The sequence below is a fragment of the Spea bombifrons genome, chromosome 1, assembly GCF_027358695.1.
Source record: "Spea bombifrons isolate aSpeBom1 chromosome 1, aSpeBom1.2.pri, whole genome shotgun sequence".
Lineage (NCBI taxonomy): Eukaryota > Metazoa > Chordata > Amphibia > Anura > Pelobatidae > Spea > Spea bombifrons.
The window spans coordinates 90,649,523-90,721,611 of record NC_071087.1 but is presented as its reverse complement, the minus strand read 5'-3'; the positions used below and the strand labels follow the sequence as shown (position 1 = coordinate 90,721,611).

General features: G+C 42.1%; 1 protein-coding gene across 1 annotated transcript; it reads left to right on the top strand.

The window, feature by feature from the left end:
* The first annotated feature begins 20,381 nt into the window (after positions 1-20,381).
* On the top strand, positions 20,382-48,244 carry TMEM38B (transmembrane protein 38B). Its single transcript, XM_053465874.1, has 6 exons — positions 20,382-20,711; positions 38,769-38,925; positions 45,865-46,049; positions 47,080-47,167; positions 47,432-47,549; positions 47,923-48,244. The coding sequence occupies exons 1-6, from the start codon at positions 20,603-20,605 to the stop codon at positions 48,136-48,138; spliced, it is 873 nt and encodes a 290-aa protein (XP_053321849.1). The 5' UTR covers positions 20,382-20,602; the 3' UTR covers positions 48,139-48,244.
* The last annotated feature ends 23,845 nt before the right edge of the window (positions 48,245-72,089 follow it).

The following is a 72,089-nucleotide window of genomic DNA, read 5'->3' as shown; positions in this document are numbered from 1 at the left end:
TAAACTTTTGAACAGTGCCATTTGGGTGATATCTGCTATCATTATTATTTAAAAAGGAGCAAGACAACTATGTGATAATAAATGGCTTCGTATGATCACTAGCCTTAAATAAAAAGTTTTTTTCATGATCAGTCATATTTTCAAAATCAAGTTTTTTTTCAGAAAAATACCCCTCGTCTTATAGCCAAGGTCGTCTTATAATCAGACCTCAAATAGAGGTCTGACTATAAGATTAAGATCCAGATCCCCCGCAGTGCTGCCGGGAACCTGGATCCTCCTCTCTTGCAGCCGGTGGAGGTCTGCACGATGAACGCTGACAACCTCCGCTGCTGCTGGCACTTCTGCCGGGCTTCTATGATGGAGCGCCAGTGTGACATGACCTTCCGGTGCTCCACCATAGAAACCCCGGTTTAAGAACCGGCCAGCAGCAGAGGTTGTCTACGCGCATCACACAGCCGTTCACCTGCTGCCAGAGAGGAGGATTCCCTGCAACGCTGCAGGGGACCTGGATCCTCCTCTCTGGCAGCCGGTGGAGATCTGTGCGATGCATGCTACCGGAATGCGGCTACCGGACCTTTCCGGTGCTCAGTCATAGAGGGCCCCAGCAGAACTCACGGCTGCCCCCACTTGGCACCAGGGAGTCTGGAGCATGGGGGACAAGTCTAGGGATGCATCGGTAAGTTGGGGGGCATATAGGAGGGTATAAGGTATATCAGGGGGCAGATTGGCAAATAGGGGGGAATAAGGTATATCTGGGAAGCAGAGTGGTACATAGGAGAGTATAAGGTGTATCAGGGAGGTAGGGTGGTAAATAGGGGGATATAAGGCATATCTGGGGGGCAGAGTGGCATATAGGGGGCTATAAGGCATATCAGCGAGGCAGAGTGGCATATAGGGGGTATAAGGCCAATCTGGGGAGCAGAGTAGCATATAGGGGGTATAAGGCATATCTGAGGGGACAGAATGGCATATAGGGGTATAAGGCATATCTGGGGGAGCAGAATGGCATATAGGGTATAAGGCATATCTGGGGGCAGAGTAGCAAATAGGAAGTATAAGGGATATTAGGGAAGCAGAGTGGCATATAGCGGGTATAAGGCATATCTGGGGATAGGTTGGCAAATAAAAGGGAAAAATAAACAAAAATGCATTTTTCTCAATCATAGTTTTTATTAAATATGAAAAAATAGTTTACATGGGAATTCATATTTATTAATAAAACTTTTTTCTTATAGGGTAGTCTCTTTTTTTCTAAATTAATATTCAAATTTTGGGGGGGGTCCTCTTATAATCAGGTCCGTATTATAATCGAGCAACTACGGTATTCAACTTGTCTGGAAATACATACACAAAAAAAGTGAACAAAAAGTATAACTTATTCATTTTTAAATGAAGTATTTGCCAATTTTGACTTAAATTATTGATTTAACATAACTATATATATTCAGGTTTTGCATATGTAAAAATGGATATGTTGACATGTCAGGTCCGCGACACTCTGAAACAATTTTACAAGATCTTATCTTCAGATACTTGATGATTCTTTTCACACTGAATATAGCATACTTGCTTCCCTGTTCATTGAAGTCTTTTTGTTGGGTCAAATCCTGAATTATGTTATTTATTTCCCCCCTCTCCTCTTCCCCTTTTCTCTTCTACTGTGTGTTATTTAAACTAAAACAAAAGGTCCTTTTTCGTCTTTGACACGGATATAATGTTGTTTCATGTTAATTTAATGTAGATACTGCAAACATCATTTATATACACATATAAAAAGTAGATGAGGACTAAAATCATTATTCTTTTCAGGAACAATGGTGGGACATAAAATGGTTTCACATGGATTGTCATAACTAAAGCTTTTGAAAAAAACTATACAAATGCATTCGTATACACTGGACTAATACGGCTACCCCAAACTACAGAAAAAAAACTATAAAATAAATGTTTATAAACAATCATATTAATCAATTACAGTATAATCACAGATGATCTTTCCTGGAACTACTGGTCTCACATCGTGCAAGGATGCAGCAGAGGAGAAAATATGGATTGTAAAGAATGGGTTTCTGTCTTATCAGTCTGCTGCAGATTCTCTGTCTTATCTGAAAGGAGCAGATTACTTGCCTGATCTGCTCTCCATGCTGAGTACAAATCAAAAGATGTGTTTTTTTAAGCACATTGTGAGTAAACCGCTCAATCTCTAGCCAGATAAATCAATTAATGTGATGCAGAGCAGTTTTAATTTTGCCTATATTTTCTTTATGCTTATTCCCATACCTCCCACCATTTCCATGTAGATGGGTGTTGTAATAGCATCTAAGAGTCCTTAGAAGAGGACTTTACAGAAATGCAGGTGCAGGCTTTCAGTGCAGTGTAACTAGGCTAATTTGACTTCTTTTGCATGCCCCCTTCCATGCATTAGTCTTTCAGCTCTTGTGTGGGTCACTTTGTTTCCAACCGCCCTGTTTTTTTCTTTCGAATGTACAACACTGCAGATAATCTGATTATGTTAATTTGTACTTCATAAACCTAACCACAGGGTCCTTTCCAAGAGGAAAAAGAAGGAGAGTGTGGCTTGAGGGGCTTGGATGAACGAGTAAAATGGGGAGGGGGGGGATTAAGACAATGAGTTCAAGTTGGTTAAGAAAACTTCTGTTTTAGTGAACAAAGCACTCATTGGGAAGTCTACACAGCCCTTGACTATCTGGAGTGTTAAAACTGCCCATCATAAAACCAGGATGCTGAGGATAAGTTAACCTACATTATGTCTTATACTAATAATATCAACAATAAGCAAATCATTTCAGAACACACTCAATTAAACTGGAAATAAAAAGCTTCTTTACAACATTCATTGGTTTAACACTTTTTAATACTGACACAAATCTTGACATAAGTGAGGAGGCAGCCCTAGTGCTTTAGTGTAATAAAAATGTAGCTTGTGGCTGGGCATATTTAGCCGCTGGCTGCATGCTGCACCACCCGATTTGCCTCTCCAGCAGTGTGCGGTGGTGTCGGCCATCAGCTCACCAGTCGCCCAGTGTGCCAGATGGCCCGGTCTGGCCTGGGTGAGCATAATGTAGATACATCAATTCACCACAAGAACTGCAGAAAAACTAGTTCAGAGGTTATTATGCGCAGATGAACTGTATATGTTATGTAGAGAATATCTTACTTCTGGCTACTATGAAAAGCAAATAAAATGCAAAAATTCAATCTGCCGGTTTTCTAATGTATAACATTGTTTAAACTCCCTTACTGTATTAATATCCACCACTTCTGCTGGAAGGTTAGCTACCACCCTCAGTAAAATAAAACGTGCTTACATTACATCTTAGAATAAACTAAACACGTTGAGATTCTTAGTTTTTCCCAATAGTTTTTATCCTGCAAACCATTTATCATTTTTGCAGTCTTCTCTGGATTCTCTCCAATATATTGTAGGTAAAACCTTTCCAGAGATCTGTAAGAGACATAACCACCTCTCTGTTTCTGCTACTACAGATTATTAAAATGACTTTGGGGGCTCAGGTTAGCAGACTTTTTAATTTATTGAGTTACTATTGACAGGCGTAGTTTCAGAAGACTGGAAGTTGTCAATTGTATACACATACACATTCACTCTAACACCATACACTAACACTCAACAGTCTTAACACCGTACACTGACTGTACATTGACACACAAATACAGTTTAACACTGTACACCTCAGTCTAGCATTGTACACTAACACACATACACTCATTGTAGCACTGTACACTCTCCTCCTCTTGGAGTACTTCCACAAAAGGGGGACAGCCATCACCCAATCCGGGGTGTGTGTATATATATAAATATATTCGTACCGCTGTCAGCAGGGATTAGCGTTAGGACCCACCATCATTGGAGTACTTTGGCGTAGTGGTGGGCTAAGCATACTATGGCCATATGATGTGACTGAATCTTCAATAGTTATCATTCAGTCCTAGGCTAGTTCCTGTATTTACGTGTGTCAGTCTGAAGTAACCTGTCTTGTATCCCCCGGCAGTGGGGTGTCATGTCTTGTATCCCCCGGAAGTGGGGGATCCTGTCTTGTATCTCCCGGCAGCGGGGTGTCCTGTCTCGTCTGGTATGTATGCCTTGTCTGGTTATGTTTCTTGCTTGGTCTCTCTGTTCCTTGCTATGTCCCCCTTGCTCGTTATGTTTCTACTATATCCTTTGCCTAGCTTCCATACTTCCAGCCTGCAGCATCCTGCACGTGACAAGCGCATAGTTGAGTTTGTGCCCCAGGAAGATCGTACCCCTATACCCAAATAATGACTCAGACACTTTACTTGGGTGCAAAATATTTTGTCCACAGCTTTATTAACATATATACAATATTTAGAGGTCATTGTCAACCCAGCCACCCCGGTTAACATTATTAACAGTTCACATTTTATTAACACTGACAATGACCTCACATAACCAATAAATTAACCATATAATGGCACCAACACATACCAGGTGCCTCCACATTAACATATTAACATATTGACCACAATAGGGATGCACCGAGACACCCCTACCAGACCGTTTAACCAAATTATAACTATGTAGGGGCATACCGAGACACCCCTACACCACCGATTTAACCAAATTACCACTGCAGGGGCATACCGAGACACCCCCACAACACCAATTTAACCACACACCAATGCAGGGGCATACCGAGACACCCCTACACCACCCCAGGTTCTGAGCCACAGGCCAGCTCGAAACCTACACCAATAACTTGAACCAAGTCAAATTATTAACCAAAAACATAACAAAACACCGTATTAGGCAATAATCCCCAACTAACCCCGCCGCTGTGACAAAACGGGGTAGTCACCCCCCACAACCCACCTTAAAGGGAGGGAGGGTGGGACAACCAGGGTTTGGATAAGCAGTTAAGTGACAGTTTACAAAATGGTTGCCACTTATATACCCTATTAATAACCCCACCCATAACAACTCTAAGCCAATTAAATTAAATCCTTCCTTTTTGCACACCACCTAGCTCTGTCAAGGCCCACTCCGCCTAAGCTGCGCTGCTCCATGGGCTTCATGACAAGCGCATAGTTGAGTTTGTGCCCCAGGAAGATCGTACCCCTATACCCAAATAATGACTCAGACACTTTACTTGGGTGCAAAATATTTTGTCCACAGCTTTATTAACATATATACAATATTTAGAGGTCATTGTCAACCCAGCCACCCCGGTTAACATTATTAACAGTTTACATTTTATTAACACTGACAATGACCTCACATAACCAATAAATTAACCATATAATGGCACCAACACATACCAGGTGCCTCCACATTAACATATTAACATATTGACCACAATAGGGATGTACCGAGACACCCCTACCAGACCGTTTAACCAAATTATAACTATGTAGGGGCATACCGAGACACCCCTACACCACCGATTTAACCAAATTACCACTGCAGGGGCATACCGAGACACCCCCACACCACCAATTTAACCACACACCAATGCAGGGGCATACCGAGACACCCCTACACCACCCCAGGTTCTGAGCCACAGGCCAGCTCGAAACCTACACCAATAACTTGAACCAAGTCAAATTATTAACCAAAAACATAACAAAACACCGTATTAGGCAATAATCCCCAACTAACCCCGCCACAGGCCAGACCTTGAACCCCTCAAGCCGTCTGAGCCCCGCCAAACCGAAAAAACAAAGCTTGGGTTAACACGTCCTGAAAACCCAAATTCAAAAAATCCAGGCCCACATCAGATAAGTGGACACCGTCCTCCCTAAAATAGCCAGGCAACAGGGACTCCAACTCCCAATGCCGTATCACCAGGCCACCACATCGCCTAATAAAGCTCGCCATGAGCTTATTCACCTTACCCTTGCACCGCGCAAGGGCATCCGCATCACGTGCATGCCTCCAGTGTAACCTCGGAACAATCTCCGACCATACAACCAACACCCGAGGAACTAAAGCCCTCAACCTCTCCACATCCCGTTTCATCCGCCAAACTAATTCCTTCTGGGGAACCACACCTAAATCGTTACCTCCCGCATGAAACAAAACAATGTCCGGAACCCCTTCATCCCTCAAGAGTCGCCAGAGTTCCGCACACACATCATTCCATCCCGCACCGCGAAGGCCGATCCATCGCAGCAACAGCCGATCCTCCTGAAAGCCCAGTTGCGCACACGTCCCACGAACTGCAGCTCTCTGACCAGCCCAATAGACATAGGAATGACCCATGATCCAGGCCACCAAACCTGAAAAACAAAAACAACAGTAAACAAAAAAACCCCCATCAGAGCAGAGCTCACAACAGACCTTCAGGCCGGACATACGACCTGAAACGAACCGACTCCCAACGCCCCAATTTCTTGACCAGATCATCACCAAACCCCATCTGGGCTGCTACCGTAGCAGCCCCAATACGAAAAGTGTGTGTACCAAATTGACGCGGATCCAAACCCGCGCGCTCCAAACATACACGAAAGATCCGTAAAAATTGAAACCGAGATAAAGCCGACCCGTTCTCATGTAGGAGAAAAAGGTCCCACCACCGCAGGGCGATGAGCCAAGTATTCAAAACAACCCCGGACTGGACACATCATGGACCCAGGCCACGGATACAATACGACATCACACCCCTTCCCAAGCACATCCGTCTTGGACCGCCGTAAACGAATAGACACCATGTCCTCGCTGACCAGCACGTCAGACCTCTGAAGACCCCCACCACCAGCCCGACTCCTACTCACCAGCTCCCCAATCCGGAAAGCTCCGAAAAAAGCAAAAATGAATGCCAACCCAAACAACCTGGATTCATAAACTGAAAAACACACCGATGGCAAAACATCCAACACTTTCTGCAACACCTGCACCGACACCGGGCGCCTATTATCACCAACACCAACCCGCCTCCGAAAACCCTTTAAAGCCTGACGAACCAAAAATTCCTTAGTATGATCCTTCCAACCCTTAAGTTTGAACAAAAACGCCAAGGCTGACATATTCCTCCCCAAGACCGCGGGGGAAGCCCCTTTTGAAACCAAATCAAACAGGAACCACAACAGCACATCCAGCTGTTCCGTCGCCGTACTTACAGACCCCACGCAGGAAACCATCCTGTCCCAATCGGCCCAAACCTTACCATAAGCCGACCACGTTACCGGCGCCAACGATGCCCTCACGCCTCCAGCAAGCAACTCGTCCCTAATTGCCACATCTCGTCCGGGCAGACCAGACCCGAATCCTGAGCCCCGGGCGCCACCTCGCGGAACCGATCCCACTGAAAACGAGACAGGGAATCCGCTATAACATTTAAAAGGCCCGGGACATGCTCAGCCCGAAACACCACATTAAGAGACATACAGAGCAGAACAAACCTCCGTAACAACCGAACCACCGCCATAGAAGAAGCCGACAGCCGATTCACCGCATGAACCACTGCCATATTATCCGAGAAAAACACCACCTTCTTATCACGAAACAAATCGCCCCACAAAGACAAGGCGACCACCAAAGGAAAAAACTCCAAAAAACGCTAAGTTGCGCATGAGCGGACTATCCCTCCAAGAATCCGGCCAACGTTCCGCACACCAATGGCCTCAAAAATACGCCCCAAAACCAACACTCCCCGAAGCGTCAGTATAAAGCTCTAACTCTTCGGTGGACACCGACTCCCTGCGAAAAAACACCGTACCATTAAAATGTTGCAAAAACACCTCCCACACCTCCAAATCCGCTCTCATAGCTGCCGAAACCCGTACAAAATGATGCGCCAACTGGACGCCCGAAGTGGCCCTTGACAAACTCCGAATGAAAATCCTGCCCATGGGTATGGCCCTACACGCAAAATTCAAACGACCAATCAAGGATTGTAACTGCCGCAGGGTTACCTTCCGAACACCACGAAACTCGTGAACCACATCCCTAAGCGCCCGTAGCTTATCTTGCGGCAGCCTGCATTCACCCGCAACCGAATCAATTTCCAAGCCCAAAAAACTCAAACAGGTAGTGGGACCCTCGGTTTTGTCCGCAGCCAGCGGGACGCCAAACGACCCGGCCGCCCACTCCAACATCCGTAACAAGTAACCACACTCCCCAGATCCGCACGGACCCACACAAAGAAAATCATCCAGATAGTGAACCAAAAACCGACTCCCTGCCTCCATCCTGACCACCCATTCAATGAACGAACTGAACTTCTCAAAATAAGAACAAGAGATGGAGCAACCCATAGGGAGACACAAGTCGACAAAATACTGACCCTCAAAATAACAACCCAACAAATGATGACAATCCGGGTGAATCGGTAACAAACGAAATGCCGATTCAATATCTGCCTTAGCCATAAGGGCATTAGGGCCCGCCTTCCTAACCAACTCGACAGCCTGGTCAAATGATGCATAGGAAACGGAACACAACACCTCATCAATGTCATCGTTCACCGACAAACCCTTCGGGTATGACAGGTGATGGATCAACCTGTACTTCCCAACTTCCTTCTTAGGAACCACCCCCAATGGTGACAAACGTAAATTATCCAGAGGGGGAGAAGAAAAAGGACCCGCCATCCTGCCCAAAGAGACTTCCTTCAACAACTTGTCCCTCACCACCTCTGGAAACTCCAAAACCGACTTCAAATTCCGATTACAACTTCGAAATTGCCTAACAGAAAAAGGAATGTAAAACCCATAACGAAAACCGTCAAACAACAACTGCGCCGCTTCACGATTACCGTAGCGGCTTAGCCAGGGTAGCATCGCGTTTAACCTCACCGGGGTTAGCCCCAGAGGAAGCGGCCCCGGACCCGGAAGACGTAGTTCCCGGGACTCCCCCAGATTTTCCCTTCTTGAAACACTTCGTGAAACTATGGGCACCCCCACAACCGGAACATTCATGCTTGAACTTGCAAGCAGACCCCCACTTACAATGGCTGTCGTTGAACAGCCAACAAAAACCTTTCCTATTGACGGCCGACGCGGAACTGTGCCCGCCCGCGCCGGCCCCCGACTGAAAGGGCTGCGCCTTCTGCGCCATCATAAGCTTCATCCATAATGGCAGGTCCATCTGGTCCCACCGCATACCTGGATTAGCCGACAACCGCTGCCTAAACTGCTCGTGAGCGACTTTTCCCCAATAACACTAGCCAATATACAAAATGCCCTCAACCAGTTACCAAATGACTTAGGAATCTTCCTGAAACGCTTTTTCTTTTCCTCCTCCTCCTTCTTAGCATCCTTCTTATCCTCCTCTTTCAAATCTATAAACTCCTCCAAAGGCAACAAAGAAAATATCTCCACAAAATCCCCTTTCCAAATCTTATCCTTAACATCCTGCTTCAGATGAACCCCCAGGGGGCCAGCAAAAGAAACATAGGCATTCTGCCTAGCCGAATCAGGAATCCCACCTGTCAATTCTGCCCTCTCGACACTAACCGAAGAAGCCCCCGAGACCAAAGCCTCACCACTATCCACTCCTTCCACTGCTGGCACAACTACCGCACCGCCTGCTCCCACACCGGAGCCAACCGGAGACCACACCTGACCACAACCAGAACCCACCTGAGACCCCTTCTGCAGAGACCCCAACAAACCCTTCAAACCGTCTAACAATTGTCGTGTTTCAACCATAGTGCTAGACTCACCACCGGAACCTCTGGCTGTAGCTCCAAGCCCCGAGGCTGCATCCTGGCCGCCGCCATCATGAGAATCTCTTGGCAAGGCCGCACTCCTATCACCCCCAGCCGCCGCAGAAGGACGTCGCTGAGGACCCGAGCCATGACCTCCGTCTGCACCACAAGACCTAGAAAGAGATAAAATACGAGGCACAGAAAAAGATTCCCCACGAACAGACGAACCACGCCGAACAGGAATCCGAGACCGAAAACCACTAACATCCCCAACCTCCCTCCCCGGACTCCTACTGGGAGACCTAGACCTATCACAAGCCCTACTCAAACCTCTACCTAAACCCCCCGACGAAGACAGCGCCTCAATACTATCCCTAAGAAAAGCAACATCCTGCACCTGACTCTCAAACTCCAAAGTGCGGCCACCGCGACCCACCTGCCTAGAACTAGCCTCCTCAACCAACAACCCAACATCCTGCGTCACACGCTGTGCCCGGCCCAACGAAGTGGCCGTAAAACCGGAGACGGCACCACGGGACCGCCCGAGGCCCGCCGCGAAACTCTCATCACCTCCAGTCAGCTGCTCAGCCGCAGAAACGGCACCTTCCCCGCACCGAAGGCCCGCCGAAAACGCTCGGGGGCTGCCACTAACCCTCAACGCTGCAGAAGCCGCTCCCTCCTCCTCCGACGAACACGACGGAGAATTCCCGCCACTGCGCACCTCAGGGGCAGACGCACCGCCAACCACGCTGCCACCTGTCTCACCCCCCGCTGACCTAACAGCACCCCTCGACCTCCCGGGGCCCGCCGCACTCGCTTCCGCATACCTGCCAACGTAGCCGCGACCCACACCAGCCATGTCGACCTCCAACCGCTGCTGTTCCGCCAGGGCCTGTTGAAAACCGCGGGGCGCCCGCGAAGTACCACTCCCACGAACACCAGCTCCGCTCCGGCCTCCAACACTCTCGTCACGCCTGTCTCCCGAACGGCTCCGGACCCGACGTCCACCAGATGACAGCTCCGGACTCAAGCGCTCCGGAGGCCGTGTGCGCCGCACAGGCCGACCCGACGAAGGAACCTCCACGACGTCCAACACAGGTGCCAACTGCTCCCTCAGCCAACCGGTACCACGTTCCCTCGTAGCCATCCGAAGCCCCTCCAGAATCTCCTCAATTTCCCGCTCCATCTGAAAAATAAAGCAAAAGCCTCTCCGAACCAAATTGCTCAATACAGAACAACCAGGATTTGGATAAGCAGTTAAGTGACAGTTTACAAAATGGTTGCCACTTATATACCCTATTAATAACCCCACCCATAACAACTCTAAGCCAATTAAATTAAATCCTTCCTTTTTGCACACCACCTAGCTCTGTCAAGGCCCACTCCGCCTAAGCTGCGCTGCTCCATGGGCTTCATGATTCTAGTGATATGTTTCATGCCTGCTCCAGGGTGCCTGCAGGATATCACTTTGTTTCATTTTGGACTACATCTGCTGCTATGTCAGGGCGCTGGTATGTGGCTGCACAACCCTAGGTGCTCAACACCCGGGTGAGTGCAGTCGCCCTGCGCCAGGCCCTGTCCAACTCCGCTTCTGCACCGTAATTCCTGCACACAATCTTTGGGCGCGCTGGGTCAATGCAGTCATCTGTATGGACCTGGTTCGTGACATTTCTGCTCTGAGTGACAAGTCCTGGTCTGTTTAAAGGAATACAGTCACCTACAGTCTCCACCTGCGCATTCTTGCAGCACTTTATTTGATTTAAACGTATTACACTATATTTCTGTTTTTTGTTATTTTTTTACGTGTATATGGATCCTGTGTTATGAGAATGAAGGTGTCATGTTTTAATTTTTTTTTGCACATTTGTGTAATAAGTGCACAACCCACCTGTTTATGTTTATTCCATTTTTAAAGATGTTTGATTCAGAATATAATTTCTATTATAAGAGTTGACAGACTTTAGTCCACAAAATCTTAATGCAGCTTACCTTTGTGGATTGAATGCTTTCATGACTTTTTTCACTTATAACCTTTTCTGGTTGTATGTAGCTCTGTTCTCCATGAGGCTTCTCACCAAGCAACAGCCAACGGGAGTGGCAGGCATACCCATACTCTACCATGGACAAGAGAAGTTTGAAGCATGCACCACGTACCGTATTGGCCCGAATATAGGCCGCACTTTTTTCCCCCACTTTAAGTCTTTAAAATGGGGGTGCGGCCTATATTCAGGGTCTAGCGCCGGGCAGGCAGCCGGGGTAGGATACAGATCCCCCGCAGCGCTGCAGGGGACCCGCATCCTACTCTCGGATACGCTCAGACAGCCTCCCCTGCCAGCACCTTCCACAGGGGGGAGTGCTGGCACGGGAGGTTGTCTAAGTGCATCACGCAGACGTTCACCGGCAATGCATGTAAACAACCCCCACTGCCGGCACGTCTGCTCGGTGTGCTTTTACAATCTCCCTTCCCGGGAATTCCCACAAGGGGAGTCCCGGCAAGGGAGATTTTAAAGCACATCTTGCAGACGTGCCGGCAGCGGAGGTTGTTTATGCTCGCATCGCCGCTGCACGTCTGCGCGAACAATCTTCCTTGCCGGTACTTCCAACGGCGGAAGTGCCGGCACCGTAAGTTGAATACGCGCTATGCGTAGATGTCCCCCGCCGGCCCCGCAAGACCCCGTGGAGTCTGCACCGGTAAGTCTGGTGGGGGGGGGACATCTTGGGGACAGAGTGGCAGCATATCTTGGGGGGGGTTAGAGTGGCAGCATATCTCGGGGGGGGATAGAGTAGCAGCATATCTCGGGGGGGGGTAGAGTGGCAGCATATCTCGGGGGGGGGACAGAAAATAGGTGCAGCCTATATTCGGGTGCGGCCTATATCTGAGCCAATACGGTAATTATATGACAGGTCCATTGTACACAAATGTTGTCATGGAGGACCATTTCTCCACTGCTGACTCTTTAGACTTTTCCCCAGAAATTCACACATGTAGGGATTCCTCATTTGTTTCATCCTCCACTGGGCCCAATTTTAATAAAACCTAAAAATTTAAATTTAAACAACCCAAATCCTGCAGTGAGGTGTATAATGTGAGTTATTCTTCTTGCCTGTTTGGGATCAACTTATGACAGAATGCCAGGGTTTTTGGCTGTTATTGTTTCGCTTGAGTCTCCCTGGCTTTTCTCCAGGGCAGTCTTGAAGTGATGGATCAGACAGCCCGTGGCCTAGGTTTATGGACTAGGAATCTGACACAGTCTCCTACTATAATGTCAAAGCATGCCACCCTGTATATCTGGTATAAATCCACCTGAGAGGCCATGTTCTAGATGGATATTAGATGGGTATTTGACCCTGGGCTCTGTACACTTCTAAATTGGTTTTCAGGTCCCCAGGTTTAGGTCACATGTGTACAGGGCTACCGAATTTGATGGCGCTATATAAAACAATAAATAATAATAATAATGTGACTCTGTGTTTTGTGTCCTGCTGCTGCAGTATGCGTTAATTTCCCTGTATGTCTGTGCCTTGTATTGTGGTTCTGTGTATGTCTGTGCCTTGTTTTGTCAGGCATGTATCCATTTACAAATCTAAATCTGCATTTATCGATAAATTCATATTCTAATGCAGTTCTATCCTTACAAAAAGATTAAAATGAGCACTGTTACAATACGAGATTAGGTATTAGGAACCAAATGAGTTTGAAACATGTGTCCCCAAAACGCATTATTTCTTCCACAACTTAAATGCCTTTCCATTTTACAGAATATAAAATATGCATTTGGTGCCTCCTAGTGGACAATAAAGCTTATTACTCTCATAATTTCATTTCACAACATATGGACATAACAGCAATAAACATGCATACAGCAAATCATAAATACATGAAATGCTAGTTACTATATTTATTAAGCTACATGATAGAATCAATTTTTAGAGCGTTTACACAGGTACAAACATTGCATAAAATTTTTAAATGTAGGGAGGTACTATCTTTGACAATACGTTTCTAGGTTACTATTGATGATGAGTACTGGCAAACCAGCAGTGTAGATATAACATACATTTCAAGTGAACATATTTTTAATCAAATAACCATAAATGATAAAACCTAATTAAGATAAAAAAGATAGAAAACAAAATTAAGACAAACAAAACTAATTTGATAATGTATATGTGTAAACGTTGTTAAAATCTAATTGTAAGGTAAATAAGAAGCCAAATTGCCTTATCTCTAGAATGCGCTTCATGTTTACACTATATGAAAAATGTTACCGATAAGAGCTGGTGGCCAAGCTAGGACCGGCCATTCGGCAAACCAGCTAAATAACGTGCAGGCCAGTGGATGATGGGACACACAATTACCTTTACTGCTGTTCATAAATGCTAATTATTTCTGTAATAGGTCAAACAGTTTAGTCCATTTACCAAACCAGTCAATTCACATAATGAAAAGCATTGCAAGTCGCTAAAATTTTTATGCTAAATCTAGTGCTAGCAGACATAAAGAATGCACTTCTATATATATTTGAATCAGGGGCACCATTACGTAGAGCAAGTTAAACGTGTTTGATAACCATAAGTGGGAATTTTCTAACTGCACCGACCCTGAGACTCTTTAAATATTAACCCTTTAATTGCCCATCATGCAGATTCTATGTTGTGACTCATGGAATGTGTTAACCAAATTAGTCTAATACTGGTCCTCATGGAAACCTTGATTTGTCATTATTTAATTGAGTGACATGCATCCCGACAGGGATATCAACATCATCAGATCAATGTAGAGTATGAATGAGTTAGCTCCAGATTGTGTGACCCTGAGAATCTGCCCCTTCACTCTGAGACTCAGAGTGAAACCTTGAGTTCCAATAACTTTAACTAAATTTAACTAAATTGTAATGACTAAATTAATTGTATATACACTCAATGGCCACTTTATTAGGTACACCTTGCTAGTACCGGGTTGGACCCCCTTTTGCCTTCAGAACTGCCTTAATTCTTTGTGGCATACATACTACAAGGTGCTGGAAACATTCTTCAGAGATGTTGGTCTATATGGACATGATGGCATCACACAGTTGCTGCAGATTTGTTGGCTGCACATCCATGATGTGAATCTCCCCTTCCACCACATCCCAAAGGTGCTCTATTGGATTGAGATCTCTGTAAACCTTAGAGATGGTTGTGGGTGAAAATCCCAGTAGATCGGCAGTTTCTGAAATACTCAGACCAGCCTGTCTGGCACCAACAACCCCTTTCCTCCCCATTTCGATACTCGATTTGAACTTCAGCAAGTTGTCTTGACTACATCTACATGCCTAAATGCATTGAGTTGCTGCCATGGGATTGGCTGATTAGCTATTTGTGTTAACAAACAATTGAACAGGTGTCCCTAAGAAAGTGACCAGCGAATATATATTTAGTTCCAAGGAAAAATCAGTAAATAGATGACTTATTATTATTGTTGTGGAAATTAAAAACTAGTAATATTTTTGTTTAAAATGGAACTTTAAGAATTGGCTAGGATATGACGCAGAGATGAGTAACTAAACACAGTTCTTTAAAAACTTGTTTCTTCGGCCCTTGTCAGGCAATATCCTCAAGGTTTGCATTGTGTCTCCAATATGTTTTAATTTTAAATAAAATTCATGTTACTCAACTGTACTCGCCCGAGAACCAACGGTTTGCCACAAACCAGGTGATTATTGGAAAATAGCTGGGGGACAGAAAAGAGGGAAAATGCAGATGGAGGGGTTCTACTGAATGTCCCCATGCATTTGTAAAAGGGACAATATATAAGTTTAAAAGCATCTGTAAATATTTAATTTTACTGATTAACTGTGTAATACTGTTACGAAGCAGCAGGGGCGTACCTTGAGTATTTGGCACCTGGGGCGTATCCTATATGTGCCCCCCCCCCGACACACTTTAAAACTGCATAGCTTCTATCGTTATATACCGGCGCAGACACTGAAGGTGGTACAGCATTACTGTTCTTATATACTGAGGCAGACATTGACGGTGGTACAGCATAACATTACAAGAGAAAAAAACTACCACCTTTAAATGCACGAATACAGGTAAAGAGTTTAAAATCAAACATTTTATTCATTGCGACACCACTAATGTCATATATCTTCTAGAGTGTAAATGTGGCGCTCAATATATATGACGCACTTCAAGAAAACTAAAAACAAGAGCCCTAGAACATATAGGAGGAATCAAAAATCAAAATCCTAAACATAGTGTCTCTAGACATGGTAATAGTTGCAAATCTTTTTCCTTTAACAATTTCAAAGTTATAGGAATAGATACAGTTACTCCCAATTGGCGTGGAGGAAATATAAAAGAACAACTGGCTAAACGTGAAACAGAATGGATCTACAGGTTCCAAACACATAAAAAAGGAGGATTAAATATGGAACTCTATATTTTAGCTTTTATGGATTAACCAGCTTTTTTCATTTTAATTAAATTATATATATATTTATTAATATTTATATTCATATTTTCATTTAATCAATTATTTCTGTATACCAATTTTTAATATACTATTTTCCTTATAAATTTTTATACATATTTTTTCCATGGGCCAGTATAGGATCTCTCCATGGGCTAACATAGGATCTATTAGTCACACATCCATGTTCATTTCATTATTTATCTATTTCTACTTATTATTTTTATATAATTTCATATGACTACTGATTTATTTTGTTTATGGGTAATCATCCATATTCCACTTTGACTTACTTGATTATGGATACTCATCATCTATATCCCAATTTCCCTTATTTGAATTTTTTTTATTTATACAAAACTAAATCTCCCCTGAATACACACGCCCCATCATTCCACATTCACTTATCATTATTCACATTCTTTTCACTGATAGATATATGTTTATATACAATCTATTAATAATTTAAAATGTCTAAATGAATTACCATTCACACATAAAAAGATGATCAAACACATAAATTGATTTGTATTAATAAAATAATTTTTATTTATAAACACATCACTTTATATTCACCGTTCCTTTCTGCAATACCAACATAGGGATAGTCTCTAAAAACATCCAGAAATGTTATAAGACAGCTTTCTTTTTCTTTCCTTCATCCACTCACATTGAGTCAATAACACAGCAGATCTCCGAGATTTTACATCAACGGAGGATCTGCACGATATCCCCCGCCCGGCTCCGTTCGTTGAAGTGAAGACATCTATTGGGAAGCCTGATCGACACTTTGAAACTTTATTGATACAAAATAAACATACGGAGACAGCCGGAGAGACCCGAAGACATCTGAGCGCGACCGCATTGAAGACGTCAGAGTATGCAACGGGACACACATACGAGGGATATAAAAGAACAGCGATACCGAACACAGATGAATACCGACCAAAAATTCTTCTCTTGAGGAAGCCTATACGGCGAAACGCGTCAGAAGGATCACATGGGACGCCCCTTTGATTGATTTTTTGGCGGACTTTTAACCCATCGCTTTTATATGCACTCAGTGCATGGACGAACTGTGAGTGCATTCTGAATAGCAATAATTGTTTTACTGAGGATACTGCACCATGTTCAGTTTTATCTTTTAGATTCTGTATGAAGATGTATTAAAGATTCTTTTCAACACAATTTGAAGGGCCTGAAGCATCTTATCCGTTTGTGAGTGTAACCACAATTATACTCATTTTCCAGTATTTATACTTTTCACACTATATGTTTATTTTCTTCCCTTACATGTACCTGCGCCCCAACCATTTGCTTATCACTATATACTGAGGCAGAAATTGACGGTGGTACAGCATAACACCTATCACTATACATTGAGCCAGACATTGATAATAGTGAAGCATAACTCCTATCACTATATACTAAGCCAAACATTGATGTGGTGTAGGCCTACCACTTCATTGTCTGGCTTAGGGATGCACCAAAACTAATTCTGGACTGAAACCGAAAATGCAGCATTTACCTGGCTGAAACCAAATATGACCCCCCCACACCATAAAAAAATCTAACACTTTTATTTAAAGTAACACACCAAAACAGGACAAAACAATTAAATATATATTACAAAATGGGAATTAACCCCTAAATGCAGACATGTGAAGGATTCACGGACATGGAACGACAACCATGAGCTTACCCCCCCCATTGACTCTGGCCTGAATACTGTACCCACAGAGGCGCATTTAAAGGAAAACGTATCAGCCAGAATGAGGGAATCGATGCTGAAGCTTGTATGGGGAATAAGGGACAGGGAGCTTCTTGAGGTATAGACAAAATACCTGTAAAGGAACCACATGCTAAACCCTAATCAGGAATTTCGGGGAGGGATGAAAAACAGCAGCTTCTCTCAAAACCGGATTCCACACTAATAGGAGATAGACATTGCTTGAGAAATAATGCCCCGGGGCACATCGCTTTGGTAGAGCCCAATGGCTCATTGCGCCCTGTCCACTAAACTAGATTGTGGCGGGCTGGACCTATGAGGAGGAGACAGGGGACTAGCAAACAGTAGGTAGAAAAAAATCCGCAATGCTGGCCGAGACAGAGAAAGGAATGTATCACATTGTTAATACAGCCGTCGATTTAGCAACAGACTGAGCAGGGAGGGAATGTGAGGCGGCAAAGTCTGACACAGGAGCGAGTGAACAGGGAATTGAGGACCTCTCTTCTTGATCGGATAGGAATGACAAGCCTATGCAACGGAACCTGGACAGATACCCCGGACCTAAATCTGAACTAACTGAATATCTAACCGAGCTCCGCGCTGGAGCGGGACGAAAATGTAGAGGGGCATGAATACTAGCTCGTGGGGCGTAACCTCCAAACGAGGAGGGGAGATTGCCTCGGGGAGCCAACTGCCTAGTTCAAGGAGGCCGTCTACCTAAGCGGGGACGTAACGAGGTCTAGAGAATATTGCCTCCTATCTGACTCACTGAACCTGACACTGTAAGGTTAGCAACCCCACGGAACCCCAACAATTATTGGAAGAGGGGCCCGGTTGTAATGACAGGAACCGACCTGCCGGTAATCTAATTATAGGAATGGGAAACCAGACAGTGAGATGAAACAGAGTACCTCAATAATCACGTGACCTGGACACATCCTAAATAACACGCAGCACAGTGAAAACATAAAAAACCTACACGACTTATCACACAGCCAAACTGTAATCGTGTAGTGCAACGTGAAGAAAAAAATTTTAGCGGGACGGTTGATGCGTGGAACCGCCTCCCAGCAGAAGCCAACCATGAATACCTGAATTAGCAACAAGAGGCAAATAGCAGTACCTAAGGTGGCAGTCCGCTCGGGAACTGCTTAAGCGGCGACTAGGTAGAGAAGACCTATAGCAGAAAGTACTGGAAGACCAAAAGCAACAAACCACGTGACCTGGACACTTATCCTAAATAACACGCAGCACAGTGAAAACATAAACAACCTACATGACTTATCACACGGCCAAGCTGTAATCATGTAGAGCAGGGGTAGGCAAACTTTGGCTCTCCAGATGTTGTTGACTACATTTCCCTTGATGCTTTGCCAGCATTATGACTGTAAGAGCATTATGGGAGATGTAGTCCACAACATCAGGAGGGCCGAAGTTTGCCTACCCCTGATGTAGAGTAACGTGAAGAAAAAAATCCGAGCAGGACGGTTGATACGTGGAACCGCCTCCCAGCAGAAGCGGTATAGGCCAACAACGAGTATCTGAATTAGCAACAAAAGGAAATAACCGTACCTGACTAGTTAAGAAGACGTGTAACAGAAAGTACTTGAAGACCAAATGCGACAAATATACATAAACAGACCACGTGACCTGGGCACTTGTCCTAAATAACAAGCACCAATAATTAATAAAAGAGGGGGGCCAGCGAGAGTTGGGGGGCCAGCGAGAGTTCGGGGGCCAAGCACCTACTACCAGAAATACACAACAAATGTAACCTGTACATACAAGAACCAGCACAGAGAATACAAAAGAACGTACAAGACTTATCCCATGGCCAAGCTGGATAGTGTAGAGTAACGTGAAGAAAATTTGAGGAGGACCGGTTGATACGTGGAGCAGCCTGCCAGCAGAAGCGGCCGAGGGCAACATACAGTTCCTCAATTAACAATAACAGTGACAGAGGAAATAACAGAACATGAGGTGGCTGTCCCGTCTAACTGCTTTGGAGGAGACCAAAGCAACAAATATATATATATATATATATATACACACATACACACACACACACAAATCATGTGACCAGCCTAAATAACACGCACTAATAGTGAATAAAGGGTTAATGGAAAAAAAAAGTGGTTAACTGGCAACCCTTATCTGACTCTAGCAACAGAAATTCCTCAAGCAGGGCCAGTTGATACATGGAACAGTCTCCCAGCAGAAGCGGTAGGAGACCAACAGAGTAAACCAGTGAATGTAGCTTGTATGCTGATTGTTATCCACAAATGGTGTGTTCATGAATTAATTGGAGTTAAGTATAATTTGAAAGTACTCCAACAACAACCAATGTAACTGACCAGCTGTAGTATCAAGAAAAGTACCCACCAATGGGCGGACAGGGAGGGGGCTGTCTGTACTTTGACAGCTCTATGACATTATTAGTAGTGACGTCTAGAGGGGGTTTGTTTATAATATGTCATTCGGCAAGGGATTGCTATACCATAAGCATAATAAAACAAAGAGTATGGGGAGTGTAATAGCATTAACCCTCATGTCTCAATTTACAGGAATGGTGCACGCAACCGAGAGTGGCAAGCGTCCTGTTCAATGGTGTAAGGCGACAGTCTGCATTCTAGGATTCTCACCTTATATGAGAGGACAGAGGCGGGGGCAGTAAAGGAGGGGAGTGGCAATCGCAGAGGCACTTTATACCCGGTGCAGGTGGTGTGAGTGGGAAGCAGAATAGTGTGTGTAAACTGCTGTGGAATAGACATGGAATCCCTATCCGAAATGTCTCTGCAGTTTTCCCAGCTGTCGATGTTTCCCATCTTCGATGGTGCTCATTATTTGGCTTCTGTGATGGCAGCCAGGGAGCAGCCGGGTGAGTGAGGGTGCTGGGGATCCATGTGAGAAGCTGGGATTTACAAAGACACGGAGGCTCACATTATGCATTTCTCTTTCTTTTTTTAACAGCAGCAAAGAATGCAAGGAGTTAAACTTAAAAAAGTTTAGCCAATCAAAACTTACAGCAACTCCCCTCCACATAAATATGCTGCATTCTAGTCCCACCCCCTCTTTCTTTGCTGCTCCCCAGATAAATATATTGAATCTATATATGTCTATTCTGTGGAGCGCTTTAAATGTTATTTAATTGTGTATTTTACCTTGTGTTTATTTACTCCATCCCCTCTGGGGGCGGTGGGGTCCCCTCTCCTCCGTTTTCTCTCTATTAGGACCCTTTCCCTGGTTAGTTTTCAGCAACCATCTGAGCTGCTAGCCGTTTTTCCCTGTGTGGTGTATTCTAGCGGCGGCCATTTTATTGGTTTCCACCGTTTTTGGTGACATTTAGTCCTCCTGGCGGCCATTTTGTTGGAGTCTCAAAGGCTACTATAGTGCTTATGGCGGCCATTTTTCTAGGAGTTTGTACATTTATCTGTCCTAGGGGCGGAGTTACTTTGTTTTGGCGCGATTTTTTTCTGTACTTTAGGGCAATAGAGTGTGCTCAGTTAAGGCTTACGTAGATTTTACTGTTTTAGCCTTATTTGTTGTTTCTGTTGTGCCTCTGCATTGCTGTCTCTGCCTGCACTGCTTTCAGGTAGGATGTCTGACAGAGAATCCCAATGTCCTGGGGCAACCCCTAGTGGCAATGCCTCTAAGCCTAAACTATCTGAAGGATATGATTCCAGTTCTAGGGTAACCCCCATGGTTTATGTCCCTGACCGTGCCGGAATTACCGGGTTCGCGACTGCGACTGGGCCCTGGAGTTCTGCCACTCAAGGGGGCCCAAGCAGGGCCGGACTGGCCCACCGGGACACCAGGAAATTTCACAGCAAGCCAGTTCGGCTTGCCATATTAAATAATAAAAAAAAAAAAAGTATTAAAGTAGCGCGGGCCGGCCGCATCAGCACCCAGCCGCCGTGTGCGATGGCCGCCTAGTGATGGGAGCAGCGTGAGTGGTGAAAGCTCCGCTGCGTGCTGATGCCGCTGGCCGGACCTAGTTTAATACTTTATTTATTTTTAATATGGCAAGCCGATCCAGCATATTAAATACATTTAAAAAAAAAAGGATTAAAGTAGCTCCGGCCAGCGGCATCAGCACGCACCAGCCGTTTAGATTAAATTTCCAGCAATCTGATGGCCGCCTAGTGATGATGAGACTGGGAGCGGGGTGAGGGGTGAAAGCTCCGCCCCCTCGCACTCAGACTGCTGGAGCACGGGATGTCGGGTCAGTGACATCATGTTACCATAGAAAACGGCAGTCTGCACCTACCAGAGGACAAGATGGAAAAAGCCTCAAAGTGGAAGAAGTAGAAGATCAGTAAACTAATTTATTTTTTGTACAAACTGTATAATATTTTTTTGTATTTTTTAAAAAATGTGTGTGTATGTAAGTGTGCTTTTTTAAATGATTAAACAAAAAATAAATCTTTGTCTATGTGTTCACAAGTTTAGCCCCCCCATGTCATTGCTGTCCCAATTCAGCCCCCCCATGAAATCTCTGTCCCCAATGAGCCCCTCCCAGTGTCACCCCTGTCCCCATTCAGCTCCCCAGTGTCACCTCTGTCCCCATTCAGGAGGCAGAGTGCCCCATGATATGCCTTTTAACCACCTATATGCCACTCTGCCTCTATAAATGCTTTTTAACCCCTATATACCCCTCTGCCTCTATAAATGCTTTTTAACCCCTATATACCCCTCTGGCTCTATAAATGCCTTTTAACCCCTATATACCACTCTCTCTATAAATGCCTTTTAACCCCTATATACCACTCTGCCTCCAGAAATGCCTTATACCCCCTATATGGCACTCTGTCCTATGATATGCCTTTTAACCCCCTATATGCCAGAGTGGCATATATGGGTATAAGGCATTTCTGGAGGCAGAGAGGCATATAGGGGGTTAAAAGGCAAATCAGGGGGCAGAGTGACAAACCTGGGGCAGATGTGCATAACCGGGGGGGGGGGGGCAGGTTGGCGAATAAAAGGAAATAAAAACAAAAAAACAAAAACGTAGGGAGAGGGTAGATAGCCTGAGAAGGGGGGGAGAGGAGGGTGGGTTGGGTTGGGTTGGGTTGGGTTGGGTTGGGTGGGGGGCCCTTAACAGATTCTCGCACCGGGGCCCTGAGGCTTCTAGTTACACCCCTGGTCCCTGAGGAGGTGTCCCATGATGAGATTGCTAATTCCCAGGAATTTCAACATTTACTGGATGCCTTTATGGCAAAATCAGTGTCCTTGGCCCTTCATTCGGTCATGGGCATAATGTCTAGCACTATTTCTCAATCTATTTCCTCTGCCTTAAAGGCTGTACAGGTGTCCCCCTCTATCCCACAAGAGATACCCACTGGGTCTAAGGTCACGGTCGATTTGCCTAGCGGTAAAGCTTCAAATAAATCGAAGCATGGCAAATCCATTGCCTTCAAAACAGATTTGACGGACAGGTCTTGTCCTGTCGCAGAGGGCGTGGTTACACCACATAAGAGAGCCCCTCACAGGGCAAAAACTGTGAGACTTTGGAAAAGGGTTAGGACCCTTGATATATTGTCCGACTGATTCGGCACAGGAGGAGGCGTCTGAGTCAGAGGACGAGGATCCCGACTCTGGGCCAGAACACAATACTATAGATCAGGAGCCTTTGTTTCCAAAAGAGGTGACTGTGAAGTCCCCAACAGACAGCACTACATTATTTGATCCTTCGGGGGAACCACTCTTTGATCCGAAAGTGTTAAGACACCCAAGATCTTCAGAGTGGTGTCCTTCCGAACATCTTGCTCAGTATGTGGCCCAAAGAATATGGAAGCCTTTAGATAAGGCAACCAGAAATAAGATGAGGGCTGAATGCCCACGCCCTACGGCGATGCTTGTTTGACCCCAGAAGTGGACCCTAAATTAGCTCAATTTTTAGGGAAATCAGGATGGAAAGCCAAAAAAGGTCTAGATTTCTCTCTCCGTAACTGTCAGGACAAAGTCCTAGACATACTGGGGCCTACCACAAAGATTTTTGATATGGTAGAGACTGCCCTGACTGATGACACCCCTGTTGACCGCATGACTCTAAGAGGCTGGGTACAACGAGCCATTTGTCTCATTGGTAGTGCGAACTGTGCCATAGCCACAGAAAGCTGTAAGGCGCTACTGCTAAAATTGGAACCGAAGCTCGTTAATATGGCTACGCTGGTTTTACCCGGCCTGGGAGGCACTGACATCAGATGCCTGGGTACTTCAGGCAGTATCCGGGTATCGAATAGATACTCCCTCGTGTGATCCATTTTTCAGAGGTAGACAGGATATTGGTTTGTCAAGAGGTCAAATCACTATGGGGAAAAAGGAGCAATTACCCCGATCCCTCTACAGACCCTGGGTTTCATAAGCAACTTATTCCTAGTTCCCAAGAAAGGAGGTGGGGTTCGACTGGTAATCAACCTTCGACCTCTAAACGCTTTTGTATGATATCAACATTTCAAAATGGAAGGCATTCATTGCCTAAGGGATCTGCTATTCTTAGGGGACTGGATGGTCAAACTGGACCTCCAAGACGCTTATTTAACAGTCCCTATAGCGGAGGATCATCAAGATTTCCTTCGGTTCATTTGGGGCGGTCGGAAGTGGCGCTTCACGTGCTCATCAACGTGCTTTACCAAGGTGCTGAAACCAGTCATAGGTTTCTTACGCAAGAGAGAGGAGTCAGCTTGATCATCTACCTAGACGATATGTTGATTCTGTCTCAAGACATCCCAACGCTCCGTTTACATTTGGAGTGGACCACCTCACTTCTACAGAGCCTGGGCTTCCTTCTAAACTGGGAAAAGTCTTGCCTCACTCCATCTCAGACCGACCATGGAGTTTTTGGGGTTCAAAATAGACTCCATCCAGAGCACACTTCACCTTCCCATGCCAAAGGTGAAGATGATAAGGAAATCAATACAAAAAGTGTCGTTGCGACCTATCATCGCCATTCGTCATTTGACGAGAGTGATCGGTCTCCTTTCGGCTTCGATACAAGCGATTTTCTTCTTTTTTTTTTCCAGGCCCGTTGCATTATCGGGCCCTTCAAAGATTAAAGAACCGGTCAATGAAATTGGGACTGACCTACGATCACGTGATTCCGATAGATGCCGAGGCGATGGAAGAACTGTCCTGGTGGCTGATGCACATAGATGCATGGAACGGAAGAGCAATCTTCAGTTCGAGTCCAGATGTTGTCAATTGCCTAGAGCTTCTAGCAGGATCATTCGCCTTAAGAAGTTTACTGAGTGGTTCAAGAAACTGCTCAGTGTTGCTTCGCATGGACAATGTATCGGTGGTCCGATACATCAATCACCTAGGGGGCACGAGATCTCTACATCTTTCCCAACTAGCAATGGAATTTTGGCATGGCACACAACATCTCGGTTCAAGCGGAATACATTCCCGGGTTGTCGAATTTAGTTGCAGATTGGTATTCGAGATATCTCAAGGATTCCAGCGATTGGCAACTCCATCAGCAAGTCTTTCAAAAAATCTTGGATCTTTGGGGTCCGTTGGATGTAGATCTCTTTGAGTTCCACTTGAACACCCAACTTCCTCGGTTCTTCAGCTGGAGACCAGATCCGGAAGCTCTAGCCACAGATGCATTTCCTCAGATATGGTAGTCTCAGAGGAATTATGCATTCCTTCCTTTCTGCCTAGTGTCTCGTGTCCTACTACATCTGCGTCGATACGGGACGTCGATAGTCCTCATAAAACCATTATGGAATGCCCAACCATGGTTCCATGTTGGAGATGTTAATAGATATTCCTCGGCTTCTACCGTCGTATCCCGAACTATTGACGAATCCGGAAGGAGAGGCACATCCTCTACTGCAAGAAGATCGGCTTCAGCTAATGGCTTGGCTGATTTCCGGGGACCTGCATCACAGGCGTTTCGCATACGACTTCGGAACTCTTGGCAGGAGCTTGGGCTCGTGGGACTAGAAGAGCCTATGGGCATACATGGCATGCGTGGAATCGTTGGTGCTTGGAGAGACACCTGGATCCCGTTCTTGCGCCTGTGACCTCAAGTCTCGCATTTTTATCTGCTCTCTTTGAGCAGGGTTTAGCTTATCGTACAATTAATTTGTATAGATCGGCGATTTCAGCAGGCCATAGGGGCTTTGATGGGTTACCTGCAGGTAAGCATGTCCTTATATGCCACCTGCTGAAGGGCATCAGATTTTCTCGTCCTAAGTATTCCGAGGTCTGGGATATCAACTTAGTTTTAAGAATGTTTGAGAGGTGGCCTGCAAACCATGAGCTATCACTTCGTCAATTGTCAGCCAATTTAGTGACCCTATTTTGTTTAATTTGCTGTAAAAGGGTTTCGGATGTCAGAGCCCTAGACATTACTACTAGGTCCTTTACCCCAGATGGGGTGGAATTCGACATTTCAAAACGTACAAAGACATCAATAAAATCTGTTTTTTATCCAAATTTTCCTTCTTCTCCTCAGTTGTGTCCTGTTTTATGTTTGAGAGAATATGAGGATAGAACTAAGAATGTCAGGAAACTTGAACATTCAGAACTCTTTATTGCTACAAGAAGTCCGTATCAACCTGTTTCTACTGCATCTTTAACTACATGGGTTAAATGGGTGTTGAGTGAAGCAGGTATAGACGTTTCTATATTTGGGCCTCATTCCACCCGAAGTGCAATGGCTTCAAAAGCAGCAATTTTGGGTTGTAGATTGGAAGATATCTTTAAGGCCACAGATTGGTCTAGGGAGTCCACATTTCGTGCTTTTTATTTTAAGCCCACAATTCATTTTTCTGATAATGTTCTAGCGCAGCTTTGAACCTGCATAATGTGAGCCTCCGTGTCTTTGTAAATTACCAGATTTTACTAATTCATGATGTAAAGTCGTGATTTATAAAGACACAGTGGCGAACATTATTCCCTCCCTTTTCTAGCCTCTCGATTTTTGTTTTGTTTACTTTGTTTTTCTCTGCCCTACCCTATAAATCTATTTTTAATTATATTGACTATAAATTTGTTTTATAGCTACATAACCTATATTATTTTGCCACGTAAAGGAGACTTCTTTTATTGTTGAATATTTTACATGACCTTACCACTTGTTGATTTATTTATTTTCTAGTTTAAAGAAGACGTCTTCAAGCTGGATGGTTCCAGAGTCTATATTTTCAGATTTTTGGCTCCGGTTATTTGTTGTTCCTTTTACAGTTTTTTTACTCTATTGGATTATTAGAGTTTTGTCTATCTTCCTGCACCCAAAGAAAGAGGGGGTGGGACTAGAATGCAGCATATTTATGTGGAGGGGAGTTGCTGTAAGTTTTGATTGGTTAACCTTGTGTAAGTTTAACTCCTTGCATTATTTGCTGCTGTTAAATAAAGAAAGAGAATGTTCGCCTCCGTGTCTTTATAAATCATGACTTTGTCATGAAATTAGTAAAATCTGGTAATTTAGCGGTGCTTTAGGCTGCCATCCACTGGCAGAATGAAAGGCATGGCTAGTAAGTTTGACAGTTGGGTTTGTGAGCTCAATTGTTCACGTGTGTTCCGTGTGCAGCAGAAGTCTCCAGGTTGTTCGGTACATTTCGTTGCTTTGTATAATTGTTGCACTATAAGGACATTCTTTATGAACCCCCCTATCTTCCTTTGATAGCATGCAACCTCAGTTTTAACCCTATTAGGACCAGTGTTATTGTCATGTTTTTGCATTGTGGCCCTTAAGCCATAATATCCCTCTTAACACCAGTTATATATATTGGGGGGGGGGTTATAACCATATTTACATGTTTAAGATGCCTAGGATTTTCATTTAAGTTTGGTTTTCTTTTTTAACCCCTGCCTATGTAACAAATGTCCCTCTAACTAATGACCCACCACGCTATTTGATATTTTAGGGTTTTAAAAAACCAGAAACAAAAAACAAACGCCTTACTGTCAAGTAAAAAACTGATGAAATGAGAAAATATATACAGCAATTATCACATGCACAGAAATGGGGTGATTGGCTGTAAGCAGACCACCAGGGGTGTGCCTGCAATCCTGGTGATGGGGGGAGGAGCAATTTTAAAAATGACATACCAGGTATGTCACTGGTCCTGTATAACATTTTTGGGGGGATTTACTTGGTATAGCATTGATCAAAATATGTTTAATATACCTAACAGACTAGAATATAGCTTTCTCATTTGTGCAATGATGAACAGTTTACCTCTGTCACAGTCCTGTATGCAAAATGTATTGGATTGGCATGCCCTTTGCTAAGTAATCAGACAGAATCTGTCATGCTTTATTCCATGAAATAAAATTAATTACAAGGACTTGGTAACTAACCTTTTTTTAGTATCACGCCCTATATGGCAGGCACTATTTGTTTGACTGTCTCTAGAAATAGCTTGGTACATCTGCCAAACAAGTTGCCAATAGAAAACTAAGTTTTTAATCAAACATAATGCATAATTTCTCAACCTCCTCCTTATTTTAGTTTTGCGTAAGCTTTTGTGATTAAAAACATGTAACAGATATTTAGCAAGTTTGGGTTGCAAAATATTCTAGGTTTTTATCTGTATATTAAGTAGAAGAAAAAGAAAATAAATGTAGGCTGTCACTTTTATTATTTTTGACTTCAGAATTACCAAAACTGTGATGCATAAATAGGATCAAAATGTTACATATTATGTGGCAATTCAACAATTGAGCTGCAGAAAAACTTCTGAGCTGGTATAGAAATATAGCTCACGAAGTGTGGAAACGACATTTTAGCATTTAAGTAAACTAGTTCAAAAATTGGGTACACCTCAGGACCTTATCTTCTTACTACATTACATTATCACACAAATACTGAATTTTATTTTCCAAAGTTGAATTTCAATATGCCTTTTTGAGGTAACCACATTCTGTCCCCATTCGAGTAATAATGAATACAACCTGTATGCAATGCAACTTATGAATTTATTTAAGTATGAATGTATTAATCATACTTAAATAATAAACAACCCAGTGTGCAGTGACATATTCTGGCCCAGGCTGTCTAGGTCTGCCGGATAACAAGGAGCCTTAGGCCTGCAGTGCTACTACTCAATGGGCTGCTAAAAAGAGAGAACTTCATAGGCGCACTTTATTTAAAACTGGAGCACTGGCATATGACATCATATCCCGATGCTGAGACGTAAGAAAAGCAGTGCGGAGGGGGGCGGCAGGCAGTGTGCTGTAGGTAGGCCTAAGGCAGGGCCAAAGGTAACTACATTACTGCAAGTATAGTTACCCTATTCAGATAATCAGTGAGCATTTTCCAACTTTCTTCTCAGTGGTGTCTATCCAATACAGAGGGTTCTATGCAGTAAAGTGAGAGTTAACATGGAATTTGTGGTTTCAACTCTCTGACATCACTATTCATTATGAAGGTCCAACCCTAGGGAGCTTCTGCTGGAGGAAGAGCTCACTGGTTTAACTATGCATTGTACAGGCCAGCCAAAGTCTTCCTGCAGTAGACGCTCACTGGGACTGGATCTTCATAATGCATAGTGAAGTTGAAACTATATTCTTTTAGTGAATAAACCCAAATAAAGTTAATGATATCTGAAGCATTGATCAGATATGGCAAGATCCATGTGTTTGTGGAAGTTAAGTTTAGCTCTGTGGTATTTGCTGGCACTCTATAAATAACATGTAACATATACCCAGGAATGCATTCATTATTTCCTATATAGTTTGGCTGCCTCGCTGCAAGTTTTGTTATCACATTGAAACTTACTGTCTTTTTTTTTTTTTTTTTTTTAATTTCTTTTTATACATCTTGAGTTTTGAAAACTTTTAGTACAAAACTGTAGTAATTCAACATGTGTAATTAAGTGCAATATAGAAAGTCGCATAAGTTTTGAGTCATACCATATTTTTGTACCAGGCTGAATAATAATACTGAAATGTAAAATTACCCTATAGCACACCCAAACGGTATATTAGTACCTTGATTACTTTTTGTGAAGAGGAACTAAGGTGGGTCTAATGCCAGTCAGGCGCTTGTGATGGAGTTGTTAAAAGGGAACTCACACCATGCTTTTGCGTCATATGATACAGTGTGCAACATAAATGTGTGAATATGGAAATTGAATTAAACATCCATACAAAAGCAACATAAGCAAAATATTTATTTGCGACAATACTCATATAATACCATTACAAACACATGGACATGCTCTTTTATACACTATTGATTTTTGAAGGCAGATTCTGAGATATATATATATACGGTATATGGACGACAGCCATGCAGACCAATTTGATGCGTATAGTCTGAGCACTGACAGGCGGACCTCCCACCCCTTCAACCTCTGCAGCAACGCTGGCAGCACTCATACATCTATTTCCCAAAGACAACCTCTGGATATGACGCTGGGCACATGCACTCAACTTGTTTGGCCAACCATGGCAAGGCCTGTTCTGAGTGGAACCTGTACTGTGAAACCGCTGTATGGTCTTGCCCACCATGCTGCAGCTCAGTTTCAGGGTTTTGGCAATCTTCTTATAGCCTAGGCCAGGGCTCGACAAATCCCAGGTCACCATGGCGACTGAGAATTTTGTTGTGGCGCCCAATGTGCGGCCCGCGGAGGCAGCACCTTACCTCGCGGCCGCGCTACGTTTACGTTGGTCTGCCAGCCCACCCGGTGGGCCAGTCCGTGAACGGCAGACCAACGTGAACGTAGCGTGCCCGCGAGGTGAGGTGGTAAGACCACCATGTGTGCACGCCGGCCGCTTTTATTTTGTTAGCCGGACGGCTTGCACACACCGTGCTGCTGAGTGAGGCTCAAGGAGGCGGGCTCACAGAAGAGTTCCTCGTGACGGGGAGAGGATCGTCATGTTGGAGGAGAGTGGGGGAAAAAAGAAAAGCGAAAAGTATTTAAAAAGAGGGTTTGAGGAAAGTGGACCTATATTTAAGGGAGAGGGGGGGGGAATTCCCTTGGGACATAATCATTTTTTGTCGTTGAAAATAAAACTTTGTTAGTTTAACCCCTTCAATCCCAGGGGTTTTTGGTACCTCAAGGTCCAGAGCAATTTTGCCATTTTTGCGCTATGTCGGTTCAGAGATTATTCTCTTTTCCTGTGAGTAGTGTACCCATGTAAACTATATATTGTTTTTTCAAGGAGAGATAGAGCTTTCTTTTGATACCATAGTTGGATGATTAGCTGAAAATGTAGAATGAGAAATTTAGTAAAAACTAGAGAAAATTAGAAAAAAAACTGATTTTTTTTTTTTACATTTTCCCTCTGAATCCTCACAAAATTATGTAAAGTGATGGAAAATACCCTCCAAGTTTATCAATTCAGGTGTCCTGATTTCAAGAATACCTAATTTATATAGATTTTCCCAGCACCAGGGAACATACTATAAGGTGTACATTTTTTGTATAGTTTTTATGCCTATGGCTTAACGGGTTTGGGGGTTGTGAACGGGGGCAGGAGGGTTATACTGGCTAGATGTTATGCTAGGGCAATGGGATGTAAGGTTTTATTATATTTTTATATATATATATAATTTTTTTTGTTTTTGTATTTTTTATATATTTTTTTTTTACACAACAATGGTTAGAGGTCCTTCTGCTGTCAGTGGGGAGTCCAGGCTGTCAAACGACAGCCTGATCTCCCGTGCAGCGGCAGGGATGTGTCCCTGACGCTGCAAGAAGGGTTGGACGTACCGGGATGTCCATAGGGGTTTCTTAATAGGCGTTTTTTGGATGTCCCGGTACGTCTATAGGGGATTGAAGGGGTTAAAAAAAACTTTTTTTTTTAGCTGCCTCCTAGATTAAAAACAAATGTGTCAAGAGTAGGGCTGCAACTAACGATTATTTTAATAATCGATTAGTTGGCCGATTATTTTTTCGATTAATCGGATAAAAAAAATGAATGTAAATTTTTCATTTATTTAAAATAATTTACTAAAGAAATGATATTAAATACAAACAGCAGAATAAAAAAACTTTGATAATACATTTCTTGTCTTTATTTCCCAACCAGCCCCCCAATATATGCACATTTGAGCCCAGGCTTGCTACGCTGCCTCCCAGACATGCCATGCTGCCCCCCCACATATGCCACGCTGCCTCCCACATCTGCCACTCCACGCTGCCTCCCACATATGCCACTCCACGCTGCCACCCACATCTGCCACGCCACGCTGCCTCCCACATCTGCCACTCCACTCTACCCCCCACATGCCACTGTGCCTGATACGCCTTATACCCCCTGAAACACCACTCCATCCTCCCCAGACATGCCACCCTGCCCTCCCCACATATGCCACGCCATGCTGCCTCCCACATCTGCCACTCCACAATGCCTCCCACATATGCCACGCTGCCTCCCACATCTGCCACTCCACGCTGCCTCCCACATCTGCCACTGTGCCTGATACGCCTTATATCCCCTGATACCCCACTCCATCCTCCCCAGACATGCCACCCTGCCTCCCAGACATGCCACTTCTCTACCCCCAGATATGCCACTCTACCCCCAGATATGCCTTATACACCCTGATACACCACTCCGTCCTCCCCAGACATGCCACACTGCCCTCCCCACATATGCCTTATATACTGTATATGCCTTATACCCCCAGATATGTCACTTCACTGCCCCCAGGATTTAGATTCCCCTAAATTAACCCTAAACTCCCCATTAACCATAACTGCCCCTAAATTAACCCTTAACACCCCCTTAACCACAGCATCCCCTAAATTAACCCTAAAGACCCCATCAACCACAGCATCCCCTAAATTAACCCTAAACACACCATTAACCACAGCTGCTCCTAAATTAACCCTAAACACCCTATTAACATAACTGCCCCTAAATTAACCCTAAACAACCCACTAACCATAACTGCCCCTAAATTAACCCCCACCTCCCCTAACTTTCAGTAGCCCAAATATTTATATACACACACATACACATTATATATATATATATATATATATATATATATATATATATACATATATATATACATATATATATATATATATATACATATACTTACAGTTAGATGAGTGTCACAACCATGTGGTTCTGGCCTGGAGAAGGAAGGGGCGGGGCCAGTTGTCACAGTGATTACAGGGAGGGGGAGTAAGTAGGAGCTGCTGCTGTGAGACGGTGAGTCAGACTAAACGGATTATATCATGAGGGGGATTTTTCAGAGCGTTTGCTCTGAAAAAACCCTCATTTTATAATCGATAATAATCGATTCAACTAATCGATAATGAAATTCGTTGCCAACGAATTTTATTATCGATTATTATCGATTTTATCGATTAGTTGTTGCAGCCCTAGTGTCAAGCCCTGGCCTAGGCCATCTTTATGTAAAGCAACAATTCTTATTTTCAGATCCTCAGAAAGTTCTTTGCCATAAGGTGCCATGTTGAACTTCCAGTAACCAGTATGAGAGAGTGTGAGAGCGATAGCACCAAATTTAACACACCTGCTCCCCATTCACACCTGAGACCTTGTAACACTAACGAGTCACATGACAACTGGGAGGGAAAATGGCTAATTGCTTAGGGGTGTACTCACTTTTGTTGCCAAGGTTTAGACATTAATGGCTGTTTGAGTTATTTTGAGGGGACAGCAAATTTACACTGTTATACAGTCCGTACACTCACTACTTTACATTGTAGCAGAGTGTCATTTCTTCAGTGTTGTCACATGAAAAGATATAATAAATTATTTACAAAAATGCGAGGGGTGTACTCTCTTTTGTGAGATACTGTGTATGTGTGTATATTATATATATATATATATATATATATTTTTTTTTTTCAAATAAAAGCCCTACTTGTCCTAAAACAAATATATATTTTATATAAATGTCTACTTGTTTAGTCCAGATACCATTCTTCACATTTTATTCTTAAACCTGTTATTCTTGCTTCTCATTGCTTTGTGACTGCTGCTTGTGGTTTAAGCAACTTATGTTTGAACTAAAATGTTTATACTTTTTGTTAAAATATACGGTAGTCTCCCACTGCATATCTGTTGTGACAGAACAACCCTTAGATCTGAGTCCCTTAGATCTTTTAAGAACCACTGTCTTCTAGGGTAGCATAAAAGCACATTGCGGCTCCATCTTAAATTGAAGTATTTATTTTCTTAAATACAGCAACAAAAATTATACAAGATAAAAATAAATCCATGCCTCTCTGCACCCTAAATAAACAATAGCTTTTCTTTCAAGGAATAGGTGGCTTTCCCACTTTCCAACATAAACACTGCAACCAAATAAAAACCCACAATCTTTTGGATTAGCAATTTTGTCAGCTGGGATAAGAAGGTTAACCGAATTACACCAGGCTTGTCTTTTTAAACCCTCCTAATTAGGCCGGTGAACTGCAGTTAGTTTCACCTTTGAAATACTGGCCTGGATTTTATAAGGCTGTTGGAGCACCTGCTCTTCTGGAAACTCAATGACACAACTTGCTAGTCTCACAATGCCATTTTATTCCTCTTGCCTGGGGCTTTAACTTTGTTTGTAAGGGTTAATAATATTAGCCAAAGCAGACCGTATATATCACCCATGCACTTCTATACCTGACTGTCTGCCTTTGAAAATAAAGTAGTTGGGCCCACAAATTTGAGACTAGAAGAATGTTCATTCTGGCTATTCTTAATATGGGCATAGTATGAACCGTATATGAGTTTAATCTATTTTGCTGCCAAGTACATTCAGTCAAAGCCCAGTTAATTAAAATATATGATCCACATAGCTAAACAGAATCATTGAACAATAGCTTTCTTAATAGATTACCTATAAGGAATCTTAATTATGCATAGTGTTATTTGGTATATGGAATTATTATACACACCTTCTGGGAATGTATACCAGCCAACAATAAACAGCTCAAAATATGTTTTGAATACACATTTTAAACTAAATATACACATATATTCAACAAAATAAAGCACTAGAAGCATAATTCCTAGTCCTACTGATTGCCTAAACTTTAGCCATAAATAATTATTTTATAATTTAAAGCTCGTTCATATGTTGTCATATGAATAAAGCTAGCTCCCATTGGAGCCATCTCATTGACTTAAAACTCTCCGCCAGAACCAGCCCAGACCCAGCTAAGACAGGCTTTGGAAAACCTCCCCCAGACAAAATACATAGGAGGAAAACCTCCCCCAGCCATGACACACTTGGCTCAGAGATCTTTGTAAGGCCACTTGCCCTGCGAGCTCGGAAAAACTTGCTCTCCCCTGATTCAGTGGCTTGAAGGATATTAAATGTGCATTGCCTGCACCTGTTGCAGGCTTCAAAGTCTTGCACTTGACATTCAGTCTCTTGCAAAACTAGAGTTAAAACATTGGTTCAGCTTGCTTTTCATATAATCCACCCCAGTGACCCATACACACACAATTTACACATTGTTCCTGCATGGAATACACACAAAACAACTCGCTGGTGCTGTATAGTGTCACAAGAATATGTATATTTTCTGGAAACACTTGTCATGTGACACAGATGTAAGCTTAACAAAGTCTCTTAAAAGTTTATTTGTTTTGTTTATGTGATTAAACTTTCAGAGGAAATAATAATGTATTTATTCGCTAAACATGCGATTAAAAATGCCCTAGCAGCTGCTCTCCCTAAATTAATGTACCTTTTTTGCGCGCTCCCCATACCACTTCCTTCCGACATTCTCCACATTCATTTGGGGCAATAAAAAACCGAGATTAGCCGCGTCCACTCTTAAACTTCCAAAACGTAGGGGAGGACTGGGGGTTCCAGACCTCCGATCCTATTATAAGGCTACACTGATAGCCCAGATGTTTACAGCATTCAAAGCTTCTGAACGCCCTAAATGGTTGGAACTAGAATCTACCTTTACGTCACCTTATCAAATTACAGAATTGCTATGGTTCCCACCTTCTTTATTCCCGAAATTAAAATCGGCCCTTCCCAGTACTCGGTGGTCTCTGTGCGTCTGGAGAGAGATTATATCCAGGCTTCTGCCCTTCCCGGCTGCTCTTCCCCATGCCCCTTTATCACTGCTTTCCCACTTTTCTAAAGATCTTAGTCTCAACACTTGGATGCCTTTGGGTATCCACACTATTGGCCAACCCATGACAAAGTCTGGCTTGATGTCATTTGCGGACCTCAGAGCCAGATTTGGCCTCCCCCTTTCTGAACATTACACGTTTCTCCAACTAAGAAATATTCTACGGACGGTGTTCTCCCATCCAGACTGTACCGGAAACTGCAGACTGTTGGCTTTCCTACGCTCCCCGGGCTCTACCAAACATGCCATTTCCATATGCTATGATGCTATTGTTACACATACTTACCCAACCAAGTTGCCTACATGAAAGCTTGGGAAAAGGAACTCAACACAGAGTTCTCTGACCAGGACTGGTCGTCCGCGGTATCTAGATTCATTGGCATTTCACGTTGCAGTAACCATTTTGAAGCCAATCGGAAAGTCCTTTTTCAATGGTATATGGTCCCGACTAGGTTGGCCGCGATTTTTCTATATTGTTCCAACCTCTGCTGGAGATGCCTAAGTGCTCCTGGCACGATGAGTCATGTTTGGTGGCATTGTCCTGCTATACAACCATTTTGGAGGCACATTTTTGCCCTCCTTAACTCCTTTCTAGACTCTAAGATACTTCCTACTGTTAAAATTGGACTGCTAGACATGCTACCTAAAAGGATTGCCCCGTGTTATAGACCTCTGACCTTGCACATCCTCACTTCGACAAAACGTCTGATAGCAAGACATTGGAGATCCACTAACATACCGAACCTGTCGCTACTCAGAGACGACCTTACCTTTATTAAACATATGGAGGCATTGACATACACTAAATCGGATCGTTTAGAAGCTCACACTAAGATGTGGACGATTTGGCACCTTTTGCCGTTACCATACCTGAATTTGCCCATCCTATCAGATAGGTGAGGGAGGGTGGGGGGGCCCCGGGTGTGACATGCTCCTCCTGCGTCCTGGGCCCCGCGTCGCTAGCCGGTCACCTACTCTTGAGGGGAATTAGGTTTTACCATCAGACCGGATGGTTTTAGATAGCGAAGGGACACATATCTCTTGGAAAAAGACAGATAGCTGGAGATTGCTGTATTCCATGCATATGGCACTTCCTTTGGTTTTTCTTTTTTGTTGTTTTTCTTTTCTTCTTCCTTTTTGTGTTATTTAATACTTACATATTACACACGACACCGTACTCTCGTATGGTAACCATGGGAAACATAATGTTATATTCTCGTTGTGCACTGTTATTTCCGTATTATGGTTCACAGCTGGTCCTTGGGACTTCCTTTTTTCTTTAGTTTTTTATGCTGACATCTCTACACGCATTCACACATCCTTCAATCGAACTTTACCACCCAATTTGTATGTATCCATGAGAGTGATACGTTATCTACACAGCCTTCTCCGTCTTGTGAAGATATCACTCTATCTCTATTATAAGAACAATTTCAGACGAGCTGTTCCTTTGACCGGTATTGTGCTTTATTGAATGTTTGTGATTTCTGGAATGTACACATGTACTACGCATTTTTTCTATATGTGACCAATAAATCTTATTTAAAAAAAAAATGCCCTAGTAGAATATTCGTCTTTCACTATGGGCTGATTTACCAAAACTGTGTTGGATCAGTGGCCTGAGATACAGGCATCTAAGCAGCATGCCCCCATACCGCTTTAACTGACAATTGTCAGTTATTAATAAAGTTGCGCGGTGACGTCACCGGCCGGATCGGGTGGCCCCGGTGATGCCCTTCAGTGTGAGGGGCAGATCGCCGGGGTAGGTGGTGATGGGGGTCCACAGACCTCCATCAAGGTAAGATAGTGCTAGTGACGGCATGGTGCCGTCGTTGGCACTTGACTGGGACTGCTAGCGACGGCACCATGCCGTCGTTAGCAGTCAAGGGGACTGTCCTGGGTGGCTCCAAATTCGGCGGGGGGGCAACAGGGGGGGCAAGGAATATCCTAGGGGGGGCAATTGCCCCCCCTTGCCCCCCTGTAGCGACGCCACTGCAGATAAATGCCTTTATTTTTAAGGTATGCAGTTAATAAAATGTCTATATTAACGTAATTGTAAAATGCTGCAATATGCATGAATGTTTGGTTAAGGCATTTGAAGCTGTATAAATTAAATTTACAATCTCACACTATCAATGTGTCTCAACCTTCTGTGTTCCCATCGCCTTTTCTGCAGCTCCACTTCTTGTCCTGCCTTTTTTTTTGTTCTTCACTTATGTCTTTTTTTTTTCTTCTATTTTGGTTCACTTCTCCCCACTATCCACTGCTTTGTCCAGGCCTCCAATCGACAAAACCAAACGAAATGCAAACGGAAATTCAGAATTATCTGCTTAGTTTTTGTTTGGTTTGTTGGGGGTCCCATCTCGGTTTAGGACTTTAATACAAACGAACATGGCAAAAAATGAAATTCGTACGAATGCTTAGTATCACATTCCATGGTGTAGTGATTGACCAATCTTACTGGTTTTTTTGCAAATACATAGGGGGAAAATAAAATAATAGTGCAATATGTTAACACTGAAAAAAAGTAATATGGTGTCAGATCCACTCACAAGCGGGCTGGATAAAACAGGCTCATCAAAGGATTCAGTAGAATGTTCTATTTAATAGCTTCTAAAATATGTCAAAACAAATAAACTGGGAATGGTGTAGTATCTTCCACAGGGATAGTCTAAAAGGTTTGGATGCACTTACAGTTGGACGTGGCACAGCTAAACCAATAGTGTGCATAAGTGTATATAGATAGACTGTCCTGAATCAACAATTAACTAAATGTGAAATAAATTATCAGGCATACGCTTAATAACATCTTGTTTTCTTTTTCTTTTACTGGAGTATATGACAGGTGTTTTTGGGAGATCATGACCTAAATTTTTCCTTGTCTACCATAAACGGCATTTATGTCACAGGAGCTGTGGAAGTATCAAGGAGGAGTCCCATGGCATGCTGGTTCAGTGCCATGCTGCACTGCTTCGGTGGAGGAATCCTGTCATCTCTAATGCTTGCTGAACCTCCTATATTATTTCTCTCAAATGGTACTAATATTCTGCTAGCATCTGTAATATGGTAAGTTATATACGTGTATTAAAAAATACACATTTCTTTTCAATGGAATAGAAAAACATATATACGCCGTTTTAGGAACAGGGAATAAATTCAAATGAAATATATTGCAGACTAAATTAAAACCTGCAATTGAGGCGAAACTCATTGTTCTTCTTGCAAGCAATACTGCTACAGTGCACAGAGGTTTTTGACCTTGCACACTTTATTGGGAGACATGTATGAAAAATCTATCGTGCAAGGCTGACTTTAAGGAGCCGTTACAGTTTTAAAATACATTTTGTCTGCTATGCGTCTTCATTCTTATATAGTGAACATTGCTTTAAATTAAACATTAAACATCGAAGAAAAATGCACCCAGACACATAGCTTTAAGTTGAGATTTCTTCGTGAATTTTCCAAAACAAAATACACATTTGAAAAATTACATGTGCCCAAAAATTACTAAATAGTAGTGGTCACCAAAACGGCATTTACTATCACTCATGAATTTATTACAACTTGTTATAATTGATCCTCTTTGTTTTTGGCTGCTGAATTAGCTTCCACTAAACATGTAAAGTAGGTGAGTGCTTAGTATGTATAAATATGTATATATAATATATGTAAAACCCTATGTAGTTAAATACATGCACATTGCCATTATATGATTTTTACATTGTGAACTGATTATTGTAAAATTGCTAGATTTTACTAGTTTATGACGTAAAGTCATGATTTATAAAGACACGGAGGCGAGTATTATGCTTATCTCTTTTCTTTATTTCCCTCAGCAGCAAAGAAAGAGAAAAAATATATTAAACGAAAAAATGCAGATACGCAATACACCAATCACAAGTATACATATATATATCCAATGAGGGACCTCCAAGGATACCCCTCCTCTTCCTATATAAGTGCCTGCATCCTGAACACCTTCCTCTTTTCTTTGAACGGAACCGAAGAGCAGTAAATAGTCGAACAAGAAACTGGAAAACTCCGACGAACTGAAGAAACCGTCGCATCAACCCCAATATGGACGGAAAAGGCAAACCAAACAGGAACCGGATATCACGGGGACCTCAATCTGAAAAGAAAGGGAAAATCGAGAGATTGAACCGAAACCATCAACCACCAGAAATACACATTACGGCCAGAGACGGAATAATAATAAAAATAATAATAATAATAACAATAATATAAAACAATAACTCAAAAATAACCATCATAATAAATACAATACAGTGCAAAAAAACACAAATTAAATGGGCGGGAATACAAACCCAGTCCTAAAAGAAGAAGAAATAGCAAACCAGGGCGGGAATAATGCTCGCCTCCGTGTCTTTATAAATCATGACTTTACGTCATAAACTAGTAAAATCTAGCAATTTATAAAGACACGGAGGCTCCCATTATGCTAGTTTAAAGCTGGTCGATGACGGTAGCAGAAAAATGAGTCAAAGGCCGAAAATAAAATTCCCGGAACGTAGACACCCTGGACCAATCCGCCGCCTTGAGGAGATCTTCCAATCGACATCCCAAAGAAGCAACCTTAGATGCCATGGCCCCCCTAGTAGAATGAGGGCCAAAAACGGAAGTATCGACACCCGCAGCGTCCAAAAACCATTTGACCCACCGGGCCAAAGAAGTAGTAGACACAGGTAAGTGTGGTCTACGAAAAGACAAAAAGAGTTCAGGGCGCGAGCCGTCCCTAAAAGTAGCAGTCCGTGCCTCATACGCCTTAAGACATTCCACAGGGCACAATCAAGGCTGAAGAGGAAAAAAGGGATAAAAAAACAGAAGTAAGAGAAGTCTTGGTCCGTCTCGAAATATCAAACCGAACACCCTCCGGGGTAAAAGATCTAGACGAAATATCCAATGCCCGAACATCCGACACGCTTGCAGGATATAAGACAAAACAACATGACCAACTTGGCAGACAACTGTTGAAGAGACAGCAAAGCATTAACGGGCCACGAAATCAGAAACTCGAGAACAATGTTGACGTCCCAGAAACCCGAATATCTAGGACGAAGCGGGCGAGACAACCTCATACCCTTAAGCAAATGGCAAATAACCGGTTGTTTCCCTAATGGAACCCCCGCAAGACCTACGTGGCCAGCGGAGATAGCGGACCTATAAATGTTGATGGTGCGATATGCTAAACCTCCGTCGAACAACTCCGTGAGAAAACGTAACGCCATCGTTACAGGAGCCGAAACGGGATCCACACGTTGTCCCACGCACCAACGTTCCCACACGTGCCAGGCATGACTGTAAGCCCGTCTAGTTCCGGGTGCCCAAGCCCCTGCCAAGAGGTCCTGAGTTGATCTCGGAACTCCATGGACATACCAGGGTCCCCGGAAATCCTCCACACCAACAAGGGGAGAAGGCCTTGACAAAGTAGAGGATGAGGAGACCCTTCCCAATCCACAACCAGGTCCAGACTGGGAGGAAGCATGCGCGGAATGTCCACGAGCATCTCCAGCAACTAAGGGAACCATGGCTGAGTGGACCACAAAGGAGCAATGAGGACCAGAAGGGTGCTGCACCGGCGAAGATGGAGTAAAGTCTGCGCCAGAAGGCAAAAGGGAGGGAACGCGTAACTCCCGCGGCACGACCAGTCCTGGAGAAACGCATCCGACGCCAAAGCCTCCGGGTCCGGCCTCCAGCTGTAGAATCTGGGAAGTTGAGCATTCAACCGAGAGGCGAACAGGTCGATCTCGAATGGACCCCAAAGATCCGATATCCGTTGGAAAACCGATTGGAGTAGGCGCCAGTCGCCGGAATCCTGCAGATGGCGTGAGTTCCAATCGGCGACGCAATTGCTCAAACCGGGAATATGCTCCGCTCGAACACATATGCTGTGAGCCAGGCAGAAATGCCAAAACTCCGTCGCCAGACTCGACAGCGTCTGAGATCGTGTCCCGCCCAGGTGGTTGATATACCTGACCACCGAGACGTTGTCCAGCCGAAGAAGCACGGAGCAGTTGGAGGAATGTCCCAAAAAAATCTGAATGGCGAATGACCCTGCCAGAAGTTCCGGACAATTGATATGGAGCTGTTTTTCCCTCAACGACCACTTGCCTCCTGTGGAAGAACGACCGCATCTCGCTCCCCAACCTTCTAGGCTGGCGTCGGATTCTATGACTATGTCTGGAGCTGTGCCGAATATCGCCCTCCCGTTCCAGGCATCCATGTGGGTCAGCCACCACGAGAGTTCCTCCGCTGCCTCGCAATCGATCGGAACGATCGCGTCGTAAGAAAGGCCTTGTAGTAATGAGCGATTCTTCAGTCGCTGCAATGCACGATAGTGCAGAGGACCGGGAAAAATGGCCTGGATTGATGCCGATAGAGTCCCTATAATCCGCGCCAGGCTGTGGATGGAAATAGTCGGTCGTCTCAAAATCCTCCTAAATTCTCTCTTGATCGACTTCACCTTGGAACCTGGAAGATGCATGGATCCGTGGACGGAGTCGATCAGGAATCCTAGGAACTCCATAGATCGAGAGGGAGTGAGATCCGACTTCTTCCAATTGACCAGAAAACCCAGGTTCTGCAAGAGGGATACGGTCCACGACAGATAAAGCTGCAGAGTACGCACTTCCTGAGACATAATGAGCAAATCATCTAAGTAAATGATTAGGCGCACGCCGTTTGCTCGCAACCTGCCCACCACCGGCTTCAGAAGCTTGGTGAAGCACCAGGGCTCCGACGAGAGAACGAATGGCAGGCTTGTGAACTTCCACCTTTGTGACTCCCAGCGGAAGTGAAGGAAATCCTGATGCTCTGCTGCTATGGGGACTGTCAAATACGCATCATGGAGATCGAGTTTGACCATCCAATCCCCCACCTGCAACAGGTCTCGTAGACAATGAATGCCCTCCATTTTGAAATGTTGGTAGGATATGAAGGCATTCAACGGGCGAAGGTTGATCACTGGACGAACACCGCCGCCCTTTTTGGCCACCAAAAACAAATTGCTTAAGAAACCCGGCGAGGCGTCGGGAATAGGGCATATGGCCCCTTTTGTAAACAGAGCCTGAACCTCCTCGGATACCAGAGACTTGTCCGTCTCCGAGAACCGAATCACCCCGGGCAGCACATATTGAACCGGGGTCTGAAGAAAATCTATGTGATAGCCCAATACCGTGTCCAGAACCCAGGGATCCGTTGTCAGGGATCTCCAAACCTCGAAGCAGAAACGCAGCCGGCCCCCGACCTGAGACGCGGGAGGCAAAGAGGTTAGACGCGCACTTACCATAAGGGCGTCTGCCCTGGTAGGATCTTCTAGCTCCTCTGTTCTGCCACGGTCGCTGACACTGGGGGAAGAAGGCAGAAGACGTCGGCTTGTGGTCCTGAAAATGTGATCTGGAGAGACCGGGGCCTCGAGGACCTTGGGATGGTCCCCTGGAGTTACGGCCTGGTAGACGGCCCCTGTGTCTACTGGCCCCGCCAAAAACCTTCCCTCGAAACAGCTTGCGCATGTTAGACTGCGCTTTGTCCAAAGCTGTAAAAGTATGGACGAACGAACCAAGGTCCTTGACGAAGGAGTCGCCAAAAAGCAGACCCTTTGCTTGTGGGCCAGGCTCAGACACCGCCATGTTGACAAGCTTTGGCTCGATCTTAAGCAGAATGGCTTTGCGCCTTTCAGAGGCCACAGCAGTATTGGCATTGCCAACCAGACAGATAATGCGTTGGAGCCAGCCACGAAGTTCCATCAGGTCCACCGGAGCATTATCAGAGAGAGCCGTCTCTACAGTCTCAAACGCCTTTAGTAGCTGGGCCCAGGATATCCAGGATCTTATCCTGGCAATTTCTAAGGGAAAATTCCAGACCCTTCTTAGACTTCCAGCCCGTCTTGCCTAAAAATTGGGCGATCTTGGGGTCAACCTCAGGCGTGGCACAGACGTCATCTGGCACAGATGGCCTAGGGCATTCAGCCCGCAACTTATTCCTAGCCACTTTATCTAAAGGTTTGCGGACCCTGGAGGCCACATACTGCGCAACATGTGGTGAAGGGAACCACTCCGCTGATCTGGGGTTCTGCAAATTATCTGGATCAAACAGGGGTTCGCCCTGAGGGTCCACAATAGTATCTTCCCCAATAACCTGTCGGTCGGGGTCATCTATGCCCCCATCACCAGGAGCAGCATCCTCATAGGGGGAAAGCTCAGCCTGGTCTGAAATATCAGATGCCTCCTCAGAAGTCGACTCAGAGTCGGACGAGTCGGAAAAGGATTTTGCCTTTTTCCATTTACGCATCGATTTTGCCTGATGTTGGGCTCTCTTACGTGGTGTAACCACGTCATCAATGACAGGGCGTACCATGTCCGTCTTAGTTTTGGAGGGCAAAGGCGCAGTATGGTGAGACTTGGCCAAAGCCTTACGGCCTGGAAGACCCTCTGAAGTGCCATGTCCAGTAAAGCCAGGGTTAGGAGGAATGGCAGGGAACTGTACTGCCTTAAAAGCAGAAGCAATGGACTGAGTTATGTTTGAGGACATAATACCCATAGCAGACTGCAGGGCCTGGTTAACTGATCTGGACATAGTGGCATCCAGCAACGAATGAAATTCCTGAGAAGTAAGTTAATCCCCTTGGGAATCATGTGGGCCTGAACCTTCAGCATGAGGGTCATCAGTAACCTGACCAGACATCATTGGCAATTCAGCAGATGAAGCAGCTTTATTGGGGAACATAATCCCAAACAATACTAGCCTGACTGGGTGAACAAAGAAGAAACCTGGATAGCAAACACAGCAAAACGGTAGAAAAATAAAAACGGTAGTGCAATAAAATGGCCGCCGTGACGCGAAACGGCCGTACGTAAGGTCTGGCAAGGGAGGAACGAACGCTTACCTCAACAAAAATGGCTGCCGCGCGTCCGGAACAGTGCGCGCATGCACGAAACCTAAAGGGGAGAGAGGAACAGGCCGCCGAAAATGAAGCAAAGCGGCAGACAAGGGGAACGGCGAGCGGCAGGACACATAAAAAAGGTAGGAACCGCACAAGGCAACCGCTGCTAAGACCACACAATAAGGCAGGACAGCCCCTCCGAACGGAGGGGAGGGGAAAAAACCACAAATGAGACGGCAAATCTCTAAACCACCGATAGAAATTACAGAATAAAAACGTCAATACTTATCTCTGAGGGAGCAGCAAAGAAAAGAGGAAGGTGTTCAGGATGCAGGCACTTATATAGGAAGAGGAGGGGTATTCTTGGAGGTCCCTCATTGGATATATATGTATACTTGTGATTGGTGTATTGTGTATCTGCATTTTTGCGTTTAATATATTTTTTCTCTTTCCTTGCTGCTGAGGGAAATAAAGAAAAGAGATAAGCATAATGCTCGCCTCCGTGTCTTTATAAATCATCTCTTTATGATGTACAGATTTACTTTGATAAAACTAGCTCAATTGTTGTAAAACATTTGAAATGTTGCCATCTGGTGGTGATCTCCTCATAATGCACATGAAAAGCAATAGAATTTGCAAGCATTTTTTCGTGCATTTAGCTTTTTTCCCCTTGATCAAGTCAAACTTAAAACTACTTGCAATAAAATGAGTACACAGGTTAAAATGCAGAGTGATCAATGCATTTATATATAATTCATGTTAATAATTAATTTCCTGCACAGACGGAAACAAGTGGGAAAAATAAACTCAAAGCTTAACCCCTTAATGACATTGTTTTCAATGGGTTTAGGGACCACCCATTGTCCTTAAGGGGTTAAGCAAATACATGAATAAAATGTTTACAATATATCCATTAATAATAAGTAGTTCTTGCTATGGAAAGGGCCCCATTTAGTTGAGTATAACATAGTGATATTTGTGTCGTAGAACTTTCTTTTCAACTTTGCATTATGTTAGAATCATATAGTAAATAATACTGTGCTGCCAGTTACATAATTATCATCTACAATTTTAATTCATTTTTTGTATTTTTTTTTCTCTTTCAGGTACTTGGTTTATTATTTTCCTTCGGACCTGTTCTACAATTGCACAAGTTTCCTTCCACTCAAAGTCATTATTGCAGCACTGAAAGAAGTAACAAGGACATGGAAGATATTGTCTGGTGTGACACATGCCCACAGCCATTTTAAGGATGCCTGGTTGGTCATGATTGCTATAGGCTGGACAAAAGGTAATATGGAAAAATTACTTTTGGTAAAGGTACTTGCATTGCATTTAGAATAGTGTTCTAGTAACTATTAAGTCCTATGCCTACCTGGGATCTCTCAGCCCTGAAAGTTTTCAAATATAAACTCCTTAACAATGTATTTCAAAGATTCTGTTGTAGAGACTCACTAATTGTGGCAGCCCAATAATCCATTATGAAAGGTTTGTATGAAATGACACTCAGTATAGCCCTGATATTTCCAAGATGTGGTCGTTGAATGTTTATATGGTTTTCAAATTTGAAACAGGGAAGAAGTAGACTTGGTATATATTAGTAACCGTGGCCTTCATCATCCAAACGCATATCCTGCTTGTCAGAATAAATGCAATGTATACTTGCCTTCTGCCAGTTTCAGCTCTGGCTAGGAAAAGAGTTCCAGGGGTCCCGTCATGCATATTTATGGAATGTGCTCCATTGATTTCAAAGGGAGTGCTTTCCTGCCACTGATTGGCTGTTTCAAGCAGCCAAGAATAAACTCGCTCATTTGTCTTTATTTTGGAGAAAAGACATCTTCGTGGTGATATGTTTAAGGTCAAAACGGAGATCATCACTGGCATAACAAAATATATGTGAGGTCCCCAAAGGGATCTTGAGCCATATATAGTGTCCTTAAGCCCTTCCACTGTAAGAATAAATAATATAATAAATAGTAGTATGTAAACGAAGGAGGTGGCCCTCTTGAACATAAAAAATAAGTATGACTGTAATCAGGAGAAAAATAAATTGGCTATCTATTATCACTAGGTATTATTTCTATGATTTTAAATGAGTGCCATACATTTTCCTGAACAAAACAATGTATACTTTTTAGGGGATTATTAAATAAGGAAAAAGAGGAATTATGGTTTAACCAACATGTGCTAAAATTACAAAAAAAACCTCCCAGGCCCTAATGGGTTAAACTACAGTGTTTTTTGCTAAACAAAAATTAGCTACAATGGTGTACATAATGTGTAATAAAACACATCCTTTATTGTGTTTTCCTTGTCTTCAGCTGCTGGAGGTGGGCTGATCTCCAACTTTGAACAGTTAGTGAGGGGTGTCTGGAAGCCAGAAAGCAACGAACTTCTAAAAATGTCCTAGTAAGTGAACAGCAATTATTACTATATAGCTTAAGGTTCTGTGTAAAGCTACCAATTCAGAATCTTCATCGTTACCGACGCTGTAGTTTGAATAGAATGAGTGATCTATGTGACAAGTCCTTCCTTACACAATGCTAATACATCTCGTTGGCATTGGCTGATAAGGCCAACTGTTGTCTGTCCTGGATTTCTTTGCTATATGTTCCATGGCAGAGCTATTACCATGTACAAGATTACCCGTAATGTGTTCTGCTATTCTTGCAGCCCAGTGAAAATATCCTTGGTTGGAGCAGTTCTGTTTACCCTGCAGCATGGCCAGTATCTCCCCATTTCAAGAAATGACCTCATGTTATTCTACACTATGTTTCTTATAGTTACTAAGGTAAGTCCTAGGTAGAGCTACAACTAACAATTATTTTCATAATCAATTAGTTGGCCGATTTTATTTTTGATTAATCTGGACCGACCGAGAGAGGGTAGGGAGTTTTTATTTTTTATTTTAATTTGAATACCGGAGGGTGGGAGGGTGTTAATGAGGGGAATGGGGTAGTTAATGATTGGATGAGAGAGAGACTGGGGACGGAATCAGACCGAAGGGTGGGAGGGAGTTAACACATACCTTACAGCAGTAATCTCTAGGTAGCATCTCTTTAACTTTTAAACAATAGTGTGTGCTGTACCCAGACCAACTAATCGATAGTGAAAATCGTTAACGATTATGTGCAAAATGTTCTGTCTACTTGCCATACAACTAGGTGACAATGATGCTGACGCGTTCGTCAACCTCTCCATTCCAACCTATCGAGACTCCATTGGGTCGCCTGTTGTTTGGCTGTCCGTGTGATCCAACAGAAGTAAAGGAAAAGGTCGCTGCTTCTCCAGATGTCAAAGCAAAGCTTTCCAGGCAACCAGAGGAAAAGAACAGCACAAATGAAAATATTAGAAAGCGTCCGACTAAAAAGGCTGACTGAGCCAAAAATCACCTTAGTTTTTAGAAAAACTAAAGTAGACTTTGGAGCACTTCACCGTTAACGCAAAAATTATGGTCTATTTAATTTCTGTTTAGGTAGAAAAATGTCAAACAAAATATTGCTATGTGATGATATAAATGTTAGTGAAAAATTGTTGAGTGCCTTCTAGAACAAATTAACATCGCTAGATCACCTGTGAAAAACTGGAGAGGTCACACTGCAACGTGTATGAGCCATCACTTAGTACTTTAATTTATCACTTTCTTTCTCAAATGTTTTGGTGAATTTCACAGACATGTTAGAATAGTTGGATTTTTGTGCTTTTTCACTTGGAAATCGATATCGTGTATATATAAATATAAAGAAAAAAATAACATGGTTATTTATATAAAAAGTTTGATACAAAATATTTTTTTCCCAAATAAGTACAACTTGAAGAGATATATATTTTGAATGAAATATATTGTATTTTAATTCTTCTTGTAATTTAACATGAAACTAGATTTTGAAAATGTGAAATTTTGAAAATGTGAAATTTTGATATTGTGAATTAATACAAATAATTGCTATAAAGTAACATGTTGTTTTTTTTTCCACACTAGACTGAAATGCAAAAGAGAGCAGAATTTTGTATTTTGTATTAATTTTGATTAAAGGTTCAAAAGCAGAATTCAACTAGGAGAGCACAGTTTCCAACTGATATACAACACCTATAACTATAGTGAATCCCTCATTTCCTGTCTAACCTCAAAAGGAGGCACCTCCGCAATGGGTAATTCAGGAAAATAGTTACTTTTTCCCCACATTCTGTGCCACAACTGGTTTGGTTGCCCCCACATAGTTGCCCTCCTTTACCTCAGCTTCCACCTACTACATCAACTACATTTTACATGTCTTTCCCATTGACATGGTAATATATCATTGTATTGACTATGTATTAAGTCTATACTTCCTATAGGCATACTTATATGTGTTGGGCATTGTATGGACTTTTGATGTCTTGTTTTTTTCCTCCCATTGTAACGTTTCTGTACCTGATCATGATGTAATAACTGTAATTGATTACATTTCTGTACCTTTGTCAATAAAAAAATAAATGTTTGACATTTTATAAAACCATTATTTAGGTTGTTGCTCTCCAATTAAACTCTATCTTTAATTAAATAAATGAAAGGAAACACTTTCCTCAAGAAATGTTGCAAGCAATATTACCAATGCCAAACTTGAGAAAGATCCTTCTGACGTAAAAAAAAAACTTCTGACTGGTTTCCTTAATTAATATTGATTATTAATCAGTATTGATTCTATAATATAAGCAGCAATATTGCACAGAGAATAAAGGCGATTATGCCCAGCCTGATACATAAAGACCAAGTGGGTCTGGTTAGGTCAGATATGCAGTCCAAGCTAAAAATGCAATGTAACCGGCCCACAGCTATGTCAAGAAGGGGCAGGGTAGGCTGCATCCACTGGGCCAGAATAGCTTTTTTTTTTAATAACCACTGATATGGTAATCAAAAGGTTTTTGTCTCCGGCAGTATAAGGACGGGCATCTAAAGGTGGTAAAATTCCAAAAAGGGCCCACTCCACAGTCAAATGGAAAGTAATACCTAAAACACTGACTAATATAGTGATGAACGGCTTTCCAAAAGGTGGCAATGTATGTACATTTAAAACGTTTAGAACAATCGCCCAATCCGGCAGCTACATAGAGCTCCGGAGTCATGTACGCTCGATGGAGAATTTTCTAAAACATTTCACTATAGGAACAGGACACCAAAAGTTTAGAATTTAACACCGTGGCTTCAACCAGTGCGTCCAGTTCTGTCATTAGAAAAAATACATACCTTCAAGACCATCTGAAATATAACTAATAAAAATATTAAAGAGAATGAGTCCAAGTACTGATAGTACAATGGTACTTCTATTGTGTATTGTTATGTTATGGATGTAATATATGACTTATGAGAGATATCACCTAACTAGTGATAAGTGAGTAATGTATATTTGATATTCTCAGGGAATAACTAAAAGACTTGCAATAAATATTAGCCTACAGAATCATGTACAATTTGTCTTATCTTGATATTATTATTAATTTGATAAGGCATTTTTCTAATAGTTTTGTAATTTATTTATATTCTTAAAATAAAAAAAATCAGTGTGTTATATTGCTTTTTGCTATTTGCATTTTGTTCTAATTTGTTAACAGGATCGTAGTAAGATCTTTAAAAGGACACGGTGAAGCATCCCATGTCAATAGGTGTGTACATTTTCACATTGGAGGTGGTGGTCTGTAGCGTTTGATATACTCAACCCCAGTCAGCTCCCACACTGACCTCGAAGCACATGTATGGAATTGGAAACACTTTCATGCCACTTATTGGCTGCTTCACTATACTACTTTGAACAAAAAAAGGTGGTTTATCTGTTTATGTATTTAATATTTTCATTGTAGCTACTTTTCAGATCACAAACAGACTAAATACCATATTTGAGTAGGTGATCTATAAATCCTTATAAAAAAATGTGTTTCAAAACACCACAGTGATCAAATAATGAAATAGTATACTTATATATGTATAACTATATCTCTCCACGGTTGTTGTATCCAAGTGATGATTGTTTACATGAAAAACAAAAAAATGGTCCACACATAGCGCAACTTGTAGCCAAGTGATATAGACAAAAAAATTAAATAAAATAAATGCTGAAATAGCTAATATACTGAAAAGATACCAAAACAAATTTAATAAAAAGTTAAAGAGCAAACAAACAATAGGTTGTCCGAATCTTCAACATCGGCAATCACAGAAAAAAGTATATGCTTACAAGAGCAGTGTTAGAAGAGCTTCAACAGAGACGCCGATATCCGAACCTTGAGTTTGTGCGTCTCTCCTCTCGAAAGCCGACAGCAAGCGTCCAAGGTTAGTGGTACAGGTGGTTGCTTCGATCGGCGTTTCTTTCCTCCTAGGGAGACGCCGTTCAATTTTCGGATTCACATACGTGACGTATGTGTCACGTTCTACCCATGCTGCGGACCTGTATATCTATCTTGCTTCAGTTTTTCTGTTTTGCTTTAATCCATTCCTGGATTTCCGTATGCTCAGTTCTGATCTTTCATTCCTGGCTTCTAGTTCTGCTCTTTGCTTCAGCTCTGTGTCCTTTATAAGGTGTGCCCCTCCTGTGTGTTCTGTTTGTCTCAGTCTGCAGTCTAAAGGTCTCAGTGCTATGTGTTTGGATTACATGTTTAGTTTGTTTCGTACCACTGTCAGCAGGGATTAGCGTTAGGACCCACCGTCATTGGAGTACTTTGGCGTAGTGGTGGGCTAAGCATACTATGGCCATAAGATGTGACGGAATCTCCAACAGGTATCAAATAGTCCTAGGCTAGTTTCTCTATTTATGTGTGTCAGTCTGTCCTGTATCCCCGGCAGCGGGGTGTCCTGTCCTGTAACCCCCGGCAGCGGGGTGTCCTGCCCCCCCCTTGCTCTCCCTGTCCCCCTTGCTTGTTATGTTTCTGTTATATCCTTTGCCTAGCTTCCATACTTCCAGCCTGCAGCATCCTGCACGTGATTCTAGTGATATGTTTCATGTCTGCTCCAGGGTGCCTGCAGGATATCACTTTGTTTCCTTTTGGATTACATCTGCTGCTATGTCAGGGAGCTGGTATGTGGCTGCACAACCCTAGGTGCTCAACACCTGGGTGAGTGTGGTCGCCCTGCAACCAGGCCCTGTCCAACTCCGCTACTGCACCGTAACTCTTGCACACAATCTTTGGGCGCGCTGGGTCAATGCAGTCATCTGGAAGGACCCGGTTCTGTGACAGTATTCCCCCAAACAGAATCTCAGAGGATCCAAGCTAGTGTAGCACTACGCGTTTCGCCAAATTCCTCGGCTTCATCAGGTGCATTCCGATTATGATTTAATGTCTGTCTTATATATCATCTAATGATGTAGTTAATTATATCCACATGTATTGTTAGACTTAACCCTTTGGTATCAATTTACATGGATGAAGGATATACTGCAATATATATAATAAATCATTGGAACTTATATAATAATTTATTGTGTATTTATTTAATAGAAATATTATCTTATATATATATATATATATATATATATATAATCAATTATAAAAAATATATATATGTATAATTAATTATAAAAAATATATACAAATATATATAAAATATATATATATATAAAGATACACTTAAAAAATATATATTTATTTATTAATTTATTTAAAATGTATTTATTTAAAATTAGATAATATATATATAATTATACATATATTATTCTTCATCCATTTCCAACAAAAATTATATCTGTATATCCATTAAAGAAGTATAAACATATTAATACCTGAAAAATAAATAAATACATACATATTAATAAATAATCATAGTCATAATATATATGTATATTGGGATTATTTGTTACATTAGATTTGAAATCTGTAACTTTCTTACTGCAGTTTTTATTTCTGGTTTTACAGGCCTGACATTTGCCAGAGTAAATAAAGCCTTTTAAGGAAATGCGTTTGTCTTTTTTCTTCCTTAATGTAACTTCTCACTATTTTTTTTCCTAAATTGGGTGCTCCTCTGAAGACAATACTGGGAGAACAATATAGACCAGTGGGTCTGTATGATTTTTCTTAGTTGTTTATGACCAACATTAACCCCTTCAGGACCGGGATTTTGATACTAACGTGTCGCTAAAGGACCAGAGCCGTTTTTGTGTTTTTGCCATGTCTTTCTTCAACTGTAATTTCTCTCTTATCAATTGGTGCACCCACACAAATCATATATTGTTTTTTTCAGCACAAGTAGGGCTTTCATTTGAAACCATATTAAGCTGGGTAGTACATTGTTTTGTTTGAAATAAACTGGAAAAAGTGGGGAAAAAATGAAAAAAAAGCATTTTTTTACAGTTTTGTATACATACAAATTGTACACACATTGAACCAATGGGAAAAAATTATCCCAAATATATTCATTAAGTTGTCCTGATTTGGAAACCACCCAACATGGCCAGGATTTTTATCTATTTTGACCAGTATAGGGCAAATATTGCAAGGCATGCATCACGTTTTTGAAATGTAATTTTTTTCAAATTTGGCATGGTAGTCTAATAACTGCAATAGTTGTCACAGATACTGATTATCCCCCCAAAATTATATGTTTATGAACAGTAGATAAGTCAAGGTGTACAACTAGGGTCATTTTGACACTTTTCAAACAGGGATTTTATCGCCAATTGCTGCCAAATTTTGAGGTATTTTTATATTTTTTTGTTTTTTTTGCATTTGTTGCAATGTTGCTTTAGATTTTATATTATATTTTGTATAGAATATGTGCAACTGCAGAACAAAACACCAAATTGTGTTCACCAACATCCCCCGGTTCCAACAAGGCCTCACATGCATGGTTCATGCATTTTTTGAGGAAGCTATGAGGGCAAAACTGGAACATGCGCATTTTCCTTTTCAAATTTGGAATTTTCAGAAATTGGTTTGCTGAGCCCATATCCCATTTGGGACATTTTGGAAGCCCCCCACTGTAAATTACCCCATAAAAGTATATATTTATGAACAGTAGACAAGTCAAGGTGTTCAACTAGGGTAGTTTTGACAGTTTTCAGCCAGCCATTTCTTCACTGATGTCTGCCAAACTTCACAGGGAAATTATTTGATTGCATTTTTAACGCATACATTTCAATGTTGCACTGAATTTCTTGCACAGCATACGTGCAACAGTGGAAGAAAACACCACATTTTGTTCACCAAGATCCCCTGATTCCAACAAGGCCTCACATGCATGGTTCATGCATTTTTTGAGGAAGCTATGAAGGCAAAACTGGAACATGTGCATTTACATTTTTTAAAATATTTTTTTTTATCAGATTACTTGTAAGTGACAGGTTTAGGCCGCTGACATCAATCAGGGAGACCGATCAATAATCAGCGACTTAAAATGTCACCGACAAGTGATCAGGTAATAATTATGATTTTTTTATTTATTAATAATTTGTGTTTTTTCATAATTAACCTAGATGACCCCTATCTCTTTGTAGAGCAGGGTCATCCATGGGCTGCCATAATGATCCGATCACTCCTATTGGCTAGGAGCGATCTGATCAGCCCAGCCCAGCATTTGACCTGGAAGCACCCTGGACTTTCAGGTCAGTGCTGTTATTTTTTTTTATTATTATTATTTTATTAATTATTTATTTATTTTTTAATTTTTTTTATTTTTCTTTATTATTATTATTTTTTAATTTTTTTTTAACTCTTTCAATGCTGATGCTCCATTGAAGCACAGCATTGACTGATATTTAGTCCCCACAATCTTGTGGGGACTAATATTAACCCCTGCAATGCTGCGATGGGGGGTCATACACAATCGCAGCATTGAAGGGGTTAATTGAGGAAGAGGGGGGGTAGGGGTTAACTGAGCAAGGGAGGGGGTGGGGGGGCTGGTCTCCACACTCATGTGGAGACCAAAGAACCCTGTCTCCCTGTCCCTGAAGCTGCCTCTGGCAGCTGGGACACAATCTCCAATAGACTGGAGATTGTAGGGGAGGAGTCTCTCTGATCAGTCCTACAGGACTGATCAGAGGACTTCTGGGGGTTCGTTTTTGCTGTTGCTGGTCTGCCTGGGCTTCCAGGCAGACCACAAGCAGCAGAGCCCCCTACAAAACGGCAATTAACCCCTTCAATGCCACGATCGCGGCATTGAATGCCGCGATCGCGGCATTGAAGGGGTTAACGCTGCACTGACGCTCTCATGGAGCGATCAGGCAGCAGGGGGGTGTTGGATCAGGTCCCCACACTTGTGTGGGGACCCATTCAACACCCCCCCCCTTCCCTGAAGCTGCCTGTGGCAGCTGAAACCGCGATTGCAGATTTTTCTGCAATCGCTGTTTCTGCCTACAAAATCACTCCGTGGGAGTGATCGTAGGCTTGGGGGCGGGTTTAGACAGGCTGTGCTGTCTGCCCAGGAGTCCTGGGCAGACGGCAGCAGCAGCGCCTCCACGATCACCGCGATTGTGGTGATGTGGGGGCGTTTTTTGGAGGAGACGTACCTGGTACGTCCCGGTCTACCGGTGACTGTTAACCAGGAAGTACCAGGTACGTCCCGGTACGGAAGGGGTTAAAGTCAAAGATCATCGGAATTTTGTTATTATTATTATCCCTATATGTTTTTGTTTTCACTTTTTAAAGAGTTTGCCTTTCGATTTGTTTAACTTCTTTTATAGTCTTATCTAACTTGTTAGGATCATAACACTTTTCTTCAAAATCTTTCTTTAATTTTATTATTTGTGTTTCTAAAATATCCTCACCTGAACAGTTTCTTTTACTTCTATAAAACTGAGCCTTAGGGATATTTTGAATCCATGGGGGGAAATGGCAACTAGATGTCTCAATATAACTATTAATATCTACCTTTTTAAAAAAGGTACACGTTTCAATTTTTTTATTGTAGATGTAGATCTTTAAATCCAAAAAAATTATTTCACTTTTGCCGCTTTCTGAGGTGAATTCAACTCCCCATGTGTTGGTGTTCATGAGTTTTAGAAATTAAAAAAATAAATCTGCTTCAGTGCCGTCCCAAATAAAAATTGTTGCGCTTACCGGTGATGCCGATGTCCCACGACGGTCGGCCGCAGGTGGGCGGCACGCTGGCGAGCACGCACGCGCGCCCTCTCTGAGTGACGTGCATACTGCTCACGGTGGTCGCATTCGTCTATGCGAACCGCCGTCAGCCGCCCACGTGCCGGCAGCACTCGCAGAGTCATAAGCGAGGTGCTGCGGCACGCTCGCGGCACTCTACCACTGCTGATGGGTGCTACACCTGCGATACTCGCGGGTTTAGCACTCGTTTGTTTTGTTTATTGCACCGACGCCATTCTTTGGCGCCGGTCGCAATGACGCCACTGCCTCTCCCATTGATCCCCAGTCCGTTTTCCCGCCCTTTTTCCTATTTAAACCCACTCCTTGGTTCTCTCAGTGCCCGTTCAATGAGTCACTGTATGAAGAGCCCTGCCGCCTAAATAGCGCGGGGCGACATGTTGTTGTGGGGATAGGAGGTAGGGTTCATGCAAAGGTCAATTATTGATGAGCCCTGCCGCCTAAATAGTGCTAGGCGACAGGTAACTGTGGGGTTAGGTGGTAGGGTTCATGAAAAGGTCAGCTATTGACTTTAAGGTAGGGTTCAAAAGTTCAAGTGGCTGGGTTTAAAAAAAAAAAAAAATAGCTTGAGTTATATAACTAAAAGATGCGCGCGCCGCTTAGCTGTTTGCCGCCTTTGCCTCGAGGACACCTCGCGCAGCGCAAAAGGCGCGAATCCGCGCTATAAATAGAGGTGTGTGACGGGGCTATTCACCATTGCCACAAGGCGAACTGCTGGCTTTAATACTTACCTGTAAGGGGCTTGTATTTTTAGCTGTGCAGGAGAGCCGCGGGCAGAAGAATGGAGCTGCTGCTGGAAAAACTCCGGGAAAAGGCGCTGGCTGAAGGTGGAGAAGCGTGGCTGAGGAGCTGTCTCGGCATCCATGCTGACGAAGATGTGAACCGGGGATGGCTGGGAAGCGAGCAGGAGGTCATCATGGAGGCGGAGTTCGAGGATGTTGCAACTTCGTTCGTGACGCCGGCTGGATTAGAAGATTCATCGCGGGATTTGAGCATGGCATCGCGTGATCTTCCTGGAACATCGCGAGATTTGGAGGGTGCATCGTGATTTTCACCGGTAGCAGCAAGAAGAGCAAGTAGCAGAAGATGTTTGAAGTCTCCGGACGCTGAAGGTCGTGGGAGTCGCGGTAAGAAGCCGGCTTCTAGCAAAAAGCGGCCCCTGCCTCGTTCTCCAGTCAGGCGACGGGTAGGGGTGAAGAAGCAATCACTCCAACGGAGTGGTGAAGAGGATTTTAGGAGCCAGGACCGGTATGGGCATCAAGAGATGGCAGCAGCCGGTTCTTCACAGCATCCTGATGAAGTGGCAGAACAGGAGCAGGAGAGAGGCAGAGCTGGGGCTAGCGGGGGTGAGTACACAAGTAACCTGAGCAAGTTGAATGATTTAATAGGTTCGCTAGTGGGTTGTTTGAAGGGTTTACAAGGTGCCAGCCCGGCTCAGGCTTGGGGAAAGTCTGTTAATGTTCAGAAGAAGTGTTATTAATGAATCCTGTATGAAGGAGTCTATGTCATGCGAAGCGTCTTCTTTAGGCTTTCACTTGAGTAATGTTGTGAAGGAGAAAATTTGGTCCAATGATTATGTCGACATTTTATCTTTGCTACCTGCATCAAAAGAATTTTTGACAAAGAATGATAAGGATGATGATAGGCGACGGCCGGTTGCTAGGTCGTTCAATAATTGGTTGCAGGCTTTCTGTATTTATGCCAGTGTATATTGTGAGAAACATAAGGAAAAAAGTTCAGGTTTATTCCAACATTTAGAGTCTGTGTTAGAAGCATACAAAAATTTTGGGGGGTTGGCTTGGTTTAATTACGACGAGGTATTTAGGCAGAAGCTGTCGGTGCATAAAAATTTTGATTGGGGAATGAAGGATGTGGGTACTTGGATAAGTACTATGTTGCCGCAGAGATCGACAGGTGCAGTAAGATCTCAGACTATGTCAGGACAGCAGCGTGGTAAAGGAGTATGTTGGGCGTTTAATGACTCTCAGTGTAAATGGCCCAATTCTTGCAAATACAAACATGAATGTACAATTTGTGCGGGAGGTCATCCTGCAGTGAGGTGTTTTCGTCGCAACCAGCCAAAAGAACAGGTTTCGAAAAGCGGAGACGCCGGTGAAATGGCTAAACATGCCCCCCTTTTTAGACAGGTATCCAAGCCGGCGGAAGGCTGAATTGTTGCGTTCGGGTTTTGCAGCAGGGTTCAGGGTTCCAGTTTTTGAGGGTGAGGATTTGGCTTTGGTAAAGAATTTAAAAACTTTGGAGGATAATTTGGAGATAGCTAAAGTAAAAATTGAGAAGGAGTTAAGTTTGGGAAGATTTGAGGGTCCATTTTTGGTTCCTCCTTTTGCTAATTTCCGGCTATCTCCTTTAGGTTTGGTCCCCAAGAAAGAACCAGGGGCTTTTAGATTGATACATCATTTGTCTTATCCCAAGGGTCGGTCATTAAATGATGAGGTTAAGAAAGTTGAATACCCGGTTCATTATGCTTCATTTGATGATGCTTTAAGATGGGTCAGACGGTTGGGGAGAGGTGCTCTTCTGTCTAAGGTGGATATAGAGGCAGCTTTTAGGCTCTTACCAATTCACCCGGATTGTTTTTGTTCTTTGGGTTTTCAGTTTGAGGGGAAATTTTATTTTGATAAGTGTTTGCCCATGGGCTGTGCGGTTTCATGTTACTATTTTGAGGCTTTTTCGTCTTTTTTAGAGTGGTGTTTAGTTCAAGTTTCGGGTTTATCTCAGGTTATTCATTATTTAGATGATTTTTTATTTTTGGGTGCAGCAGGTAGTACAGATTGTTTATGGTTACTTAGTTCATTTATGGTTCTTGCTGATTATTTTGGTGTATCTTTAGCAGCAGATAAGACAGTTTTTCCGACAACTAGGTTGCAATTTTTAGGTATAGAAATTGATACTGATAAAATGATTTTCAGGTTACCGAATGATAAGATTAAGAAGTTAAAGGATAAGATTCGTTTGGTTTTGAGTTTGCGAAAGGTTACAGTAAATTGTTTCCAATCATTACTTGGCCTGTTAAATTTTGCGTCTAGGGTTATACCGATGGGAAGGGTATTTTCAAAGCTTATAGGTAAAGGGATTGCGGGGAAAAAGGAGCTTTACCATAGGGTGAGAGTCTCTAAACAAGTCAAGGAGGATTTATTAGTTTGGAGCTTGTTTTTAGACAAATTTAATGGTGCGGCGGTCTGGCAGGAGGATTTTATGAGTAATGAGGACTTGCAGTTTTTCACAGATGCGGCAGGAGCAACAGGCTTTGGTATTTACTGGCAGGGGAGATGGGCGGTGGACAAATGGCCAGTTAAATGGATCACGGCTGGTTGGACTAGGAATATGGTATTGCTGGAGCTATTCCCAGTGGTGGTGGCGCTTGAATGTTGGGGCGAGTTATGGAAGAACAAGCGGCTGCTTTTACATTGTGATAACATGGGGGTGGTTTGGGTTATTAATACCTTACGGGCAAAATCTCTTCCAGTTATTCATGTTTTAAGACGTTTAGTGTATTTATGTTTAATTTATAATATATGGTTAAAGGCAAAGCATATTGCGGGTAAGAAGAATGTGTTAGCTGATGCCCTTTCCCGTTTTGATTTTAAGACCTTCCGAAGGTTGGCGCCGGAAGCGGAGAAAGACGGGCTGGTGGTTCCGAGCTATGTTTGGGAAATAGCTTCTCCCAGATAAGTTCATTGATTTCTCAGTCTTTGTCAAAGGGGACTTGGAGTGCTTACACTAAAGCGTGGAAACGTTGGTGTGATTTTGTTCAAGTTCGGGAGTTAGATGAATTTGATGAGAGGCAGGAATTGGCTCTTGATTTCGTGCTTATGTTAATAAACAGTGGTAATTCTAGGGCTTATATAGAAAGGCAGTTATTGGGCATTTCTTTTTTCTTCAGATTAGCGGGAAAGCGTCCTGCGTTTAAAGAATTTCTGATCAAGCAGGTTTTAAAAGGTTATGGTGGGGTTAGGAGATGTCATGATACACGGAAGCCTATATCTTTTGAGGTTTTATGTAAGTTGGTGGGTGTATTGCATAAGGTTTGCTGGGATGATTTTGAAAGGCGTTTGTTTCAAACGGCTTTTGTAATAGCGTTTTTTGGTGCGTTCCGTATTAGTGAGCTGGTAGCAGCTAATAAGAAGGGTGGGTCGGGTTTGCAGAATGGGGATTTAGTTTGTGGGGAGAAGTTGCGAATCTTTTTGAGATCTTCGAAAACAGACAAATCGGGTAAAGGTTGTTGGGTGGAATTGGCTCGGATGGATTCACAGATGTGTCCTGTTTTAAATGCAGAATTATTTAATGCAGTTAGGCCAGCGGGTGAAGGGAATTGGTTGATTCATGGCTCTGGTTCTCCTTTAACAATTTTTCAATTTAGGAGGGTACTTAAGAGAGCTTTTATAGAGCTGGGTTTAGGTGATTATGATTATTCTTCGCATTCGTTTAGAATTGGGGCGGCGACGGAGGCTGCTATGTTGGGGCTGGATAAATCGGTTATCAAAAGAATAGGTAGATGGGAATCTAATCGTTTCTTGGGCTATATTAGGCCTAGTTTGTTATAAGCTACTAATTATATTCTTTTACAGGTCAGCATCCATTTATAGTGTGGATTGTTGGACATTCATTCGTTTATTGGGCTCAGAACAGAGCGGCACAGCGAAGCTACGGCAGCAATCTGGGCTTTGATAGTAAACAAGTTAAGTTATATTGGCTTGGTATAAGGGGTCTGAATATATGCCAATTAGAGGCTATTTTATTAGATTATATTAATATGTTACCAATGCCTGATGTGATTATCATTCACTGTGGGGGTAATGATTTGGGGAAGACGAAATCCGTTGATTTGTTGTTACTGTTTAAAGAATTGATTTTAAATCTCAAAAAGTTTTTTCAGAATGCTGTGTTGGTATGGTCTGAAATTATTCCCAGGCTCATCTGGACATCCACACCGGAGTTTAAATCTCTTGAAAGAGTAAGAAGAAAGTTAAACAGAGCAATTGAGAAGTTTATGCTCACGGAAGGGTTAATTAGTTTCCGTCATGTTGATTTGGAAGGAAGTTGTCCTGGTTTATTTCGGGTGGACGGTGTCCATTTATCGGATATAGGATGTGATATTTTCAATATTGATTTGCAAAATATGGTGGAACAGGCCGTGTCTTTTATGGGGTAGGGCCACAAATGTATTTGTGGCTGGTGGATGAACTGGTGGTATGGTGTCGGCCTTCTGGCTTCTAGGGCGGATGGCTCGGTATATTTATTTATTTATTTATGGTATTGAGTTATTTGGAGGTAAACTCTGGGTTTGGGCCAAGAGTTTATTTAATATGTAAGGTGTTAAGCTAAATAAACGTACACGGCCTGTTCATTCCAAGATTGAGTGTGATGTCTTTATTTCAAAGGTGATACTTGGTTTGATACATTAAATTGTTGCAATATCCCTTACAACTACATGAAGAGCCCTGCCGCCCAAATAGCGCAGGGCGACATGTTGTTGTGGGGATAGGAGGTAGGGTTCATGCAAAGGTCAATTATTGATGAGCCCTGCCGCCTAAATAGTGCTAGGCGACAGGTAACTGTGGGGTTAGGTGGTAGGGTTCATGAAAAGGTCAGCTATTGACTTTAAGGTAGGGTTCAAAAGTTCAAGTGGCTGGGTTTAAAAAAAAAAAAAAAAAATAGCTTGAGTTATATAACTAAAAGATGCGCGCGCCGCTTAGCTGTTTGCCGCCTTTGCCTCGAGGACACCTCGCGCAGCGCAAAAGGCGCGAATCCGCGCTATAAATAGAGGTGTGTGACGGGGCTATTCACCATTGCCACAAGGCGAACTGCTGGCTTTAATACTTACCTGTAAGGGGCTTGTATTTTTAGCTGTGCAGGAGAGCCGCGGGCAGAAGAATGGAGCTGCTGCTGGAAAAACTCCCAACCCCCCCTCCCTATCTTTATGTTTATTTTGTCGTGTGCTTTTATCGGGGTGAAAGTTGTCCCCTTTTTTTGGGGATGAACTGGTGGTATGGTGTCGGCCTTCTGGCTTCTAGGGCGGATGGCTCGGTATATTTATTTATTTATTTATGGTATTGAGTTATTTGGAGGTAAACTCTGGGTTTGGGCCAAGAGTTTATTTAATATGTAAGGTGTTAAGCTAAATAAAAGTACAGGGCCTGTTCATTCCAAGATTGAGTGTGATGTCTTTATTTCAAAGGTGTTACTTGGTTTGATACATTAAATTGTTGCAATATCCCTTACAACTACATGTACTCTGGGTGTTTATACTCTCTGCCTTGTATCTCATTTGCCATAATTGTGTACCAGACCTCGGATTGCTTCTTGACTTCGCTCTCGTGCTGCCTGCCCCGACCTTGGATTGTTTTTGGTTCTCGCTCCCGTGCTGCCTGCCCCGACCTAGGACTGTCTCTGGATTTTGCTTCCGTGCTGCCTGACCCGACCTCGATATCTCCTGACCACGGTTTCTGCCTCTGGCCCTGTATCGTTCTTCCACCTTGGACTTTCCGCTTGTATGCTCCGTGACGTACATACGTCTCTGCATAGTGGGTCCATTACCTTGGTTGTCTAGGTCCCGACGTAACAAAAATCACATCATCGATATAACGTTTATACAATAACGTTTATCAAATTTTTGGTCCATTCATAATTATTAAAAATAAACAACTGTTCAAAGTAAGCCATAATAAATTGGCATAGCAAGGGGCAAATTTTATGCCCATTTCTGTGCCTTGTTTTTGTAAATAAAAGGAATCTTGAAACCAGAATTTTTTTTTCCAATATTATCATTATTCCTTCCAAAATCAAATTGATTTGTTCATAGGGGAGAATGTTTTTGTTTTGTGTAAAAAATCTAACTGCTTGACATCCTATATCATGTTTGATTATAGTATATAGAGATTTTACATCGCAAGATACCAGAACAAATTTTTCCTGCCACTTTATATTTTGTAGTTCATTAACAATTTGAGTGGTATCTTTCAAGTATGCTTTCGTCTCAATTACATAAGGTTGTAATAACACATCTATATATTCTGACAGTCTGGAAAGGATGGAATTTCTTCCTGACACAATTGGCCTTCCAGGTGGAGCAGTGATGTTTTTATGTATCTTTGGCAGTGTATGAAATACTGGGATTTTGGGGTATAATATAGACAAATATTTAAACTCATGTTGCGTTAAAATCCCTAAACTTTTACCTCATTCCAAACATTGGCCTAGTTTTTCTTTTATATCTAGGCTCGGTCTTTTTTAAGTACTTCATAAGTAGTTTTATCATTTAGTTGTCTGTTTATCTCTTCTATATAGTAAATTTTAGATAAGATTACGACACCTCCTTTTGTAATTCTTTTAATGCTTCTATTTCTTTTAATGTGGATTTTTCTTTTAAATTTGTATGTGAAAAATGTGAGGTTTGGTTAGTGTCTAAATAGTTGTCCTTTATTTGAGTATTTGTGTCAAAAGTGTTATTTAAAAACAAAGTTTTCTAATGAATCGTTGTATATCTATAAATGTAGAAAAGTGATCAAAGTGTTTAGTTGGTGCAAATTTAAATCCTTTTTTCAGGACTTTTTGTGTGTATTTTGGAACTTAAATAAAAAATTCCTATATCCAATATTTCTGTTGTTATAGCCCGTTTCATGGTCTTGCTATTATTTAGAAGCAATTTCTTTTTCTTTGAATCTTTCTCCCTGCCCTCGTTCCTCTATCTCTGGACTTCGTGTTCTTTTTGTGGGTGTATGTGGGCCTAAAAAATCTATTGTCTATTGTTGATCGGAATTTCATAAGGATTATTACTAGTGCTTGATCTTCCATGTGTCTCCTAACGGGAGTCATCTTTCTTTTTTTTGAGGTGTTTTATATGTCTTATGTTGACCTCTCTGGTAATAATCATTTTTTTTTATATTAAATTTTGTTTCATAGTTTCTCCGATGATTTGGATTTTCTTGGTACATAAGGATTTTTTTGAAGGAGAAAAAGTTATGTCTTTATTTGTTGTTCTTTATTTCTTTATCTATTGTTTTAATATGTTCTTTTGTCTTTTCTGAATGTATTTTGAACTCTGGTGATTTTAAAAAAGGGTCTATTCTTTTTTTGTATCTTTTTCAATCATAGTTAATTTTTCCCTCTTCCGATGTATGATCAGCATCATTAATTGTACTGAACAAGAATCTAGAATTTTATTCCAATGGTACATAAAATTCGGGATATCATATTCAGAAGTGGGACTTTTAAAGTCCTCTTGGAACTATTCCTTCTTTAAGGTATCTTTCTAAAGTTGCTATCTCCCAGAAGATTTTTAATTCTTTAGTCATAAATTCTTTAGTCATAGAAAATTCTAGATCATTAAATAGATTCTTTAGTAAATAGGTGTCTTCATTATTTGTTTCAAAATGTTCAAATTAACTATTTTTCATATGTTCTAAAGTCAAAAATAGACATGATTACTGCTGCTTATATTTCAAGGGAGAACAACAGGAGGGCCAAAACAACTAGAAATTACTCCATCATAGAAGCCCCTGGCAAAACTAACAGGCAGCAGAGGTTGTCCATGTGCATTGCGCAGACGTCCACTGGCTGCCCCCACTAGACACCGGGGAGTCTGAAGTACGAGGAATGAGTCTGGGGAAGCATTGGTAAGTCGGGGGGGGGGGGGGCAGAGTGGCATATGGGGGGATATAAGGCATTCCTTTAGGCAGAGTGGCATATAGGGGGTTAAAAGGCATATAATGGAGACAGAGTGGCATAATGGGGGGTATAAGGCATATCTGGGGGGCAGAGTGGCGAGCCGTGGGGCAGATGTGTATAACTGGGGAGGCAGGTTCGCAAATAAAAGGAAATAAAAACGAAAAAAAATATAGTTTTTATTAAATATGAAAAATAGTCTGCATGTGAATTAATATTTACTAGTAAAAACATTTTTCCCATAGGTTAGTCTTATATTCAGGCTTTTTCTTTTTTTCCTAAATGAATATTCAAATTTTGGGGGGTCGTCTTATAATTGGGCAAATATGTTATGTATTGGATTAAATAATTTATTTGATATGTGCGTTTTCTTCTGATGTGTTAATAGGATACCAGTGAGATCTTTAAAAGGATACAAAGAAATGTCCCACATCAATAGGTATGTTTTCACATTGGAGCAGGATGGCGATAGATTTGATATACTCAACCCCAGTCAGGTGCAGCACTGACTCTGGAAAGGCTGTGTGTGTGTGTTTGGGGGGGGGTCCTGTTCATACCTCCATGCACATGTGGAAATGGAATCACTTTCATCCCACTGATTGGCTGCTTCACTTTTTAATACATTGAACGGCAATGTGGTTTGTTTTTAAGAATTTAATATTAGTTAGCCTCAACACTGGTTCAGGGAACACTGAGGGCAAGGGTTGTTCTTATGCCAATGTACATATATGGAAAGTGCTCTAATTGATTTTAACGGAAACACCTTCTCACCACTGATTGTCTACTTCACTTTTTCAACTAAAATGTGGTTTATGTCTTTAAGCATTTGTTAACAGGATACAAGTGAGATCTAAAATGACACAGAAATGTCCCACTTCAGTAGGTAAATATATATTTTCACATTGGAGCTTTTGGTACCTCCGTCATGAGCTGCATATCAACCAAAGCCAATATCGGGGCGTCTTGAGGGACAGTCGGGAGACTGGGTAGTAGTGTGAAAAGTTAAGAGACCTATGTATGGGAACTGCTATGGAGAGCTTTAAACGCAAGAGTCAGGATTTTACATTGAATATGTATAAGCAACCAGTGAAGAGTTTAACAGAGGGGAAGTCTTGCAGCAGCGTTCACGATGGATTGTAAGAGGGCAGGACTCGTATGAGGGACACCAGCTATGATAGAATTACAGTAGTTAAGATGAGAAATAATTAGGGCACGAACAAGCATTTTAGTGGAATCTTGCACTAGGAATGGCTGAATGCCGGCAATGTTTAGTTGTAGAGGGCAGACTACAGATTGGATGTGTAGGGTGAATTAGAGGTCGGAGTCATGGGTAAAATGTTAGCATTGGAGGTAGGGAAATTAAAAATAACTGTTTTAGAAAGATTGTGTTTAAGGAATTGTCATCCAGTTAGAAACAGAGGCTAGGCAGTTAGTGACAATCTAAGACGGTGAGAGATTGAGGTAGATGAGTATCATCAGCATATAGGCGGTACTGAGAGCTAAGGGATTTAGGATAAAGTGAGAACAGAAGGGACTCTAGAACTGAGCCTTCGGGGTACAGCAAGAGTAAAAGCCCTTTGATTTTGTAATTAGTACATGCACAGGTTTGTCTGCCATTTTATGGCTTTCTTGGCCTCGGATAGAGGATCCCACCCTATGCCTATCTGCATGGGTTCTTCAGTAGTGATTCCCCTCAAAAATAGAATATATATATATATTAATGTAAGCCTCTGAGCAAAAAAGTGATAATGCTGCCGAAACGCCAGTGTAGCAGTAGGATCCTCTTCAGGCACTGGCAGACAGACACATTCAGCAACAAGGTATGGCACTGTGATAACACAATATTTGAAAATAAAGATAAATATCACTCACAAACGTAAGATGTGAAGAAAGCCCATCAAAAGATGTAGTAAAAAACTTCTTTAATATCTTCCTTAAAAATCTGAAATAGTAACAAAACTCCAATTGTGCAATATCACAGTGACAATGCAAATAAAAAAATACAATTTCACTTCACTGCAATGTTATGCACAAGCGCTCAATGGTATAAACAGTGTAGAAATCCAAACAGTCTCAACGCGTTTCACCAAATGCACGTCTGGCTTTCCGAATAAAGAAAAAACTTATGTATTTGATAAAGATCCTCCACTTCTGAGCACTGTGATGTTGATCAATGAACATCCATGCACAGTCTATCAGTTTCGCAATTGGTTTTACAAAGTTTTAGCAGAGTCTGATTCTAGTTTCCAGTCTAGGATTTGCTGTCTGAAGCATTTTCTGTAGGAATGGTGTGCTCCAACTTTAACATCCTATATGATTGGTGGTTAAGTAGACTGGACAATCTCAGAGCCCTTGTTGCTGTATGAGTAGCTGATATAATGATGATTTCTTGCTCACATGCTGCTTTTCTGATGGCGATTGTTGTCAGGAAGATGGAATTACTCTGCACATTTGCAAATGTTCTATATTTCACTCCTGGTGTTAAATGTAGTCTGGTGCATTAATCTGACCACATTAAGTCTGAATTCAGGTATTCACAGAAGAAACATTAATAATAAAAAAAATCTACTTCTAGAAAATTCCTTTTCACAGTGGTAGCAACAGTGAGAGACACCTCCCTCTAGTAAAAATTATGCATAGCATACTGCTGCCCATCCATAGGCTGCTGGGTTGTTTTGTTTAAAATGTATGTAGTAAAATATGAGGGAATGTCAAATACTCAAAAGCTTAGGTAGGTAAACTGTGATATACTCATTAGAATGCATTTTTTTTCTTAGGAATTATTTAAGAAAAAGTCAGTGTATTCTTTATTGGTAGTTATTCATTTGTCGCCATCTGGTGGTAGTATCTTCATAACACACCTTAAAAAAAGAAAATCACTTTATTGTTAATGCTATTTGAAATAAATCCTCATAAAAAAAAAACTAGACATGGGACACATAAGTGCATAAGTAAAAAAAAAACAACAAAGTGATAAATGCATGTATTGATAATTGAGAATGGCCATAATTTCAGGTAATGGAATCCTTTCCATGGTGCCTGCTTCTTGCAGAAGTGTCCATTTTATTCATTTAAGAGGAATACAACAGGTACCTCCATGAGCTGATCTGGAAAAGGCGGAGCCATTTTCTCCTCAAGAAAGACAGCAGCATGGTCCAGTTAAGCAGTAGCGCTTCCCGGGCCTAATCTTGGGAGCGGTGCTAACACATCCAGACATTCACATTAACATTCACACAGACATTCCCACTTACATACACTCAGACACACATACTAACACACACATGCATAGAAACACTAACGCAACCTGACACTCACACTCAGAGATACATGCCAACACACACAGACACTTTCATTAACATACACAGACATTCACACTAATTTACCTACACCCAGAGTCTTGCACAAACATACTCAGACCCACACTAAAATACACAGACACACACACTAACCCAGACACACACTCACAAATTGTTACATATCCACAAAGCTGGTGCAAGGATTCTTGCAACCTTAGGCAGATCCTCAGACACAAGTTAATTCGGGGCAGCAGGAGACTTTTAAGGCACTAGCTCATTTAGAGCGGCACCTCTATCCTCTGTGTCAGGACACAGCATCCACAGACAGGGCTTGCCTTAGGTGTTCAGGTGCCTTGTGCAAGCCGCCCCTTGAGCACCCCCAAGTCATCACTCCATAGTACCTTTGCCCCATCCTTCACTGTGCTACACTTTACTTTTTCTCTTTTTCCAACCTCCCCCATATAGGTATAGAAGAAATAAATAATACATGGAACCATAGCATTGCAGGTATAGACCAACTAAATAACACAAGCCCAGACTTGCAGGTACGGATCAACTGGAAAATGACAAGCAAACACAACATTGAAGGTATAGATCAAATAGATAATGTAAGCAAATCCTAAATTGCAGGTATAGCTTACTAGTCACACACACCACAAAAACCAGCCCTGGCACCTAGACTACACACATAAGGCTTGCTCAGCACCCAGATTACATCCACAGAATTTGCCCAGTACTCATATTGCACACATATACCTTGCCCCTGCACCCAGATTGCAAACATAGGATTTACCCCAACAACCAGATTGCACGCATAAGGACATGTCCAGATTTCATCCACAGAATTTACCCCACAACCAGATTGCACACAGAAATGGGACTTCATCTCAGAGCCTCAGGTCTCCTCTCAGTCACAGCTTCTCTCAGTCTAGCTCACATAGCTTTGCACTAATAGGACTTGCCCAGCACCCAGATTGCATGCATTAGATTTGCCCCCTCTGATTTTGTCACGCACAGAGACAAGGTAGGGCAACAAGAATACAGCAACAAAGTCAAAACTCTAGCCACGGTCAGGGCACAGATAGCAGGATGATCAAGTCAAGCCTATGTCAGGGAGCCAGAGATCAAAATAACCAAATAACAAGCCAGGGTCAGACACAGGAATCCAATAATGGAACACACACTTGAGGCAAAGTATAGACACAACCATCAGAGGGCACTGTCCAAATGGGCTCTGAGGGTATTTATGGGGTGTGAGAGTTAATTAGCACCAATTACAGGTTTTGGGGCCAAAATGGTATGATGTCACTCTGCCTCCATCCTATAAGCAGTAGTAGTATATAAAGGTACCACTAGCTGGAGGAGCATCTCCCTCATCTCTGCGTTGATGGCTGTGACTGATGGGAGTTGGAGTTTGTCAACCCTTTTTATATAGTTTTATATGTTCCCCTATATGTGTTTTTAGAGGTTTTGAACTTCTTCCAACATATAACAGACTACACTGACTCCATAATAAATAAATTATCCTTGATGTATTACAGGTGAAAAATATTATTATATTAATATATTTAGTAAAAAATAATAGGAATTTCATTTTTGTTTGTATTTATTTTTGAAGATTTATATTTTATTAACTGTTTATATCCAATTGCTTGGCTTCTTCAATATATTTTTCTATTGCTTATATTTTATAATGTCTTTCTACAAAATTGTGTTATATATTTGAGGCCTAATTCCTGAAAAATGACTTTTGGGTCAAAATATTATTATGTACAGGTATATCTAAATCTTTATATGTAACACTAAGGTTATTATAGTTAGCTAGAAGGGTAATCCCCCCCTTCATTTGAGTTTAAATAAATAAAAAAAATAATCCTAAGGAACAAGTGTCTTCATTGCATATGAAAAAGAGATCATCTATATATCTGTGGTATGATACCAGGTTCCATGTTCCAGCTACTGTATGTTTAGAGTAGATTAAATATTTCTCCCAAAAAGCCATAAATAGGTTTGCAGCTGGGCATGAAAAAAGATTTGCTTCATACAAAAATAGTTGTTTTCTTAAATAATAGGCATCTTTTCTAGAATAAATATTATTTGGGGTTGAGGTAACTTTGGTGTGGTTTCCAAAAAATATATGACTGCTTCACATCCCTTATTGTGGTTAATTATGGTATATAAATAGATAACGTTGCTTGCTACTAAAACATAGCTGGCATCCCAAACAAAATCTTTTAATATTGAAAGTAGTGTCTTTTAAATATGATTTTGTGTTTCTTACATAAGGTTGTAATTTAATGTCTATGTATTCTGATAGATGGGATGTTGTTAAATTTACTTCAGACACTATGAGACTACTTGGTGGCTTTTGGATATCCTTATGTATTTTAGGTAATCCATAAAATAATGTTTTTTTTTTTAGGATATATGATGTTCATATAGTCCTATTCATGTTTGCTTAACATGCCTAGACACATACTACATACTCACCAAGCATTACATTAACATATCCATTACATTAACTACTAACGCACAGTTATGCAGGGCAATGATACATGACCCTATGGAACTGGGAATGAAAAGCAGCCCTGGAAACATTTGGACACCAGCCCTATATATTTTATCACGTGGTCAAGCGCTTGTACCCATACACACCCCTCATGCATACATGAGTAACACTATTTGCCATTCAAACAGCAATACGGCATTCTTTTATATCACTTTATCATTAAAATCCCAGAAACCAAATGTTAAAAGGCAATATTAGACATAATGGAATCAAAACATTTGCTACTGCAAACATTTTTAGATGAAAAACAATTTTATTCAGTGGAACAAAACAGTGATCACATTATTCTTCACAATATTCTTGTAAGAATTGGTTAGTGTTGTGAGGGAGAAGAGGGAAGAAGCTGTGTATATATGTGTAAGTGTCAGGTTTGCATGTTAGTATGTCCATATGTTTAACCTGTGGGAGGGTTTGGAACAAGTATATCTATATGTCATTCTAGAGGAAAGCTTATGCTGATTAGGGGGAGCACTACTTAAGTTGCCTTTAAGACATTTTCTGATCAGTGGCATAACAAAACAAGTTGGGGCCCCCTGCAAGACTTATGATGGGGGTCCCAACCTCTTCTTACACACACAGTAACATACAGAGACAATAACACACATATACTAACTTACTTACAGTGACAAATATATATAAAGACAGTAACCAATAACTAGTATGCTAACATACATACACACTAAAACCCACACAGAGTAACATGTACGCATGCTTCCTTGCCTGGCCCAAGGTGAGAAGGAGTTTGCCAGGGCCACGTTGCAATGCAATGCAGGGACCTCCATTAAACCCGTGTTTCTGAAGATTTACTCTATAACATTGAACCTTAATATTGTTTCTTCAATTTTCCCTTGTTAAGACAAATAAGTAAGATAAAATAATGCCTAGTTTTGCACAGTGTGTCGCTGCCCATGTCTACGATTTTTTGTTAGTTAATTACGGTATTTAAAATTTCTGTTACTACTCAAATACTTGATTAAATGCTCAAAGCCAGGTAGTTATGTATTTCTTAGGAATTATGTAAATTATGGATAATTACTCATGGTATGAGGTAATGAGAGGTGTTCCCAACCCACCATGTTTAGTGTTTGGATAAAAGCTGTTGGTATTTTGCTGGGACACCGAAGAACAACACAAACTGAACTAAAGAGAAATTAAAGGAATTATATAAATAAGGAAAGGTGAAAGTGAGGGACCTGTAAGCAAAGAGAAATGAGGTGGCATGTAGAACAGCTGTGTTTACAGATGAACAAAAAACATACAAACCCATAAGACCTGATGGGATATACCCACAGTTATTAAAACAGCTTTGAAGTGTCCTGGAAAACCTATTTAACCACCGATCATTGGCTGGACTTGTTCCCGAGGACCGGAGGTTGGCAGCAGTAGCTCCACTTCACAAAAAAAGGTAGCAGGGAAAACTCATCCAACTACAGGGCAGTAAGTCTATAAGTATGGAAGTACAGTACTGTCCTGATTATAAGCTGCACTCGATTATAGACTACACCCTTATAGTTTGGTTAAATTTTAAAGAAAATATAATTTTTAAAGACAAAATGCACATTAGTAGAAGTGTAAACAAGTAATTTCTCACTCACTTTGCCTTTCCACAAATCAATTTTACATCTATCATACACACAAACACTTTAACAGTCACTCACTAATTCACACTTTCATTCACATAATTAATTCACACAATCATTTA

What these genes read in the sequence shown, in the direction of transcription:
- TMEM38B (XM_053465874.1), top strand. Translation starts at nt 20,603, where the DNA reads ATGGAATCCCTATCCGAAATGTCTCTGCAGTTTTCCCAGCTGTCGATG. An exon ending in TGCTATAGGCTGGACAAAAG is followed by an intron (nt 46,050 to 47,079) that starts GTAATATGGAAA and finishes CCTTGTCTTCAG; the next exon opens with CTGCTGGAGGTGGGCTGATC. An exon ending in TGTTTCTTATAGTTACTAAG is followed by an intron (nt 47,550 to 47,922) that starts GTAAGTCCTAGG and finishes CCATACAACTAG; the next exon opens with GTGACAATGATGCTGACGCG.